At 36.2% G+C, this 70936-nt stretch overlaps 4 protein-coding genes across 5 annotated transcripts in view; 1 reads left to right on the plus strand and 3 right to left on the minus strand.

Annotated features, from left to right (window-relative positions):
- Positions 1–6515: 6515 nt before the first annotated feature.
- Positions 6516–16572, minus strand: LOC132560463 (creatine transporter-like; the record flags this gene model as incomplete). The annotated part of the gene is made up of 3 exons (XM_060225127.1): positions 16437–16572; positions 8163–8294; positions 6516–6660 (listed from the first exon to the last, which is right to left on the minus strand). Coding segments are annotated over exons 1-3 (392 nt in total), but the record flags the coding sequence as incomplete, so codon positions are not given.
- Positions 16573–24546: 7974 nt separating this feature from the next.
- Positions 24547–45638, minus strand: LOC132560460 (S-adenosylmethionine-dependent nucleotide dehydratase RSAD2-like). 2 transcript variants are annotated; one of them, XM_060225123.1, is made up of 7 exons: positions 45234–45638; positions 37604–37765; positions 36982–37118; positions 34699–34791; positions 33838–33987; positions 33635–33667; positions 24547–24726 (listed from the first exon to the last, which is right to left on the minus strand). In XM_060225123.1, the coding sequence occupies exons 1-7, from the start codon at positions 45631–45633 to the stop codon at positions 24562–24564; spliced, it is 1140 nt and encodes a 379-aa protein (XP_060081106.1). In that variant the 5' UTR covers positions 45634–45638; the 3' UTR covers positions 24547–24561. The 2 variants fall into 2 exon arrangements, with proteins under 2 accessions (XP_060081106.1, XP_060081104.1); XM_060225121.1 differs by lacking the exon at positions 34699–34791.
- A 12430-nt stretch (positions 45639–58068) lies between these two features.
- LOC132560466 (uncharacterized) lies at positions 58069–61389 on the minus strand. Its single transcript, XM_060225130.1, has 2 exons — positions 60780–61389; positions 58069–58789 (listed from the first exon to the last, which is right to left on the minus strand). Exons 1-2 carry the CDS (start codon positions 61387–61389, stop codon positions 58392–58394), a joined length of 1008 nt encoding a protein of 335 aa, XP_060081113.1. The 3' UTR covers positions 58069–58391.
- Positions 61390–70689: 9300 nt separating this feature from the next.
- Positions 70690–70936, plus strand: part of LOC132560443 (uncharacterized) — a 984-nt gene continuing 737 nt past the window's right edge. Inside the window, exon 1 of the mRNA XM_060225106.1 lies at positions 70690–70936. This exon is cut by the window's right edge and continues 737 nt beyond it. Within this exon, the coding sequence (XP_060081089.1) occupies positions 70690–70936 (247 nt within the window).

The following is a 70936-nucleotide window of genomic DNA, read 5'->3' on the forward strand; positions in this document are numbered from 1 at the left end:
GTTATTGCCTTTTGTTAAAATTTTGTGTCCGGAGCACAACTTTGGTTTCATTTAAGCAAGGACAATAAACTTTATGTACACTTGTTCATACTAAAGGGATGTACAGTGTATCAAAGGATGAGAGCTGAAATTGACAGTAGATACCGACGTTTTACAAAGTGTATAAAATTATAACAAGAATAATATCAAGACATATATATATCTCTTTATGCTCTCGGATCGAATGATCAGGGGCATATTGTTTTGCGCTATCTGTTTGTCTGTTGTCAACTTTAGCCTTGCCCATAACTGTTGCATAACTAAGAGCTTTTCTTATTTGGCTTATGACAAGACCTTTCTGGTGGTACCAATATTTGTTACCATGTGACAACGACCGTGACCTTTGACCTACATTTGAAAAACTTAAACATTGGCCTTAACTGTTGCAAAATGAAGAGATGCGTTTCACAAAATGTAGGATATTGTTTCATCAATACGTCTTGTATGGCAATATTTTGAGTATTTTTTTGTAAAGTCTATATGTTAGGACAGCAGCAGGGTGTCATAGGCACAGCGACGTGCAAACGAACACAACTTTCGTTATTTTTACACTACATGGCCTCACCAATGTCATAATTTGATCAAATCCCCTAAAATCGATACTCAAAGTTACACGAGGAACATACAGCGTGTTTGCTTTCTTTTATAGAGCTAGAACATTATTTTTCAAAACAAGCAACTTGCGAAGAAACAGATATATGTCAAGTAATGCTGAAACAAATTTCCCTCGTGCGATATTTTGAAATTATTTTTAGACTTCATGTACATGTCTAGGCGACTGATCTCGTCTTATTTCAATGTCTTATCAATACTCATATACACCAATCACGTTTTCATTTGGGTTATCTTCAGAACAGTACGGACACCTTCAGTCTCCAGCACGATACCGTTCAGTACGATATGAGTGTATTAGCCCTTTCTCAAAATATTCTCTTTCAAACTTCCAACGCGTAGATTCTACTTTTCAACGGGCAACACGACGATGTAACAATTTTTGAAGATCGGTCGGGAAAGTTGTTACGCCGCCAACAGGTAACCATGCCTACCGTATGGGTCATACAAAACACATATGCTGGGCTGAACAAAATTTTTAATCTTGCCTATTATGTTTGATGTATACTGATGAATTTTAATGTTTCTGTGTTTTTCTCATCTTACAAATAAATCAGGATTCTGTCGTGTTGGATGGGTTTAGGGTCTTTTTGGGATGTACTTCGTCCCTGTCCTGGACGTAGCCTCTGGGGCCCTCGACTGATGACAGACTTCACTAAGCCATGTACGGCTCTGTGGGGTTACTTCATTACTGAAAAGTTCTGCTAAATTTGTTACAAGTGTTACCTTTTAATATTCAAATTAAATTTTGAACATTGGACGTGAGGAGTTTTATAATTTTTGGGGTTTTTTTTGTCGTTTTACAGGGGCTAATCTCTACCTTACTTGTCTACTTAAATCTTGAACATTTGACGTGATCAGTTTCATAATGAGGTTTGAGGTCACCTGAGGCAAAGTCTCAGGGTGTCCTGTTGCGATCACTTTTTGACTTTTTGTCCGGCGTCATGCGTTGTGCGTCGTAATCTTTTAACATTTTCGGCTTCATCTGGAACACACCTGAACCGATTTCAATAAATTTTACAAAAGCCTTCCATGCCTTATGGCTTCCCAAAATTGAAAATTACATGACGGGGCCAAAAACAGTTAAATTGTCTGAAACTTCAAATATCGTCTACTCAAATCAAATGGTGTAACCAAGTACTCGTCAAGGCCTTCAGATGCTTCACCAAAATTGTAAATTTCATTACCCCAGGGTTTCACCTTTGCCCCTGGGGAAGGGGTACAGTTTACAAAGCTGTAGTTTATATAGGAAAATCACAATTTTAAGTATTGTTTGTTTGTTTCACGTTGGAGTTAGTTTAAACCCGATTAGAATTATTAGTTTAAGATGACAGTTTGATGAGATGCACATATTGACCTCAGCTGACCCCATGGGGTTGTTGGTCGGGGCCAAAAAAAGGTCAAATTGAATGAAATTTCAAAAGTGTTCTACTCTTCCTGGATGGAATTTTTCATATAGGAAAATTCAAATCTTGAGTTAAAAAAGTAAATTTTTTTAAATATAAATTTGGTTTGAAATCTAAGCATGGGACAGCAGTTAATGTATACACACTATACATTTGCATTATATACACAATACAGTTAAAGTTATATTATAATTTTTTTAACAAAATAATTTCTATGACATGTTACAAGAAGCATTGGGACTCAATTGACCGTTAAGGCCCCTGGGTCTCTTGTTTCCTTTTACAGTGGCTAATCTCTACCTTACTCCAAAATAAAAAAAAACAGACTGCACGATAAGCACGTGTTGTTTTTTAAACTGATCAGGACTTGTCAAACGGATGTGACGTAATACAGTACAGTAGGCCTATATGTGCTGTCTAACAGTTAGACGAGTCTAGAACAAATACGCACAAGTTCCATGTAATCCAATAAAATGAATTCAAATGTGATATTTAAGAAAACGACAAAGTTCCAGATTTCTCTTTTTTAAGATCATATCATGTTACAAAAATCATTTAGTTTTCAAAAGCACATACAGGAATCTTGGAGACTGACGGACGAACTTGAATGAGATTGATCATGACTTGACCAAGCATTCGACGTTTACCAACGCAAATGGTGTAAGTTTTTGAACAAACAACATCATAGTAGCCAGAGGAACGGGGTGGAGGAAGGGGTTGTGGCTTGGTGATTGAAACAAAATTGGCCGTGGATGGGTTTTGGTAATTTCAGAGATCAAAACCAAGAGATACATATATCAGTCAGCGTGACGAGAACACTGTGATAGTAAGTACTTTCTTGTGTTGCTGATCTTTTTACTTAAACCTTTTTCATTTGAAGTCGATGATGATGGTGTTATATTTCCTGGTCAAAGGTGTTTAATATCTGTAATACAAGGGCCGTCAGAGACGAGTTATGCCCCCTACCCCTACCACTCCCCCCTCCCCCCTCCCCGAAATGGGACAAAGTTTCAGTGAGAAAACTAAAGGGCAATAAGAGAGTTATGATTCTTCTGCACTGCAATCCTTCTTATTGAGATATATTCACGTATGAAGTTTCATGTTTATAACTCTTACAGTTTATATAGTGTAAAATTCCAGAAAAAAAATGAAGTATTTTTGAAAAATAACAAAGGGAAATAACTCCTAAATTATGCTAAAGAGGGCGATGTTTCTGGTGCACTGTGTTTCTCCTTGTTGAAGTCTATATACCTAGACAGTTTATGTTGATATATCATGTAACTTTTGTGTTCTGCTGCAGACAAAATTATATCGAACAGACGGACGGACGGACAAAACAGAGACTACATGCTCTCCCTTCGTGGGGCATAAAAAACTACCGGGAAAACATACAAGTACAAGGCACACACATGTATGTACTTTATCTGTGCACACCATATATGCACGTTAAGTATACACCGAATGTTAAGGTAACGTCTTAAAGTCCCCCACCTTGAACATATTCAATCGTAAACGAAAATATATCAAAGATCAAATAAAATAAAAATAATGGTTTCAATTCAGTTTATATCTGGTTGGGTTTTATGCACCGTCTATTGATATGTGTCCTGTGTTTCAATCGCTATCATTTCCACCGTTTAAGATTAGTGCTATGAATTTATACTCTCAATGGAATATAAATGCGGTTCGACAATCGGAGAAACATGAAAAGAAAATCTTCAACACTACTTCTTTTATGTTTGTCTTATTGCCATTACACGGAAAGAAACTGGTTATGTACCCTACTTTGTTGAGATTTGCACAGCGCTCTGTTTATTGTCGTTGAACGTTGAACCTGGCACGGCTCTCTCTCTCTCTCTCTCTCGCTCTCTCTCTCCCTCCCTCCCTCCCTCCCTCCCATTCACATTCTCCCTTGTCGCTGTGTGTGCCTTTGTTAAACATCTCTTTCTCCCATGTCGCTGTGTGTGTCTGTGTTAAACATCACATTCTCCAATGTCGCTGTGCGTGCCTTTGTTAAACATCACGTTCTCCCATGTCACTGTGTGTGTCTGTGTTAAACATCTCTTTCTCCCTTGTCACTGTGCGTGTCTGTGTTAAACATCACATTCTCCCATGTCACTGTGCGTGCCTTTGTTAAACATCTCTTTCTCCCATGTCACTGTGCGTGCCTTTGTTAAACATCTTTTTCTCTCACGTCACTGTGTGTATCTGTGTTAAACATCTCTTTCTTCCATGTCACTGTGTGTGTCTGTGTTAAACATCTCTTTCTCCCATGTCACTGTGTGTGCCTTTGTTAAACATCACATTCTCCAATGTCACTGTGCGTGCCTTTGTTAAACATCTCTTTCTCCCATGTCACTGTGATTGTCTGTGTTAAACATCTCTTTCTCCCACGTCGCTGTGTGTGTCTGTGTTAAACATCTCTTTTTCCCATGTCACTGTGTGTGTCTGTGTTAAACATCACATTCTCCAATGTCACTGTGCGTGCCTTTGTTAAACATCCCTTTCTCCCATGTCACTGTGTGTGTCTGTGTTAAACATCTCTTTCTCCCATGTCGCTGTGTGTGCCTGTGTTAAACATCTCTTTCTCCAATGTCACTGTGCGTGCCTTTGTCAAACATCTCTTTCTTCCATGTCACTGTGTGTGTCGGTGTTAAACATCACATTCTCCAATGTCACTGTGCGTGCCTTTGTTAAACATTACATTCTCCCATGTCACTGTGCGTGCCTGTGTTAAACATCTCTTTCTCTCATGTCACTGTGTGTGTCTGTGTTAAACATCTCTTTCTCCCATGTCACTGTGTGTGTCTGTGTTAAACATCTCTTTCTCCCATGTCGCTGAGCGTGCCTTTGTTAAACATCCCTTTCTCCCATGTCACTGTGTGTGTCTGTGTTAAACCTGTGTTAACATCTCTTTTCCATGTCACTGTGTGTGTCTGTGTGCTGTGTGTGTCTGTGTTAAACATCTCTTTTTCCCATGTCACTGTGCGTGCCTATGTTAAACATCTCTTTCTCCCATGTCACTGTGCGTGTCTGTGTTAAACATCTCTTTCTCCCATGTCACTGTGTGTGTCTGTGTTAAACATCTCTTTCTCCCATGTCACTGTGTGTGTCTGTGTTAAACATCTCTTTCTCCCATGTCGCTGAGCGTGCCTTTGTTAAACATCTCTTTCTCCCATGTCACTGTGTGTGTCAGTGTTAAACATAACATTTTCCCACGTCGATGTGCTTGTCGTTGTTAAACATCTCTTTCTCCCATGTCACTGTGTGTGTCAGTGTTAAACATAACATTTTCCCACGTCGACTGTGTGTGTCTGTGTGCTTGTTAAACACATGTCACTGTGTGTGTCAGTGTTAAACATAACATTTTCCCACGTCGATGTGCTTGTCGTTGTTAAACATCACATTCTCCCATTGACAGATTGAACTGTGATTGCAACCAACCAGTATATCTTACTAGGCACGGAATGACACGCGGTTGGCAGTATACCAAAGCATGTCAAGATCGTTATCGTTGTAACTCATTTTATGACATGTCAAATTGAATATTCGTACATTGTTAACAGTCTACCCCAATGTGTCCTTGAGTTCATTAAGCATATTGTGAAATAGACTTTTACAATCATAAGATGTCTTTTTTTACTGTCGTACACAATGCATGAATCGCCAGCATACAGGATTAAAATAGCGATAACTCCAAATTATCTAAATATCTAACCCAAATATGGTTCATACGTTGTACTTCCTTTGAATGCTGAATCTGTTTAATTGTAGTTTCAACCAATTAATACCAAAATGTACATGTATATGAATTGTTAAGTAGATTAAACTTCCAAGAAAAATATTTTATGGAGATGTTCAAATATTTGAGCTGTAATCCCAATTTTACGTAACGTGGCGTCATCCCTTTGTAATTATATACATTATATAATCTGAACGTCGTTGTATAAAAACTCTGAACAATCGTATTTCAAAAAGTGATTTACACAGATACTTGATATTTTGTGATATACAAGCTTTTAGATATCAAAGAGTACACGGACGGAGGTTGGGCAAACAGTGGCCTTATCCTACCAAGTCCTTTAGGGACCATTTGTTAAAATTTTATGTCCCTAGCATAACTTTGCATTCAATTATACTAGGTGGATACCTTGGTCATACTAAAAGGATATTCGTTGAACTAAATTCAGTGCCTGAAAACCCCTAATCACAGAATCATTGGCCTTTTTTTATTTTGTGTCCAATAAAGTCATTTTTGGGGATCATTCGTCAGTTATACTGATTCTGTTTTTTTATTCTTGGCGTTTTATAGTCAAGCAACGATTTTCATTTTCGCTTTGATTTAGTTGGTTTGTAGACAAATCATCGTTTTACAGATCCTTTTCATTCCATGCTGATCTAGACATTCTATTTGTACGTCATTATATGTTCTGGAACATGAACCAGATAGAACCATACCTCACAGTATTCCATTGGTTGTTGCAGTGAGTCCAAGGTAGTACAGCCTGCATACTCATGACGAGGTAGTATCCACCCCAGGCCAAAATTAGCATATAGTAGGTGTTGTAGTACGTCATGATCACCATGGTAGCTACCCCGACACCTTAAAATACACCGTTAATATCATTATTTTGAAGTAACAAATGTCTGATACTATTGATCAAATGTTAACGTCAAATCGTATTATCAGTGAACCGAAACATTACGTCATCTTCCAAATTGTTTTAAAATTCAACATCTCGCTCATAGAAAGTCCAAGTAAACAAACAATAATTTTAAGCTGAATGATACAATTATATCTGAAAGTAGCCAAAAGCTAGAGGACAAAAGGACATGCCATTATAAAGGCGTGTTAACAGATGGTTTCAGTACACATGGATGTCCTCAACACTGTTTAAATGAATCAAAGGAAGCTGATCAATACTTTTTTTATGTTTGAAGATGTTTTCATTTTATTAAACACAGAAAAAGTAATTGTGACCAATAAATGACGAATAAATAAGCATAAAAAGGACACAAAATGTGCAAAAATATTAACAGGAATTCTCCTGAACAAGGAGAATAAGACCTGGTGTTCCGGAAAGGTTCGTTTTGCTCCATCGACGAAACCTGCCATGTAAATCTTGGTAAATCCATACGTTACCCCATATACTCCCTGAACAAGATCAACATCAAAGGTACTACCAGGCAAAATCACTTCACATCAAACATATCTCATTTGAATCACACATTTAAGCGAAAAGTCGGAAGGAAGATCATACTTGTACCATGATTTAAAGTTAAAATAATTCTTTTATGTATATTTTAACATATGAATTACAGTTATATTTGAATTAAATTTCAGTCGGATTTGTTATACAACTATACTGTAGGTTACTTTTGAAAACCTGAACACGTTTTCTATAAAACGTACGACTCAACATGAAGGGGATTTGTGTGAGTGCCGCCAGCAAAATAACAAGAAATATTCATGAGTTTTGAATTAAAAAAAAAAAAAAAAAAACTCAACATTTTAATGGATTTATTCGGTTCACTGGTTTAGATGAGCAGTATGGATCGGAAAACTAAGCAAATTGAAGGAATTATGATAACTCGTCATGCATGAATGGACAAGTCCACATATTGAAAACTTTCATCGAATCATTCAGGTTATATATGTTAGATTTACCAACCTTTTTATTTCATATTCAAAAATTTAAAATATATATATGACATGTATGTGATGGGTAAACTTGTTGGAGTTTATATGTTATTGGTATGTTCAAGGTGACGTGATCCCTGACGCCTTTCGCGATATAGCGTGTTGGCTGTGACGTATTTATGGTATATCGTTATAACTGTAGGCTGTAATAAATAATTTGCTATATTTTAGATTTGTGTCCATTCATGTATTTTGTTCGGATATGATGTAGTTTATTATGTCCCAGTAAATATCCAAAATTTGATTTCGGTGTGAATTTTAACAATCGTGTCATCAACATATTTTTCTACATCTAGGGAAGATTTTCTTTTCTTTTCTTTTCATTCAAAGGTTAAATATTTGAATATGAAATCCAATGCAACAGAGATTAATGACATATATATACGTGTAATCATCAATACTACCTTCAAACAGCGGGCATATCTTCCAGACACCGACAGCACCTTGGCTCATATACTGTCCAAGTCCCAACTCCATAATCACAACAGGTGCTGCACCGAAGACCAAAGAGAAGAGGTACGGGACCAGAAACGCACCTGTAGAAACAGTGATACAAGAAGACAGAAATGAAATATCAAGTAATGGAGTCGCAAATATGAATAGGTGTTATATTTCATTGTTTTATTTTCTATGTTCAGGATAGAACAATAACACCTGTAAAGATCAACATGATACGTTTCTCAGCCATCTCTTAGGTTTCAATAATGTAAGCCATTAGTAAGCAGTTGATGAAGCAGATAATGTCATAACTTATATGAAAATCAAGTCGAACACTAGCAAGTTTTAGATTAGAACGTGAAAACATATTTTTGATCTATCATCATTCTTCTACATCTTCGGTTCAAACTCTATGGTAATTTTGATATTGTCCGATCTGAGAAAGAAGCTGTCATTTGCTCTTAAATTTCATTCCGTAGACATTATTCCTAGACTTATAATTTCATGCCAAAGACATTTTGATACGTACAATAAAATTGCTGCAGTAGCATGTCTATTCAGCTAATTCTTGTACTCTGTCACATCGGACACAAATGTTTATAAGCCATATTGATTGCATTAATTCATAAAATTAATTGATCCAAGTGTCAAACGAGTGAATCACAAAGGTCAAGGTTTTGTTCATTTTCCTATAAGAACGCCATTTAGAGTGATAATTCATCATTTTCCTTCTAAACTAAAACCCCGATATCATTCACACCCATGGAGTAGTTATTGCTAAGTTCTTTTTTCCGGCAGAATTACTTAAAGACCGAATCTTGGTGTTTGCCAAAAGCAAAAAAAAAAAAAAAAAAAAAAAAAAAACAATAACAAAAAAAAAAAAAAACACTTTTGAACTTTGACCCCTACCGGAATTCGGAAGTAGACCTTTGACACATTTTTTTCCTTTGGGAAGAGTCTTCTTGGAAGTTTACAAAATATGTCCAAAACTGAAATTAGTGTAAACGGTAACTTGGCGAAAAAAACTAGATATGACGTCATGACGGTCATTTTGGTTTTTCGATGAATATCGAAATATCATCAAATGCTAGCAGGCATATGGGAAAATATTTTCCATTACAATTAAACTAAATAGTCATTTATATTAGTGTAATGTCATTATGAATGAATTGCCGACATTTTTAAAGATCAAAAGGGCTTACGACAACGCTGGCGGTAAACGTACAGAAAAAATTAGACGTCAAAGTTACTAGAACGACATCCTGCTGTCATCTGTATAAGAATATTGTAAAAGAATTTAAAAATTAAAAAACAATATTGTGAACTTTGACCACCAGCGAGCTTTTTCATCTTTCATCATTTTTGTATGACTATGTAATGAAAAAGGTTGGATATGACAGTTATCTATAAAATAATTGCTTGAATTCTCTACAATCAAAGGTTTTCGAATTAAAGCTGTGTAAAAGGTTTTAACAAATGACATCATGACAGCCATTTTGAATTTGTGATCTACGTGAAAATGTTGCAATGGGTCCTTCTTTCAATGTGCTATGTAATATATATATAGACTGTGATAATCTCTTTCACAATGAACCAATCAAAATGAGGCTACAAAAACGGAAGTAACATAGTAAGAATAAAGAATCTTTTCACCATATCCTAATAACACTTTAGGCCTGCATTGATCGAATGGTCGGCAGCTTACAAAGTCTTTGTCGGTTTAATGATTGAATTTCTGCAGGATAGAAACTCAATTCCCCTTGCATTTTAGTACACTTTAGATACAACGACCCAAGAAATATTGGGTGATGAAAAAGACATCAAGTTCGGAACACTTAACACTCGTCACAATTCACTAATTCGGAAAACTTTACCTGTAAAATTTTAGAGTGCTGTATACCATGTTTGATGTTTTAACTCAGGCAAATTCAGTTGTGAATTCATTGTCCATGTCCTATGAACGGTTTGCTTAAAATGCTACCAACAGTAAGTGCGCTTAATGTATGTTCCTAACAGTAGTAAAAAGTAAAAGATATAAAGAATGTCCTATGTTAAAAGATAAAACATTGCTAAGTAAGACAAATTGTGAGATGAACCTGTAAAACACCAGAGGCCCGATGGTCCTCAATCGCTCATATATTTTGAACCGTATAGTTGAGCTAAACAATGCATTAAACTCCTCTGTACAGCTGTATTATTCTTGCCGCATATAAAATTGAAATTCTTTTGAAATTATCAGATATATGAAAATAGCGACATTTATCTAATTAGGGGGCTCGTGCACCTCACCATCTAGAATTTGACTATATTTCCGGTCTCTTTGGATTTTCTCCAGGCTCCAAAATTTTGGCCCTACCATCACTGACGAGCCCTAGAAGGACGAAACAGCTGTGTGATGCAGTTTACAACATTGTTATGTTCTACTGTATCTAATGCTAAAATTGTATCATAAACTGTTATTCACCTGTGTATTTTTTGTACAACATTCGAACGAATTGGAACTTGAATGCAGGTTATGGCAATTCTCGGGAACTAAAAGTCCATCAAAGCAGTGCAGTGTCTATGATAGTTAACGATATTCCTGCATAATGGAACATTTGTCAGAATGTACATGCCCCAACATATGGACGGAATGGAAAGTTTGATTTATTACTTTTGTATCTTTCGAGACAGTGGTACCATTAAAGCATGTGTTGCTTATCTGGCTTGGTTTGACCGTTATTTCTTAATCAAAACTATGGGAAAAGGATGTTTAAGGTCTATGCCTATGATCACCAACCCTCTGCTCCGGGGGTTGGGGGTTGGGTTGGGGGGTGGGGGGGGGGGGGGGGTTGTTAACAAAACCATTGATACTTCAGAACAAATTGGAGCAGAATCATGCAATTCCTACTGAAGAAGTATGATTTTAAAGAATTTCCTTCATTATATTGTGTAATGCCTCTCCTATCCCAAGGGGCCGAGACCCAATGTTTATACAAAATTGATTCCTGTACACCCAAAGTTGTTCTATACCAGTTTTTGACTGAACCTCGCCATTCGTAAAGAAGAATAAACTGAATTCTAGGTAAAAAAAGAATTTCTTCCGCCCCTCCTGTTCCTGGGCGATGAGACACACTATTAATACAAAATTGATTCCTCTTTACCCAAGGACGCAATCCTACAGAAGAAATAGGGTTTCAAAGAACTTAAATCCCTTTGTGGGCCCGCCCCTAGGGCGTCAGGAAAATCGTTTATACAAATTGAGTCCTTTTCACCCATGGATATTTCAGACCAAATTCGGACAGAATGCTGATATTTCCAAAACAAAGAGTGATTTTCTCGGACTCCCCTTTCCCGCCAGCACCTGCTAGGGTCGAGAAAACCCGTTTATTTAAAGCGCCTTTATCTAAGTGGCTTCAGACCGAATTTGGAGGAAATTCTTATCGAAGAAGAAGAATTTCAAAGAATTTGCTAAATGTCCCCTTTCGTGCTCCAGAGGTATAAAATGCAAAATTGATTTACATTCTCGTAAGGATGCTTCTGACTAAATTTGGTCGAAATCCGTTCAGTTGTACTTGGCTAAGAGCGTTTCTAAGACGACAGACTCCGCCATATGCCATAATCTTACCTTATTCGTTGAATTATATTCTCATTATACAGAGTAATTCAAAGTAATAAGCGACAATCACTCATAACATAGGATTTCCAGCATTCCAGGATACCGAATACAGCAACAACAAAACGATAAAAGAAATATTCCCCTTCTATTGAAAATGGTTGAAGAATTCAACGTAAAAAATAACCGTTTGTAAATTGTGGTCGTTTCGGAAAAAAAAAGTATCAATTCGTTAATGCCGATGGTGGCAAATTTCAAAACTGCTTTTAAACAGATCAGTGCGGGCACGAGTGGTAGACACTGAACTTAAAATGCTTAATATCCCTTAACCTGTAATTGATTCGAAGAGAGAAAAAACGATAAAATGACCGCGTGTATGGGACTTCAACTGTTCAGTTTTCATTACAATCAGCCATTTCTTGAAAGACATGGCCAAACAAAAGACTGATCAAAATCCAGGTACACCAGAGCGGTACGCACTCAAGAGATATGCGGGACCAACAGTATCACACAAGGAAACTGAAAATAAACCAGCTCAAATAATATTAAGATTTATACCTCCTCCATTCTTATAACACAGAGAAGGAAATCTCCAGATATTTCCCAAGCCAACAGCGTATCCAACACATGATAGCAAAAATTCCGAATTTCTCCTCCAGGTTTCCCGTGCCATGGCGATACTACATCACTGTAAGTGGGCGAATGTGATAAGCTACCCCACTACATACACAGTATCTTAAGAAAATTTCACTTACAGATTTTATCACATGAGTAGCTACACGTTACACGATATCGATGTAGCAATCTATCTCGGTTTAATGATCACGAACATGTTTAAAGTATGTCAAAGTGTAATATAGGAATCAAAACAAGCTGCTATTGATGGAAGGCAGATCTGAGGTCACTATAAAGGAAAACCCATTTAATGTCGTGAATAACATTCCGGGTGACCTTAATTGGGTGACGAGCCGAGAGGACGTTTATTCTGGTGTGGTTTCCAGACCTTGAAGCGGTCATAGGTAAGGAAAAGGGGTTCAGGAAAAAAAGTATTGTTCATATAACTCTAGATATACATATTGTTAGAGAGTTTTAAGAAAGGAACATATCCAGAATGTGACATTTATCAGTGATAAATTCAGTATCTGCAGTTAAATGCTAAGTTAAACTGTAATAAGTTCTTCCATGAAAATTATTTCTGTAGCGTTATATATGCCCGACATGAATGAAAGATACGGACTAAAGATAATGCGTTGTAATTATCTTAATTTTTATGTTTGAATTAAATCCTTGAAATGTTTCTTTAATATGAAAAAGTTCGTGACTGATTCTTGTGTATAGTTAAAACGAGCAAATGCAAATTGGATAACAGATTAATGTGGTTGTTTAAAGCACTGATGTAGACAAGGAAGTATACTACTTTTGTTCAAGAAAGATATTTTAGTGGTTTTTATACTGAGAAAGATAGATAGAAAAAAAGTTGATATTTCGCAATTTAATGACCTTAAGGTTACTAGTTCTACGCTAAACCGATCGAGTTGAAGAAAAGAGTTTTTTTACATAACCAGTAGGAAATGTAAGTATTATGTTTCAATTACGTCGGGGCTACACTTCACACGCGTTCCTTGTCTCAGTATGGTGATACTGATCTCATTGTAACGTCACATTGAAATTTTCTTCTATATGTGTTATAACCTCCAGAAAGCAACTCGCCCTCGAATAAATAAGCATATTCCTAAGTACCTATATGGTCGCTAAGGCAACAGATCATTATCTACCATGGATAATTACAGCAAGTTTCATCATAGGTTTAGTTAATGTTGTAAACGGACTGCGCGGATGAGGCCCCCAACAGGGGAGGTGGTAAATCTTACCCGGCAGCTGACGTGTATATTAGGGTTGTATACATACAAGGATTTCGAAGACATTTGGAAATGTTTTATGAAACCATATCTCTAATTATCGGGAGTACAAAACTAAATCCATCACAGTAAAACGGTTGTATCAAATTTTGGGCAATTTGCTGATCATGCTGATTACAGTATTAGTACAATTCGTGAACAAATATCCATGAAGACAAAATCACTGGTGTAGAAACGAGATGATGCTATCGTAAATAATGTTATATTCACGTCTTCCTTGGGGTACGGCAATAGTCCTAACAGCCTTATAGACTGTAACGATATACTTGGTGCAGTTTTTAGTCTACAAAGGGGCGCAGAATACAGTGTTGTGCCACCCCCAACAGTGTTAGTAAAAGACGGGCTAGTCTACTTGAGAAGAGATGGGGTATGCTTCTACAGCAGAAAAAAATAGTTTAAATTTGTGTATCTGAAAAATATCCATTTGTTGATCTGGTTGAGAAAAAGTGAGGCTAAATTGAAATATTGGTTATGTCACACCACTTGACATTAAACATTAATTTGTGTATGTGTTTAACAAAAAACCTATACGCGTATATATGCTGCAATATTGTTTGTTGGCCTACTACTGGCAGATAGCAGTACCGGGCGCTATCATAGGTGCTAGGTTTAAGTAGTACCACGTACATGCACGTAATCTGCATATGTAATGACAATGATTAGTCTTAATGTATTTATATGTTATCTAATACCACATTAACCAAAATTATATAGTTTATTTTCTTTTCCATCTTTCTGATAGGGTATTACTGGACCAGGTACTGTTTTATAATGAAAAATTCCAATATGGAATGATATTCTTATGGTAATTGTACAGTAGTAACATCAATGTAAGCTTGACGTGCTGTTTATGTTCCTGTTTTTTGTCTTCTGTTTTATTAATTAATTTTCTCAAACATATTGACTAAAAGTAAGGTAGTATGCGAAACTAATGGGTATACTTATTTACCTGCCTTATTTAAATCCGATTACATGGGTTCTTTTGGTGACACATTTCTCTCCTCCTCAGATATTATGTCCATTAACTTATAGAGTTTGATTGTATAAATGCAATTATTATTTTGAAAACATACATTTACATACATGTACAAGCATATGCAGTCTTACTGTATGGTCAATTTTGTATCATATCAAATAATTTTCATAAACATTTTTTTCCTATGTGAATAATTTTTAAACTTATTAAAATATAATGTAAGGGAGGTGGGGAAGAGATGACTTCGCCTTAAGGGGTTTACACATCATTTACAAGAAAGTTTTGAATATTTACATTTATTGAAATGTATTTATGTTCATCTTTATGTATAAGTCGTTTAATAAAAAAAAAACCCGCCATTTTAAGTTCATAAGTAGAGTTTGTTGTTTTCTAAAGAATTAATAAATCTAACAAGGTCGCCATGGTGATGATGCATAATAATTTTACAATTTAAACTGAAGGCTTTTGTAATAGAAATACGAATACGATACTTGGATTCATATGAGTAGCATACACAAGTACAACTTTTTTTAAAACATTGGACAACAAATAAAATAAAAAATAAAAAAAAACTTCAAAAAATGCTTATAGAAACAGCCTTTACTTACTCTACAAGTAATATTACTATTGGTGACATTCAGGTCGGTCGGTATGCTAACAGCGTCAAATCATCAAATCAATGAGATGTAATTATTTTAATCTTGTGTAATTAGTGAACAAACACGTGTTGGGCATTGTTTGTTTACCTTGAAAGTAAAGGACATTATCGGAAGTTACCAAGGTATAATTGATGTCTGGATGAATTAATAATGACAAACAAATGTCGATACACAACCCTACCATGCTTTATTGAGAATACAATCACTGGCCATGACATAATGATATTTACTTTGTAATCTGCTTTATGTGACACAGCCAGGGAAATATTTAACCAGCATTTCTTCAATGGCTCTTTTGTCAGCATAAGGTCGAGATGACAAGGTACTTAGAGTGCAACTAGCTGTGAAGAAAACTGGTTTTATGTTGTATCTGAAATCTTTAATGCATGGACCCTTGCTTCCGTTCTAAGTTTGATTCACATCTCGAGTGGATATCTCTAATGAACATCTGGACTAGCACTCAAGTATACCGACACAATTACAATACATCCCGAGGCAAAGTGAACCTTATTATGTACAATATCAATATAACAGTGTCTTAAACACTACCTTAGTAGACCTTATCAACACATGTCTGGGATTTCTGGATATGTTAGTGCTGAATAAACTTTGATTTAGCTGATTTCAGCCAGTGGGAGTATTTTAATGGAAATAATAATGTAAATATCATGCCTTTGTTCATCATGAAAATCCGTCATATTTCCCACTATAGTTTTTATCACTAATGATTGATTTCCCGGTATGAAATATTCATTTCACCAAGACTATTATGATACTAAGTACTAAAATCAGTCTTCTTGTAGATATAGGTTAGACATGTTGCTACAGTATAGCCAAAACATCATCATACAGCTGTTTCGTCTTTATAGCAACCTCAGTGATACTGGAGTCAAAACAACGTGAAGGCAACCGGTTTTTAAAACCCTAACTGAATAAGAATTTTCATGACAGACACGATTACCATCAACATTTTGTTTGAGAAATCGAAAACAATGTAAATAAAGGAACTCCTGTGATAGACTAGGCAAATATGAGATATACAAAGATTAATACATACGCAATGAAGACAAGAAAAGTAATAAGATATTTACCTCCACCATTCTTGTAACACAGAGAAGGAAATCGCCAAATATTTCCCAAACCAACGGCAAATCCAACACAGGATAAAAGAAATTCTGAATTCCTCGTCCATGTTACCCGCGCCATAACGAAACTATTTAAATCTAGGTTTTACTCGCTAACTACACAAGTCAATTGTTGGATGTCTGCACAGCGTATGTCGTCTAACCAATGCGTTGTTTTCGTTGAAGGCTACATAAAGCAGGTTACATCTGTTACTTTTTGACGGAAAGTTTTATGTTGTCAGTTGGATATGAATGCTGCTTTCTATCAACGTTTTGAACTCTTCAAATTTGCAGTACAGCGGAAGAAGGTATTATATCACAAGTGATATGTATTTTGTTTTTGTGTTGATTCTTTGTTCATATCAAGTACCGATACGTCAACAGAAACTCAATAACACAAGGGCAGAGTTAAGTGTTTACATATGAAAGAGTATAAAGATAATAAAACAATGTGTTCCGGAGGAGTAAGCGTCCTCTGCTCAATCAGTGAAATCGCCATGTACATTTTGTCAATCCAAGAATTGATGTCACGTTTCAAACTGAGAACAAGTTTATAACAACGGAACAAGCAGGCACCCTAACGACCATTAAACACATAACTTCAAATCGAACAAGGAAATATCATTCCCCGTTGAGATCCTGGAAATGACCATAAAACTTTCCAGTTTTCTCCATTAAGCAGCGTCCCTCGAAGCCTTGTGTCATGAGTTTGTTTTGTAGGCTATACTTATAAGCTTTTGCTACGAAATCTATCCGAAAGATAGGGCAGCCCCAAAACGTCAGTTAAAGTTAAAGTCTATATTCTATTACCATATGTATAACTGTATGTACTACAAGTATCAAATACTAAACTACAATAAGTAAAATGTCTAGAATACCCTACATATATCTAGCACATTGTAGAATACACAACAAAAACATTCTTCAGCCAACACCTAGCTAGTAATGTACCAGGATGTATGCCATCAAATATTTACACCACTCTGGCTTAACCTTTGACTTTGACTTTCCTTACCTGAGTATATCAACTCGTAAACAAGAGGATTTGACACTGGTCCGGTTATTCACTGCATGTAAATATTCATTCAAATAATGTAGCCTCGATTCAGAAACCAAATCTTGTTCTAAAAGTATATGGGAATCGGGGTGACCTTTAGCCTTGTTCCACTCGACAACCGATTAAGGTGGAAATTCAGCAAATACCAGTTTGACTGTCTGAAAATTTTCTACATATTGAACATACTATTTAATGTATTGTCTCTTACTGCTTAGGAATTGGTAATTACTACAAACCTTACATCTACTGGTAAGTTTAACACCACGCCTCTTACAGAGGGGGAAGAGCATGTTAAGAAAACTAGTTTTAAATTTGAAGCTAGCATTCCTTAACCAGGCAACAAACTTAAAATTGACGACACTGTGTCGAGATCCCTTAGTCATAACTGTAGTAGTATCCCTGAAATACCCAAGTTTTCAAGGGATCAACAATCTCATACGAATGAAGTTACTTATAGGGAATGGAGTTATTAAGTCCGGTATTTAGCAGATGACCCATGCATATCTGAGAGTGACAAAGGTCAAGCTATTCGTAGGTCCCTTAGAGGGAATGCCAGATTAGCTCTGATGGGGGTTGACAATCAACATAGTGTGGACGAGATCTTGAGCAAGTTTGATATCTTGTATGATGATGTATGCACCAAGGATATGATCATGCGGGAATTCGTTAACTCCTATCCAAAGCAAAGTGAAACTGCTAGATTTTGGTTGTTGGTTAGACTGCAGGTTACAGGTGGCTGTAGAACATGGACATTTAGACAATTATTCCAAGAATGATTTGCTGCGTGGGAAGTTCTGGTCATCGCTATGTTGTGATAGAAACAGACCCTGCATAAGTTTGATACGATACTAGATCACGACCTATTGCTGAAAGAAATTCGTATTGTCGAGAGCTAGGTAGATATCAGTGGTGGTGGTAATATTTTATGGGAAGAAGATACAGCAGCATTCAGTTCAGAAAGATAGGTCAGAGCAGCTTAGTGCAATAGAGGAGCTGAAAAAGAGGTTTGACAAGAAGTTTGCGAAGCTAGATGAAAGGGTAAATGATCAGGTGCTAGACAAGATTGAATTTCAAGAGAACAGGTTATCACTACAGAGTTCGTAGTTATGATGGTTAAGGTCAGGCCAGCAAGCTCAGAAAGGTCAGGCGGGTCAAGGTCAGAAAGGAAGTGATCAAGGGTACAAAGTTTAATGTAGTAACAGAAGCCTTCAGACAGACGACGGTTACAGTGAAACAAACGCGTGAACGTCTGCTGGCCGTGTAGAGACCCATATTCAACCCAATAAAGGTCAACCAGTATTTGATAGGAGGATAGAAGAAAAGAATGAGAGTAAGAGTGTTCTGCACGTTGAGGAAATGATGACATTGATTAATAGAGGATCTATGGTTACGACTTTGTCACAGAAAGGGTATTTTCAATTTAAAGATAAACCGGAGTTGCAACATTTAGATACGTTAGGTTTGGAAGTGTCAATAGCAGGTGGTACGAGTTTGAAATACTCAGGATTTATCGAAACGAGGGTTCGGAATCCATTTTTAAATGGTCTTAATATCCCAGTTCAAGTCTTAATAGTGTCTAACACTTAATACAATGAGAAGTCATCGCGGGTACTAATATTATTAGACCATATAAGGAGGTTTTGTCTGGTAAGACAGGCACGACAGATGTACCACAAGAGTGGGAGGTAGATACGAACAGTATTCATTGTGAGAAGTTCTATTTGAGATCACTCTGTAGAGCCTTATGATATTGTATGGTAGATGAAACCGATACGGGCGTAGGACATAATATCAATGAGGTTCTCACTGAACACATGATGATGCCAAGTTTGCAGTTTATCCTAGGGTGATTAAGTGTAACCAACAGTTTAATATAGTGAGGCAACGCGTTCAAATTTGTAATTTGTCTGCAAAACCCATATCGATGCCATGTTCAGGAAATTAAGGTTGTATATGACTTAGCTTCGAATGTAGTGACAATGAGAAGAAAGTCTGCTCATGAAGAGCTAGATGTACAGGTTGATATCAGCAGTTTTTTGCCTGAGGAACATTTGGATACTATTTGAGAAGCACTTGGTAAATGGAGTCTTATTTCTCCACAAATGCTTGGTATTTGGGTAACACGGATCTTGTTAAGAATAAGACAGAATTGTTAGAACCAAAACCCTTTAAACAACAATTCAGACGAATTTCCCCAGGCATGTTTGAAGAGGTGAAACAGCATGTCTCTTAATCTTACCCTAATCATGCAAAATTTCATAATCACAGCAACAGGTACAATATCAGAATCACAGCATCAGGTACAATATCAGAATCACAACACCAGGTACAATATCAGAATCAGAACATCTGGTACAATATCAGAATCATAACATCTGGTACAATGTCAGAATCACAGCATCTGGTACAATATCGGAATCACAACATCAGGTACAATATCGGAATCACAACATCAGGTACAATGTCAGAATCACAACATCAGGTGCAATATCATAATCACAACATCAGGTACAGTATCAGAATCACAACATCAGGTACAATGTCAGAATTACAACATCAGGTACAATGTCAGAATCACAACATCAGATTTAATGTCAGAATCACAACATCAGGTACAATATCAGAATCGCAACATCAGGTACAGTATCAGAATCACAACATCAGATTTAATGTCAGAATCACAACATCAGGTACAATGTCAGAATCACAACATCAGGTACAGTATCAGAATCACAACATCAGGTACAATGTCAGAATCACAACATCAGGTACAATATCAGAATCATAACATCTGGTACAATGTCAGAATCACAGCATCTGGTACAATATCGGAATCACAACATCAGGTACAATGTCAGAATTACAACATCAGGTACAATGTCAGAATCACAACAACAGCTACAATATCATAATCACAACATCAGGTACAGTATCAGAATCACAACATCAGGTACAGTATCAGAATCACAACATCAGGTACAATGTCAGAATCACAACATCAGATTTAATGTCAGAATCACAACATCAGGTACAATGTCATAATCACAACATCAGGTACAATGTCAGAATCACAACATCAGGTACAATGTCAGAATCACAACATCAGGTACAATGTCAGAATCACAACATCAGGTACAGTATCAGAATCACAACATCAGGTACAATATCAGAATCATAACATCAGGTACAATATCAGAATTACAACATCAGGTACAATGTCAGAATCACAACAACAGCTACAATATCATAATCACAACATCACGTTCAATATCGGTGTCACAACATCAAATACTTTAAATTGATGTGTCACGAAAGACTTGAGTATCTCGGTTAAAAGGCGTTTCTTGCGCCTGGTAACCAAGGAAGACAAATTTCTCCCGTTTGATATGTGACAATAGATAATGATCGTGTTTGGTGATAGATACCACATTTGTAGAGGGTAAGTCTTGCGGAAATGTCGGGTGATGGACAGGGCGGGTGGAAGTGTACTTCTGCGGGCACTGGGGGTATGTTGGGGATGTTACTGGGACGATAAGGACGCCAGAGTGGCATATCGGATGCCTGGATACAAATAAGTTACTTCTGAGGGTATCTAGTATGAGAAACGAAATAATATCAATATTTAGGTATTAGGTAAATGAAAGTCTTCCTCATAGTCTTTACACTAGTGCTATAATTATCACAAAATATTACCTAGAAAACTACTGAAGAGCTCAAACATGACATTTTGAGCAGAATGTTTAATGGAACCATTGAAGATACAAGTTATTTAACAGCACAGTGTATTAAAAGGATTTTATTGTTGTGTGGAGAAACCAGTTTGTCTTGTGGAAATTGTTCCAATAATGCATAATAATGTGTATAGTAAGTTTTAAGATAAGACAAGGACTAAACTGTTGAGTGATACCATCTTATAAAGTTAATAATGATACCGAGTCAATGATTTTACGTCAGGGCGGGCATTGCAATCACGGTGAGTCATGAGATTGGCATGTACAACAGTCAGCAACCGACCTGTATGGACTAAATCCAATTGGTGGCTTTGGAGAATTTCGGAGCAGTAGGTAATCGACACCAGTACGCGGCAGCAGTTACCTGTGTGAATAGTAAGTAGTCGTCAGGATTTTTAATTGTAGGAATTTGTCAATGGTTACGACAACGAAATATAATTGTATATATATTCATTTAATTCAGCTTTAGTTTCTTTGTTTCAGTGCTGAAATCATCAGCAACCAAACTGATCTGAATTTAAACTCCAAAGGTAGAATACGTTACTTCATAATTTTTTAACTGTTATAAATTGTTCCTACCTATAATGTACCATGATGTCATGTAATGTGATGTTTTTACGTCATGCAATGTGGTGTCTTTCATGTGGTGTTATACAACATGATGTCTGTTGTGGAATGTCGTGTAATGTACTGTTGTCTGATGTACGTTGGTTATAATCTATTGACGTGTCTTCATATCGAGGGAGCGTGTGCAAGTGTGTACAGAGTATGATTCTACTAACTTCAGATGTTTTAAACTTAATTCAACCAGGTAAAGGTTCCAAATAGAAGGTAAGCAAAACATCTGCTTTATTTTTACAAAAAGAACGGCGCTAAACATCAATCAAATATAGATTCATGGACAGCTTTTTTAAACAAAAACCAAAATGCAATTATACTGAATTCAAAGATTGTGCGTGGAAAGACATACAAGTGAAAAGCAATGCAAATTTATATGTAGTTAGATTCAGTAGAGCCAAACAATGAATGGGATTGAATCATGTTTCTGTTGAGATCTTCTAGGACCCGTCATTGATGCTTCGGGCACAGATTGTGAAGCGTAGAAGGCGACTGAGCTGAATCTAAAGTGATCGAAAGAAAAGTCAAAATCTACACGTGGAGATTCAGCAATCCCACAATTAGATCAATGTCGTCACTGAAAGTTGACTTTTCCATCTAATAACTTCGTATCATATATAGTTCTAAATAGCGTATATGACAGAAATCCTATAGTATTTTTTTTAATTGTTATTATTTCTATAGAACTTCTCATAAATGAAACGCTTTTTTTTCTTTGAAGAAAAAATATGTTTGAGAGCTCAATCTGTATAATTTCTAAAATAATAAATAAGTCTACGTAAAACCATTTGGTTGGTTGGTTTCTATAGAAACAAATAATGCACAAACCGGAATAAAAACAATACATAGATTTACAGTATAACCTTTATAACTAGAAGTCCCTGCATAATTTGAAGTATTTTGACGGTTCCTGTCAAACTTCACACTGAAGATTCTAACTTTAACTCAAATACTCGGGTAACTCGAAGTTTTCCCGCGGTACCGCCGACTTCGAGTTAATGAGATTTGACTGTATCTTATTTATGATTTCCCACTTTAAACACGGACAGTCAATTAGAAAACAATAGCATTTAATTCTTTATTCAAACAGGAAAAAACATCGTTATAAATGTCAACAATCAAAACAGATATATCAGACACAAACAAACTATAAGCTGGAATAGCTGCCGGAACACTCAATATCAAGGAAGAGAAAATGTAGTATAGGCGGGTGGTTGTCTTTTCTCTGATTATTATATAAATACTATACATTGTTTTGTCTATTAGTATAGGTAAATTGTGAACTAATCGTTCCAAGTAGATAGAACCATGAGGAGCCATTTCAATTACCAGCCACAGTCGATTGAATGTATGAAGCATTTAGAAATATCACTGTAAAACGTCTGGAAAGATATGAATCTAATAGAATGAGTGACGTCAGGAGGGCAGATATCTTTCATCACATACTTAACAATACATAACAATGTCTTGTCTTTAAATAACAAGAAATTTATCGACTACGTCCATCGTATATATCCACCAGAATTCAAATATACGACAGACTCTTCTACATCAACTGCTTATCTCGACCTTTACCTACAACGAAACCAACATTAACAGCTTTCAATCAAGTTGTATGATAAATGTGATGATTTCAATTTCCATATTGTGAATGTTCCATTTTTGCATAGCAATATGCCTGTATCTCCAACCTTTGTTATTTATTCATCACACCTGATTCGATATTTGTTTCGAATTATCAAGATTTTTGTGCAAGAAGTAGTTAAATGACGAGTGCCGTCGATGCAGCAGAATACGCCCACTCTACCGGAACACCTGGTCTTATTCTCCTTGTATTTTGTAAGTCTCTGAGTGAATCTTTCTTTTGTTATATTTTGCTCTAGTTTTATGGAACTTGATTTTGAATTATTATTATGTTGCCCTGTTGGTTTTTTGAAAGAGTTTAGATTCTATAAAAATGTTGGAAAGAGGCTAGTTCATACGTAGCTGAACGAAATAAATGATATTGTGTAAATCAGACTCTCTTTTCGAATATAATTATAATTGGGCCTGCAAATCGAATCTTCGCCTGACGCATCAAGACTTCATGCTTTTCTAGGCCCGAAAAAAGCTCTTTTTGATCACAGGTGTAGATACTTTTACTTATTGAAGAACCGATCTTCACATTATAATTCTATGTCTTCAGTGTTATATTTATGACTATATAGTCTATAAATCCTATTTGAAATACTTTGAAAAAATAAGATTTTGAATTATTTTTCTATATTAAATTTGGTAATGAGTTACCGGGGTTTTTTTTAAATTAGTTTTTCTCGCAAATCATAAAAGTTTCTTTCAGGTTATTTTGTGACATCTATCATTGATATCTATGAAGCTAAGTGTGTTAGCTGTCTTAGTGACGATCAATACGTCGGCCATGTCATTATAACAAATTATTACTACCAGACAATAGTACTACAGCTGTTGGCTGTGATGTTGTAACGAATGACAACAGATGCTGGAACCACAGCTTTTGAAATACATCGAGTATGAGTTAAAAACAAAGCATGATGAATTTCGAACAATAATCAATATATAAATACAAATAAAATTCAACAAATAGATTAATGAATCATAACATATATACATAAAACAAGAAAAATCAAACAGAATGAAAGTTTTTTTCAGTTCGTGTGCTATGACTGCTTCACCATTCAAGTTTCATGTCGGCTTTGCTCCACTTATATTTCCCTCCTCGTTTGAAGAACATGGATTCATCGAAGCCGCTAAACATTAGTGCATCGGCTACGCCAACATCTAGAATCGATTTGGACGGATCTTTTCCACCACGCGTACAGTCAAGAAACCTCATCTGCAAAAAGGTAAATTTCAGCGTCAAACATCATATAGACATTTAGAGGAATTAGAATATACTATATATTTGCATGCCAATGCTGTTGTAAAGCTTATATCATATAACCAAAGCAATTTAGTGACTTAGGGTACAGTAACTGTCTATAACAATGTCATATTGTGGACATAGAAATTGTAACGGTTCACGCCAACATGATTTCAATAAAGCAACAAAAGGTTTTTATCACGATTTCCATGCAGGATATCGTCTCAACTGACGGACAAACTCACAACACAGGGTTTCAAAAGATCCAGTTTGAAGAAAATTAAGGAGAAACTTTACAGTCGTCATATATATTTTCATAGTGATCTAATTGAGAAATATCTATTTCTTTCTGTGATATGAAGCTGGGCGTGTGTGATGCTCGTTAGTTTGCCTGTTGGTTCCGTTGCTGTATACCTTGTTCTCATTTGAGAATTTGACATTACTTTGATTTACCAATATTTATATGGAGGGTGTCGTTGACGAAGCAAAAGACACAGACTCTTTTGGAATATCTAGTCTTATTCTTCGTGTACTTTGTCTCCTTGTAAATCTTTCTTTTGTTAATACTCTGCAGTGGCTGCATTGAATTTATGTTAATGGGTATGTCCAGGAGTTGATTTGTTTTTATCCTGAACTGTCTTGTAATAACAGGTAGGGGCATTAAATAAGTTTTGCAAGCAAACAATGTTGTGTTCCATAATGTCATTTAAGGTTCCAAGCTTAGATGTTAATGTGTCGGCGAAAAGCCCAGATTAAAGTGAGGGTTTCATTGTAATTATAGAAATCTAACAAAAACTGAGGTGTGCATCTACATGCATTCATTTTTGTAAGTACAGTGTCCTTTGTTATCCGAAATGGAAGGAATCGTATAAATTTGACCGTTTTAAGTGCAGTCATTGAAATGAAAAAAATGAATTTTGGTGTAAGTCCAAACCCCGATGGATTAGTTTAGAGTGTTTCTCTTAAGTATAATGATATAGAGGGCTATTGCACCTCCCCATCTAGATTTTGACATTTCCTGCGATCACTTTGGAGTTTTCTAAGTCGCCTCCTAGACTTCAAACTTAAGGTTCTTAGCATATTGACGACTTCCAGAAAAGGAATATATGTATGAAGCGGTTTAATTAATTGTTGGGCAGTACAATATCTAACTTTAAATTGTATTATATGTTGCCATTTGTAAAATTCTCTCATAAATCCGAACATAATGATGAGATTTTTAATTGACTACTATAAAATCATATATTTTCGAAAGTCTCAATTCCCAAAGAATTACTGTTTCGTGGTAATTCTGGTTAACCTACTTTAGTGTGAATATTGTAAGGAGTTATTCTGGCTGACTGATCTCGTTAGACTGGATACTGCATGGATATTTCTGAACGACCCTCCATAATCTGAATACTGTGTGGCTTTGTTCTGGCTGGCTGACTCACCTTCGTTAGCGTGAATGCTGTATGAATTTTTATGACTGACCCTCGTTAGCCTGGATACTGAATAGCGTTATTCTGGATGATCCTCTTTTGTCTGGATAATGTATATGGCATTTCTAGCTGACCTCTTTAGTCTGGATAATGTATATGGTATTTCTGACTTACCTCTTTAGTCTGGATAATGTATATGGTATTTCTGGCTGACCTCTTTAGTCCGGATAATGTATATGGTATTTCTCCCTGACCTCTTTAGTCTGGATAATGTATTTGGTATTTCTGACTGACCTCTTTAGTCTTGATAATGTATATTGAATTTCTGGCTGACCTCTTCAGTCTTTAGTCTTGATAATGTATATGGTATTTCTGACTTACCTCTTCAGTCTTGATAATGTATATGGTATTTCTAGCCTACCTCTTTAGTCTTGATAATGCATATGGTATTTCTGACTGACCTCTTTATTCTGGATAATGTATATTGAATTTCTGGCTGACCTCTTCAGTCTTTAGTCTTGATAATGCATATGGTATTTCTGACTGACCTCTTTATTCTGGATAATGTATATTGAATTTCTGGCTGACCTCTTTATTCCGGATAATGTATATTGAATTTCTGGCTGACCTCTTCAGTCTTTAGTCTTGATAATGTATATGGTATTTCTCGCTGACCTCTTTAGTCTGGATAATGTATATGGTATTTCTAGCTGACCTCTTTAGTCCGGATAATGTATAAGCTGACCTCTTTAGTCTGGATAATGTATATGGGTATTTTCTGACCTCTTTAGTCTGGATAATGTATATGGTACCTCTTTAGTCTGGATAATGTATATGGTATTTCTAGCTGACCTCTTTAGTCCGGATAATGTATATGGTATTTCTAGCTGACCTCTTCAGTCTTTAGTCTTGATAATGTATATGGTATTTCTAGCTGACCTCTTTAGTCTGGATAATGTATATGGAATTTCTGACTGACCTCTTTAGTCTTGATAATGTATATTGTATTTCTGGCTGACCTCTTCAGTCTTTAGTCTTGATAATGTATATGGTATTTCTGGGTGACCTCTTTAGTCTGGATAATGTATATGGTATTTCTGGCTGACCTCTTTAGTATGGATAATGTATATGGAATTTCTGACTTACCTCTTCAGTCTTGATAATGTATATGGTATTTCTGGGTGACCTCTTTTGTCTGGATAATGTATATGGTATTTCTAGCTGACCTCTTTAGTCTGGATAATGTATATGGTATTTCTGACTTACCTCTTTAGTCTGGATAATGTATATGGTATTTCTGGCTGACCTCTTTAGTCCGGATAATGTATATTGAATTTCTGGCTGACCTCTTCAGTCTTTAGTCTTGATAATGTATATGGTATTTCTGGGTGACCTCTTAAGTCTGGATAATGTATATGGTATTTTAGTCTTGATAATGTATATGGTATTTCTGGGTGACCTCTTTAGTCTAGATAATGTATATGGTATTTCTGGGTGACTGGTCTGGATAATGTATATGACTGACTCTTTAGTCTTGATAATGTATATGGTATTTCTGGGTGACCTCTTTAGTCTGGATAATGTATATGGTATTTCTAGCTGACCTCTTTAGTCTGGATAATGTATATGGTATTTCTAGCTGACCTCTTTAGTCCGGATAATGTATATGGTATTTCTCGCTGACCTCTTTAGTCTGGATAATGTATATGGTATTTCTAGCTGACCTCTTTAGTCTGGATAATGTATATGGTTTTTCTAGCTGACCTCTTTAGTCTGGATAATGTATATGGTATTTCTAGCTGACCTCTTCAGTCTTTAGTCTTGATAATGTATATGGTATTTCTAGCTGACCTCTTTAGTCTGGATAATGTATATGGTATTTCTAGCTGACCTCTTTAGTCTGGATAATGTATATGGTATGGTTTTTCTTGATAATGTATATGGTATTTCTCGCTGACCTCTTTAGTCTGGATAATGTATATGGTATTTCTAGCTGACCTCTTTAGTCCGGATAATGTATATGGTATTTCTGGCTGACCTCTTTAGTCTGGATAATGTATATGGTATTTCTAGCTGACCTCTTCAGTCTTTAGTCTTGATAATGTATATGGTATTTCTAGCTGACCTCTTTAGTCTGGATAATGTATATGGTATTTCTAGCTGACCTCTTCAGTCTGGATAATGTATATGGTATTTCTGGGTGACCTCTTCAGTTTTGATAATGTATATGGTATTTCTCGCTGACCTCTTAAGTCTGGATAGAAAATGGGTATTCTTGCGTACCCTCTATAGTCTTAATATTGCGTATGGTTAGTTCCTCGGTAGTCTTGATACTGCAAAGGTATTTTTGTCTGATCCGTTACAGTTTGGATACTGTATGTGTTATCTCTGGCTTATTTCTACAATCTGGATATTGCGTAGAGGTATTCTAGCGCACCCTCATTAACCTTGATACCATATGGGAATACTGTGGGTGTAATTGTGGGTGGTGTGGGCTTTGTATGGCGTAATTATGAGTGACCTTTCTGGGTTTGTATATTATATAGGGTAGTTATGCTATAGGCAATTTGTTCTGGATAAATTAAAAGGGGAAATTAAACTGAAAGAGAAGTTCTCTGACAATACATTTTGGAAACTTGATAGTTGAATTAACGCTCCCCCTTTTTATCTCGATACTGTATGGAGGAATCTCGCTAAATCGCGTTTTACTTGATACTGAAAGAAATCTCGCTAACCGTTTTTGTTTTTATCTTGATATTGTCTGGAGGAGTTTAATTTCAATTTCATGAAATTGTATTGCCATAAGAAAACTACTTGATAGTAGGTAAAGTCTGTATAAGTCTCCTGATGGGAGCAAACTTTATATAAACAATATGAGTTTAGAATACATATAATCACATGCATATACACACAAACCCTAAATACATACAATGAATACAAATAAAATAGTTAAACTTGTATTATCATAATATATAATGTAGGGGAGGCAACTCCTTTAAAGCTGGTGCAATACTGTATTTATGAGTGCGTATTCTTTTGAAACCAAATATTTAGTGTTATTAACTTCCTCTCATCACCAGATAAAGTCTAATGAGTCCATTGTCACCACCACATGAGGTCATCCACTGATGATGTTTGGAATTTCAATATCACCAAGTAATTTGTTTCAGATAAAAGTTAAATATAACGTTATAACAGAAATTTGTTTATATCATTAATTTCAATCAAGGCGTTGTTTCATACTGTTATAGGTCAAATTAATAAGCATTGGTCTCCTGGGCCATCTACCTCAATGTATGTTGTATACCATTATCAATCTATTAGGTTGAGACAGAAAAAAAAAGTCACAGAGTCTGAATCTGCTTGACGTTAAAATGCAATTGGAGACTGCAGACACAATGTTTTTGTTGTTGTTTTCGTCCAATCTCTCACAACCATTTAGAAGTAGCTCTAGTACATTGTGATTATCGCTATTATTAAGGACATTTTCAAAGAATGTGTAACGGAGTTCACTATACCTTGCACATTATTTCGGAATTCATTGAATTACCGGGCTTGGTGCATCCTCCGATAAAGATCTGGACACTTCATTTGATCAATTTGGGTTTTCCTCAATCGCCTCAGAGGCTTCAAAATTTAGGTTCATAGTATCACTGACAAGTCCCAGAAGATTGTACAAAAGGCAACTTCCTAACGAAGGCCAAAATATGAACAAAGGAAACTCCAGAAAAAGTACAGGGAGAAAAAACAGGTGTTCTGAAAGAGTAAGCGTCTTCTGCTTCATCGACGCCACCCGTCATATAAACCTTGGTCAATCTAAGTAGTAATTTCACGTTCTAAAATGAGAACAAGGCATAAAACCTGCAGCTTTTGTAACCCTGTGTTACGAGTATGTCTGTCAGTTGACGACTTCATGCACGAAGATCATGATAAAGGGAGCAGGGCCATGAATATCGAATGAACTGCGACGTGAAAACACCATGGTTTGGGGATGTTGGGAAATTGCTCTTGGCCATATCATCCAGCACATCAATACTATCTGGGATAGTTCAATGAGACTCTATGAGTTTCAACAATAATCCAAAGGCCATCGATATCTGGTATACTGTTAATGAAAACTCACAACTACCATCGTATGATATTGACGTGGTATGGAAAACAGATAAACTGTTAGTGAAAACTCACAACTACCATCGTATGATATTGACGTGGTATGGGAAACAGATAAACTGTTAGTGAAAACTCACAACTACCATCGTATGATATTGACGTGGTATGGGAAACAGATAAACTGTTAGTGAAAACTCACAACTACCATCGTATGATATTGACGTGGTATGGAAAACAGACAAACTGTTAGTGAAAACTCACAACTACCATCGTATGATATTGACGTGGTATGGGAAGCAGATAAACTGTTAGTGAAAACTCACAACTACCATCGTATGATATTGACGTGGTATGGGAAACAGATAAACTGTTAGTGAAAACTCACAACTACCATCGTATGATATTGACGTGGTATGGAAAACAGACAAACTGTTAGTGAAAACTCACAACTACCATCGTATGATATTGACGTGGTATGGGAAACAGATAAACTGTTAGTGAAAACTCACAACTACCATCTTATAATATTGACGTGGTATGGGAAACAGACAAACTGTTAATGAAAACTCACAACTACCATCGTATGATATTGACGTGGTATGGGAAACAGACAAACTGTTAGTGAAAACTCACAACTACCATCGTATGATATTGACGTGGTATGGGAAACAGACAAACTGTTAATGAAAACTCACAACTATCATCGTATGATATTGACGTGGTATGGGAAACAGACAAACTGTTAGTGAAAACTCACAACTACCATCGTATGATATTGACGTGGTATGGGAAACAGACGTTATTGTATAGGCCTTCGATATCTAGATATATGACCAGCTTAGGTCCATAGCTTTTTCGAGACATTTCATTCCAGTTGTTTATGTCAATTGAATAAATATTCTTATTACACAACCAGTAGTTTTTAATGCTGTGATTACCACACGATGACCTTCCTCAAACAAATGTCCAGTGTTAAGCGTGAAGTTGTACTAGCGTACTTAGTGTTCGAAATGTTTAGGAATCGACCAACTTTTCCGGCTGTACTATAACCTTATATACGGTTGTGATAACGCACAACGCAACAAAATCTTCGTGCGCACATCATGCATGCATCGTACGTGCAAACGCACTGTACAATTTCTAGCGGTATAGGATCGCACATTTTTTTTTTTTTTTGTTAGATAAAAAATGTTAGATGTTACGGATTGAAAATTAAACTGACAACTCTAGTACATGAAGTTATGACTAACAGCGACCGTAGGCGCATCTAGATTGATAGGTGATTAAAAGAGTAATATTTAATTGGACAGTTTTCAAAATGGTACTAGCCCTTGCCTTAATTGGTCTTTCTAATGAACACAACACTTAAAGTGTATATGAGTATTTATATATTTTTGTTTATACAATAGGAATAAAAATAAATTTCCTATCTGACGGAATGAGGTTTGAGATTACTTGCCGAGACAAAAAGAGGCACCCTTTTAATGTATATATATATAATGTATCTATAAAGAGTGTCCGTGCACTAAGGTACGGTCACGTGGCGTACACAAAATACTTTAAATTAGAGTGTATATAACTATTCAGTCTGTGTCTGATAGTTGTGCATGAGCCCAACCTATAGATCTAAAACTTAATTAGGAAATACACTTAGTTGTACTCCGATCAACTTTCAGACATCGTAACACGTTGTGTGATCTCACAACTGTGCTATAAGGTAGAAAATAGTTTGATGAGATGACAAACAACCTTTAACCTACCACATTCTCTCGCCTATTTCAATCTCTCACATATTTCAATCTTTCGACAATCTCATCCTCTCAACAACCGTAACTTCTCACCTGTTTTAACCTCTCATCTATCTTATCATTTTATTTATCTCAACCTCTCACCTATTCCAACTTTTCACCAATTTTAACCTCGCCTCAATTTCAAACCACACCTATGTAAACGTTTCACCTCTCCCAGTCTCTTGCCAATTTCAACTTCACACCTATTTCAAACATTCTCAAATTCCCAGCTGTTTTAACCTCTCACAGATCTCAATCTCTGGTTTATCTAAACTTCTCACTTATTCATCCTCTTATCTATGTCAACATCCTGCCTATTTCAATCTCTTGACAATTTCATTCTCTCAACAATACCAACCTCTCACTTGTCTCAACCTATCACCTATCTACATCACCCGCTTATTTCAACCTTTCACTTATTTCAACCCCTCGACAATCTCAACCTGTCATCAATTCCTCCCATGCAGCCCCTTACCAATCGCAATTCCTTATTTATCGCTCCTTTATTTCAACCTCTCACACATCGCCACCTCTAATATAATCAATAGAGAAAGATTTTTGTCCGAAGGAACTAAATGAAAAACGGGAAATGAGACTTAATGTCTATTGGAATCTTTTCTTTGATCTAAATACGGTGTTTTCTTAATGATGAAAATAACATTGTTATAAGCATGCAATTATTATCAGCAATGATATTACTGTTTGAAATTCCCTACTCAACAGGTTTCGGGCAGAGTCGACATCAAATTTTGACACACCATACATTGTGCCAAACACAACCATACATACAACATACAAACACATACAAGCCAATTAAACACCATACAAGATCCCCGTCACCTCTCCCATCCCCTCCCCCATCTCACACCCTATATAAATAGTACTTCTACACTAGCCGCGGGGTGTATATGACAGAATATAGGTTAGACTAGACAACTTAATTCATCTCTGTCTATACTCAAAATGTAACCAGTTACAATGAACACATAACTCCCACTAAACACATAGCTTAAAACATAATCCAACCATCTTACCGGGCATGCGCAGGGAATCTCTCTCTTTTCAACAATTTTAATCATAAATGTCGGTTTAGTGAACAGATGTATTCAGATGGAATGTTGTTGAATCACAGAAAGCAGTAGTTTAGACATATGATTGGAAAGGTTTTCAAGACGTGACAACAAAAACAAGTGTTAATTATAATTTGACCAGCACCGATCTAACCACTAACCAGTCCGACGGATGAGACTTAAAACGGTGGCCCATGTGAGGATTGTCCACTCTCGCACACAAAAAAAAACCTCTGTGACTTTTCGTAAAAGAGTAGGTGTTATAACGCTGACCCAGGGGTCTAGGGACAGTGTCAGACTACACAATTAGCTTTTAAGGCATTAGACGGACTTCAAAATTACCCAACACAAACCAAATCTAGACAGGCCCCCAAACTTTTCATTTCAGCTTCCAGGCATGTTTTGACTGATAGAGTTAAGACAGATTGGCGTTCGTCAGTGAGACGTTACCCGGACACAGGAGGAGTAATAGCTCTCATTCTATACTCACATATTCATCCAGTATCAAGTACGAATTTCTCATCTGAAATAGAAACGGAAAAGTTCACACAATGTAAACGGGTATGCTTCTGATACATATCACACGTTCGTTGTTATATCAAAACAGTATACAATGATGAAGATTTAGAAATCATGTTTGGTATTTATAAAATGGAAGCTCTTATAACACAACCAGTAGAAAATGTAACCTACCTTTTCATTTGATTCTGGAACAAGACAGGCCACACTGCTGTGTCTATCCAGGAATGCTTGAAATTCAGCTTCTGTGACGACAAATGTCTCAGCCTGTCTCAGTGCGTTTTCGCCGGCGTTCTCTCCTCCAATCAATAAACATTGGAATACCTAAAAACATGTAGAACAAACTACTTAGTCACTAAAATTACATAGTTTTACTTAATTCCATGTGAAGCTATAACCTGATGCAAAGAATCCCCGACCAACAACACAGAAGCTAACTATATAGATAGTCAGTTTGATTATCGTCATTTTAATTCCACCAACATGCAGTAACGTAATTTGGTTAAGAAATACAGTTACCCTGGTGTCATGTGATTTGTTCCTGTGAGTAGTCACGTCAGTTTGACAGTGTTTGCTCCACTGTGAGAAATCCCGTGATTTTGTAAGTAGTCTCGTGATTTAACAGGCTGTTTACCCTATTGTGAGAAGTCATGTGATTTGACAGGGTATCTGCCCCACTGTGAGTAGTTACATAATTTGACAGGGTGTTTTGCCCTACTGTGAGTAGTAACATGATTTGACAAGGTATTTGCCCTACTTTGAGTAGCCACGTGATTTTTCATTGTATTTGCCGCACTGTAAGCAGTCACGTGATTTCTCATGGTGTTCACCCGTATGTAAATAACGTAATTCATCTTTACTGCTCTACTGACCGTTCTTAATTTCAATACTAATAATAACGAAAATGAACAAGTCATGTGATACTTCAGTGTCTGACCTTACTCTCTGTAATGACCAGGTCACGTGACAATACAAGACGTACTTACACTCTAGCCATTAAGTTTCGTCATATGTCTATGATGTAACCTAGCTTACCTTCCAACGACATGGAGAAAGACTTAAGATATTTTCCGTCATATCTTCATCTTTGTTGCAGGAATTCACCACCGTGTTGATCTTAAACGCCACCTTAAGTGTGGAGGTAAATCTTATCACTTCAAGCACAAGTTTGTAATATTTCAATGGTCGTAAATACTTAATTATTTAACACTGACAGCACGTGACATTGCCTTTTTTGATTACAGACAGATGTACAAAAAGTAACTTTATCTGTAGAACATGACATCAACATTAAACAGCGACAAAAGAGAAAACAATCGTTAAAAGAGCTATAGTGATTTAATGACAATAAAAAGACCCAATATGATACCGTCACATGGTGTGTATGTCAGCCTACTGCATATACTTTGACCATTATACAATGACAGTTTGGAGCCTTTGTAAGTCGACTATGCATATGTTTTTTTTTTTTTTTTCTTTTATCACGAATTTCAAACGATAAGTCATCAACTGACGGGCAAATGCTGAGTTTCAAAAGATGCGGTTGATGAAAATGACGGGAAAGTTTTACGTCATCATAGTGATCTCGTTGAGAACTATTTTGTGTGTGTGTGTGTGTGTGTGATTTGAAGCTGGATGTAATTGATGCTCGTATGATTGCCTATTGGTTTCGTTGTCGTATACATAGTTCTCAATTGAGAACGTGACATTAGTTTCTTGGATTGACAAAGATTTACATGGCGGGCGTTGTTGAAGCAGAAGACGCTTTCTCATCCGGAACATCTGGTATTATTATCATTATTTCAAATGTCTAAGTGTAAATCTCTTTTTTTTTTTTTTTTTTTTGTTTTTGTTCTTTTGCCCTAGTTTTATTGGATTTTAGTTTGTCGTTCTTTTTGTATATGACCCATAGATAAAATAAAATTTGGAGGCTGTGTAAGGTCATCATATGTATTTCGTATATGACCCATAGACAAAAGACAATCGGGATCTGGCGTAAATTTACCGTGCATACTTCATATATAACCCATAGACAAAAGACACCAGAATCCGGTGTGAGTCCACTGTACAAACTTCGTATATAACCCATAGACAAAAGACATTCAGGATCCGGTGTGAGTCCACTGTACATACTTCGTATATAACCCATAGACAAAAGACATTCAGGATCCGGTGTGAGTCCACTGTACATACTTCGCATATAACCCATAGACATATAATTATTGTATGTATCTTGTACACAGATCAAGGACAGTCTAGGGGTTCTGTAAATCTTCAGGCTTTGTGTGACTATGGCATGCAGATAACTGAGTCCGCATGCCTATGCGTTACTTCAATATGGTACACAAATCATAGACAGTCTAGAAGATGTTTAAGTCTACATATTAAAGACAGTATGGAGACTCCCTGTGTGTACGTATGTACTTCGTATATGATCAATAAAATCTTCCCCTACCTATGCCTCAAGTTAGACAACCAAGAATATCACCCCTCGGGTTGGAGATTTCTCCGTCACACCCTCAAGGTAGGGGAAGATTACTTTTCTCCTATCATACTTTTTCTCAGAGAGCCTTAGCTTCGGTGACAATCAGCTTGTAAACAAACAGGTAAAAATACTGTTCATATGTAGCAGATGACGTGTGTAGAAGTAGTTCCGGTTCACTTCCGGTGCACGCGCTATCTGCCATACCCTAGGGGTTGACAGAGAAATCTTGAACAAGTAAAACGGGTGACAAGCCTGTGAATGATGGGAGAAATACAGATCATGGACAGTCTGGAGGCTCTGCAAGTTCAGTGCAAAGAATATTGAATATGGTACCAAATTACTGATAGTCTGGAGGACTTGTAGTCAGCTCTATACCTTGACATTGTTGGTTTAAAAGCCCTTCAAATCTGATATAGGATATCACAAACAATATGGAAGGCTTGCAAAGGCTACTGTAAAAACCTTTGATATGGTTCAAAATTATAGGACAGTCTGGCAACTCTCCACATCTTATGTATGTATCATGTACTTATCTTGTACAGGGTACACAGATCACGGACAGTCTGGAGGCTCTGTACGTCTACAGTACTTACCTTGTACAGGGTACACAGATCCCGGACAGTCTGGAGGCTCTGTAAGTCTACAGTACTTACCTTATACAGGGTACACAGATCACGGACAGTCTGGGGGCTCTGTATGTCTACAGTACCTACCTTGTACAGGATACACAGATCACGGTCAGTCCGGAGGCTCTGTAAGTCTACAGTACTTACCTTGTACAGGGTACACAGATCACGGACAGTCCGGGGGCTCTGTACGTCTACAGTACTTACCTTGTACAGGGTACACAGATCACGGACAGTCTGGAGGCTCTGGAGGTGGTTTTTACTACCTTGGTAACGACCGATTTCTTTGTTTACTTGAGGATGGAAACTGTCACAGGATATCGCCAGAATGTCGAGGTACTCGCCTACAATGTTTTAAGGGAGTATCTCCTTATTACCATATTATTCTGATTTTTGTTAAAATCTAATAAAAAAACATGTGGTTGCGTAAGGCATCCCATATTTCTGTTATTTGTTGTTGAAGGATTCTTCATATTGAAATGTTAATGACAGTACACAATATAGTTTACATCACGTGAACAAATAACATGATTAATCTCATTAATATGTTTCCAATAAGTATCTGAAAAGCACCTGGTGGTCGAGTAGCACAATAGTAACGCGCTGTATCACCCGTCTTTATAACCCCATACACTAACCAGGTGACACTAATGTGTACCTCTGCTTATTGTCGTCGCCCGGTCATATTACATCAACATCCAATATCATAACCCAGTACAATAATAGTGGCTGTTAGAATGCACTTTCACGCGAAGCCATCGGTTCTTAAGTCGTGTGTAAATGAGAGATCAGTTTCAATGAAACATGCGTTCATTCTACTAAGCCTTACCGTATTTCTTGAACCATTTTTCTGTTATCAGGCTTCCGTTGCTGACAATGGTCACACTTGGTAACCCGAGATCCCGTTTGCAGAAAGTTACCAATTCTCCAACATAGGTTCCCCGTTGTACAATGAACGGCTCACCGCCGGAAAAATTCACCTTCTCCATCCCTAGTTTTAGAACAATTGTCAGAGGTGAGATCATCACTCAAATTTAAGGATATAAAAGTTTCATAATGTCACCAATATACATATGCTGGAAGGCAAAACGCAAAAACGCACCAACAGCTACGTGATAACATCGTCCGCACACATGCACTATACTGTATATAATGCAGGACTGTGCGATAGGCACAATTAGAGTGAATTGTCATTTTGATTCGACAGTTTCCAGAAATAACGCTGAACCATACATTAACTGGTCTTACTATTGTATATGGTGTACCTCTAGCAACAAGAATTACAGGTCCGGACCGGTAGGCCTCGCGTGCAACAAACACAACGCTTCAAATTTACCTGAGTATATATTGTTTGTTTTCATTATAATAAAAAGAAAAATGAAAGTGATATAGAGGTAATGGCAATAAAATGTCCATTCTGACGGTACGAGATTTCAGGAAATTCATCACAGAAACAAAAAGAGACGTTCATTTAATATTTACATATATAATATGTATATGATAAGTGCCTATACACCAAGGGTTGTCACGCGTGACACTTAGTAATCGAAAAACTTTAAATTACAATTCAAGAATAGAATTAGGAAATATACTTTGTTGTACTTTATGTTTGAAAAATAAACAAACCACATCCCATACCTGTTTGTAAGTCATTTCTAAATTTATGTCAACCACGATAGAGTCGCACATCAGTGCAAAAGAACCGCGCAACATCGTCTAGTTTTCCTATCGTCCGAACATCGTGCTAACATCATGTGCACAATCACCGAGTAGACATCGAGCGCTAATCGAACATCGTGTAACATTGTGCTCTCCTACAACTGTAACTACTTAAAGGACTTTAAGGCAATTCCAATTTACAGATGTTTGAACACAGAAAGCCACCATGGTGACCAGATGTCATACGTTTTACAGGGGTAAGATACGCCATGGTGACCAGATGTCATACGTTTTACAAGGGTAAGAAACGCCATGGTGACCAGATGTCATACGTTTTACAGGGGTAAGAAACGCCATGGTGACCAGATGTCATACGTTTTACAGGGGTAAGATACGCCATGGTGACCAGATGTCATATGTTTTACAGGGGTAAGATACGCCATGGTGACCAGATGTCATACGTTTTACAGGGGTAAGATACGCCATGGGGACCAGATGTCATACGTTTTAAAGGGGTAAGAAACTCCATGGTGACCAGAGGCAATACGTTTTACAGGGGTAAGAAACACCATGGTGACCAGATGTCATACGTTTTACAGGGTTAACAAGTGTAAGATACGCCATGGTGACCAGATGTCATACGCTTTAAAGGGGTAAGAAACGCCATGGTGACCAGATGTCATACGTTTTACAGGGGTAAGAAACGCCATGGTGACCAGAGGTCATACGTTTTACTGGGGTAAGATACACCATGGTGACCAGATGTCATACGTTTTACAGAGGTACGAAACGCCATGGTGACCAGAGGTAGTACGTTTTACAGAGGTACGAAACGCCATGGTGATCAGATGTCATACGTTTTACAAGGGTGAGAAACGCCATGGTGACCAGATGTCATACGTTTTACTGGGGTAACAAGGGTACGAAACGCCAAGATGCAGAGTTAGCATTAACGTTATAGAAGTGTTGCCCTGTAAAACTGGATATTTAGAAGAAGTGTTACCCTGTAAACTGGATATTTAGAAGTGTTACCCTGTAAAACCGGATATTTAGAAGTGTTACCCTGGAAAGCTGGATGTTACCCTGTAAAACTGGATATTTAGAAGTGTTAACCTGTAAAACTGGATATTTAGAAGTGTTGGGCTGTAAAGCTGGATGTTACCCTGTAAAACTAGATATTTAGAAGTGTTACCCTGTAAAACTGGATATTTAGAAGTGTTGCGCTGTAAAGCTGGATGTTACCCTGTAAAACTAGACATTTAGAAGTGTTACCCTGTAAAACTGGACATTTAGAAGTGTTACCCTGTAAAACTGGATATTTAGAAGTGTTACCCTGTAAAACTGGATATTTAGAAGTGTTACCATGTAAAACTGGATATTTAGAAGTGTTACCATGTAAAACTGGACATTTAGAACTGTTACCCTGTAAAACTGGACATTTAGAACTGTTACCCTGTAAAACTGGATATTTAGAAGTGTTGCGCTGTAAAGCTGGATGTTACCCTGTAAAACAAGATATTTAGAAGTGTTACCCTGTAAAACTGGATATTTAGAAGTGTTACCCTGTAAAACTGGATATTTAGAAGTGTTACCCTGTAAAACTGGATATTTAGAAGTGTTACCCTGTAAAACTGGATATTTAGAAGTGTTACCATGTAAAACTGGATATTTAGAAGTGTTGCGCTGTAAAGCTGGATGTTACCCTGTAAAACTGGATATTTAGAAGTGTTACCCTGTAAAACTGGATATTTAGAAGTGTTACCCTGTAAAACTGGATATTTAGAAGTGTTGCGCTGTAAAGCTGGATGTTACCCTGTAAAACTAGACATTTAGAAGTGTTACCATGTAAAACTGGATATTTAGAAGTGTTACCCTGTAAAACTGGATATTTAGAAGTGTTACCCTGTAAAACTGGATATTTAGAAGTGTTGCGCTGTAAAGCTGGATGTTACCCTGTAAAACTAGATATTTAGAAGTGTTACCCTGTAAAACTGGATATTTAGAAGTGTTACCCTGTAAAACTGGATATTTAGAAGTGTTACCATGTAAAACTGGATATTTAGACGTGTTACCCTGTAAAACTGGATATTTAGAAGTGTTACCCTGTAAAACCAGATGTTTAGAAGTGTTACCCTGTAAAGCTAGATGTTACCCTGTAAAACTGGATATTTAGAAGTGTTACCCTGTAAAACTGGATATTTAGAAGTGTTACCCTGTAAAACTGGATATTTAGAAGTGTTACCCTGTAAAACTGGATATTTAGAAGTTTTACCCTGTAAAACTGGACATTTAGAAGTGTTACCCTGTAAAACTGGATATTTAGAAGTGTTACCCTGTAAAACTGGACATTTAGAAGTGTTACCCTGTAAAACTGGATATTTAGAAGTGTTACCCTGTAAAACTGGACATTTAGAAGTGTTACCCTGTAAAACCGGTTACCCTGTAAAACTGGATATTTAGAATTGTTACCCTGTAAAACTGGATATTTAGAAGTGATACCCCGTAAAACTGGACATTTAGAACTGTTACCCTGTAAAACTGGACATTTAGAAGTGTTACCCTGTAAAACTGGATATTTAGAAGTGTTACCCTGTAAAACTGGATATTAAAAAGTGTTACCCTGTAAAACTGTATATTTAGAAGTGTTGCGCTGTAAAGCTGGATGTTACCCTGTAAAACTAGATATTTAGAAGTGTTACCCTGTAAAACTGGATATTTAGAAGTGTTAGCCTGTAAAACTGGATATTTAGAAGTGTTACCCTGTAAAACTGGATATTTAGAAGTGTTACCCTGTAAAACCAGATGTTTAGAAGTGTTACCCTGTAAAGCTAGATGTTACGCTGTAAAACTGGACATTTAGAAGTGTTACCCTGTAAAACTGGATATTTAGAAGTGTTACCCTGTAAAACTGGATATTTAGAAGTTTTACCCTGTAAAACCGGATATTTAGAAGTGTAACCCTGTAAAACTGGATATTTAGAAGCGTTACCCTGTAAAACCAGATGTTTAGAAGTGTTACCCTGTAAAGCTGGATGTTACCCTATAAAACTGGATATTTAGAAGTGTTACCCTGTAAAAATGGATATTTAGAAGTGTTACCCTGTAAAACTGGACATTTAGAAGTGTTACCCTGTAAAACCGGATACCCTGTAAAATTGGATATTTAGAATTGTTACCCTGTAAAACTGGATATTTAGAAGTGATACCCCGTAAAACTGGACATTAAGAAGTGTTACCCTGTAAAACTGGACATTTAGAATTGTTACCCTGTAAAACTGGACATTTAGAAGTGTTACCCTGTAAAACTGGATATTTAGAAGTGTTGCGCTGTAAAGCTGGATGTTACCCTGTAAAACTAGACATTTAGAAGTGTTACCCTGTAAAACTGGATATTAAGAAGTGTTACCCTGTAAAACTGTATATTTAGAAGTGTTACCCTGTAAAACTGGATATCTATACCAGGGTATGTTGTAGGTAAGTCATCAACAATTACAGCTCTTGTCGCTTAAAGTCAATACTTTACTTGAACAAATTAGGATCAAGTTGAGATTTCTGTGCAACTTCTCGTTACAAGCACTAGTCAGTATAGTTAAAGACATGCGTTATGAATACAAGTTTCGAAGATAAAGATAAATTTTGAGACCTTGCGGCAAAACAATTTTTATCAGAAACTATCATAAATTTTAATTGAAAATGAATTCGAAAGATACTTAATTACACAGACTGACTACAAGGCCATGATAGCCTAACGCATTACACATTTATATAAACCCACATTACCGGCTGTAAGTTTTACATTATTCAGATAAACCCTTATCCTAGTCATATCACTAGAAAAAAGATATTAAATAACAAGATGGGCCTGCAGCTCTCACCTGGTATATACATACTTTTTTCAAAAATTCATTTTACAAACTTAAAAAGAGGGTATCAAATTCATTATGTAAATGAACGAACACAAGGTAAATGGGCTTTAATGGTAATCTGAGAATAAAGGGTAGAGTTATGTCGTATATAACCTCAGTAGTAGTATGTTGCTGAACATCACTTCACTAAATGAAGATTGTCAAAATTGTTGCATGAATCACTGTATACAAGGAAGCTAAATTTTAGTACTGTGTTGTGACATTAAACTCATTAACACTAAAACAGAAAACTAAAAAAGGGCCAAAAACCCGATATCGAAAAGTTGTGATCCTTAAATTGATACAATGAACTATTTCTGAATAGGTATTGCATATCAAGTTTCATGAAATTTGTAAAATTAAGGGGTGTATCACAGAAAAAGGACAATAACTGAATTGGAGTTTGAAATTCATTCCGGTTCGCAGACCTTGCTTGGCTTTATCCTAGGAACATACCAGCCAAATATATTTCTATAGATCTTTTAGTTCATGAGGAAAATTCGTTTAAATGTCTTAACAAATGTGACCACTGTTGAATGTAAGTCAAGGTCTCTACTTTTCGCAAACTTCATACTAAGAACATGTGAATTAAAAAATATATATAAATTGTGAACTTCAATGGAGATGAACTCCATCCTAGCCTTCATGTACAATACACGATGATATATTCAACTCAATGCCGATTGAATTTTAACATTTTTCAAATTTTGATAAATGACAAGTTGAAAAAATATCAGCGTCTTGTGTTTTCTTATAATCAGCTAATCTCGTGTTTCCATTGTTGTTGTTGTTGTTGTTGGCAGTTTTTCGTCTCCGTGATTCCTCCCGTCGCCGGGCGGAATCCAATCGACGTACGTCGATTCTCTGGCGACGTGAGGGGGGTGCTCCCCTCATTGTTGGGAGTCATATTGAAAGTCTCTAGGTCTTGTTGTTTTGATATGACTCCCGGATCTAAAAAGTTTATTGGGCCTGTGTTATTCGTTTTCGCTTTCTTGGTCCGAGGAGTGTAGGCTTGTGTTTCGCTGTCGTTTTCACCAGTTATCAGTGCAGGTACCAAATCCAAAAACGGCCCTTAACTTATTTATTTATTAAATATATAAAGAAATTTTTGAAGTCCTTGTCTAATAGTTTCTTGAATTATTTGTCAATTTATAAAAAAAAGAGAGAGGATAAAAATATATATGTATATGCCGAAATAGAGGAAGGGGGGCTCCTGGGCGGCGTGAGGTGCCTACTCTTATTATCGAAAACCACAGGAGGATCTTTAATGTGCGAGCTTGGACGGGTCTCACACAGGCCACCGTTTTAAGTCCCGTCCGCCGGACTGTGTTGTTAGTTTTTAGTAATGTGCTGGTGCTCACTATGAGTCCTTGCTTTTTGCTCTGATCTGTACTTTCTCCTTTTAACTGTGCTACTTTACGTAATGTCTTTTCTTTCTGTGCCTATCATATCCTTTCTCTATGGTCGGTAGCAGTCCTTCACGACTCGTGTCTACAGTGCCTATTGTGCTGATGTTAGTTAGGGTTGGGGTGTTGTGTTCATAGGAGAGGTGTAGGGGAGGAGTGAGTAGAGAGGAAAAAACAAACAAAAAAAAAAAAGCCGTGCCGGCTCAGTTCCAATTACATCATGTTTTCTGAGAAAAAAAAACCGTCATTGAGTGGGATCGAACCCCGATTATTGCTCGGACGTTGGTGGGGACACCCCCATTTGATATGTGTACTTAACTTTCCATATATAGTTATATAGACCATATATGGCTAACGCTCGCACCTGGTCGAGGACACCCAAACTCTCTGTACGGTTTTCCTATTCTCCGTTCCCTTTCCCGTTCTTTCCCTTTCCTTCTATTAAACCTTCCATTTCTTTTCCTTCCTTTTCCTTTTATCCTTACTTTCCCTTTTCTCTCTCTCCCTCTTCTTTATTTTCTTCATCTCTTCCCCTTCTTCCCTTTCTTTAACCCAACCGCTGATTTCAACATATGAACGGATATTTGGCCAGCAACACTTTTTTTTTTTTTTTAATGATTATAGGAGGGTAGAGGCATGATTGTGGTATGTGCAGAGAGGTTGAAGGTTAATGAGGGGGAGAGGAGTGGTGGTAGTGGGGAGAGTGGTAGAGGGCTAGTGGGGGAAGTTTTTAATATAATTTTTTTTTTTTATAGAGTGCTATTGGAGCGAAAAAGTTGAGAGTTACTGCGGGGGAGATAAGAACAGGGGGGACTTCTGGATACAGGGGGGACTTGATGTTGTGTATGAGTTTAGGATGAGATTATCTTAATTGGGGTGTAGTGATGTGTGTTTTAATAAAAAAAAAATATAATAATAATAATTTCTCCTCAGCGCATTCCTTCTTACGAGACTTTGTAGTTTAAACCCTTCTGATACTGTGATGTATGTGTTTTTAGGTGATATTGAAGCGTTTGATGTTATGTATTGTGTTTGTGTATGTTTGTGTGTGTTTGTGTGTTCTTGTAGGCTATGTTGTTGTGTGTTGTTCCTAGTGTCTTTTAATTGCTCGGTCACATTGCGTGATGTTTGTGTTTGTGTGTTAATTGTTGATGTACTTGTTTGATGTCTGGATTGGTATGTGGGGTGTTTTCTTGTGTGGTTGTTGCGTTTTGTTTCCTTACTATGTTATGGTGTTTGTTGTTTATTTGGTTGACGTGTTGTTTGTGTTTATGTTGTTTTACTTGTAGGTATGGGTTTAAATTATTGTGGATGTTGGGTATAAATATATGTGACTATACCTAATACGATATAATTCAAGATGAAGACCGTCATGTTCGTGGGGAGTTCATATGTAAAGAGATTTGGTTTTTATGCATAGAGGAATGGTTTTTTCCCGGATTGGAAGATTATCTATCGGGTGTTTCCATTGAATCACTACGGTATTTACCTGATTCCTTGAGCATACGCAGTCCACGCTTTGCCTCAGACACAGGTAGCACAGCTGATGTTTTGGCGGTATGGAAGCAGAACCCACATTGATAGTTACACTGTCGTGTGAAGTGATAATTCACACTAAGTGGGACAGGAGTGACCACTTCTACTTTCGGCGTGTCCGATCTTTTCTGATTGCAAATTTTCTGCTCATTCGCTGATGTCTCAATCAAAGGTCCACCATTCTGATCTTCTGGTACGTGTTGGTTATTATTCTGTTTTGATAATTTGTGTTTATCTTCCTTACGCTTGGAAAACACTATACAACTGACGACAACCAAAATTGCTAAGGTGATCGAAAAGTACTTCTGGTAACAGCCACTGTCCTCGTTACGGAAAAACTCCGTGAAAGTCATTGTCATTATTATAGTGAGAAATCCCCTGTTAGATTACTTAACGCCACCAGTTATTTACTGCTTAGAGAATCGAGTGATTGTGAACAGTTTCCAGGTAAAAAAGTAGTTTCACTTTCGGTTTGTATGTCCTTCCCGGTAAGCCATGTTGTATTTTCTGAAAAAAACTGATGTTCATGGAACTCCAGCTGGTTGTGGTTTTCTGTAAATCAAGATGTGTGTCTGTGTATGTGTATATATACCTACAATGTATTATCAGTTCAGTCATGTGTAGACCCAAACACACCCTCGACATATATAACTATCAGAATTAGACATATTGCCTACATGTAACTGTGACATATATCTGATACCAAGGATGTTATATATAATACCGAGGTGGCTTACGACCTAAACCATGATAATGTCACATTGATAAACACTTAACCTGACACGACCTAAACCATGATAATGTCACATTGATAAACACTTAACCTGACACGACCTAAACCATGATAATGTCACATTGATAAACACTTAACCTGACACGACCTAAACCATAATAATGTCACATTGATAAACACTTAACCTGACACCACCTAAACCATAATAATGTCACATTGATTAACACTTAACCTGACACCACCTAAACCATAATAATGTCACATTGATAAACACTTAACCTGACACCACCTAAACCATAATAATGTCACATTATCACTTAACCTGACACCACCTAAACCATAATAATGTCACATTGGTAAACACTTAACCTGACACCACCTAAACCATAATAATGTCACATTATCACTTAACCTGACACCACCTAAACCATAATAATGTCACATTGATAAACACTTAACCTGACACCACCTAAACCATAATAATGTCACATTGATAAACACTTAACCTGACACCACCTAAACCATAATAATGTCACATTATCACTTAACCTGACACCACCTAAACCATAATAATGTCACATTGATAAACACTTAACCTGACACCACCTAAACCATAATAATGTCACATTGATAAACACTTAACCTGACACCACCTAAACCATAATAATGTCACATTGATAAACACTTAACCTGACACCACCTAAACCATAATAATGTCACATTGATAAACACTTAACCTGACACCACCTAAATCATAATAATGTCACATTATCACTTAACCTGACACCACATAAACCATAATAATGTCACATTGATAAACACTTAACCTAGCACCACCTAAACCGTAAAAATGTCACATTGATAAACACTTAACCTGACACCACCTAAACCATAATAATGTCACATTGATAAACACTTAACCTGACACCACCTAAACCATAATAATGTCACATTGATAAACACTTAACCTGACACGACCTAAATCGTAATAACATCATAGTAACTAACACTTAACCTGACCTGATTATTTGAAAATATTGATCATGCTTAACAAATGGGGACCGATTACTGTGTAAAGACACAAGGACGATAATCTAACATGGCTTTGTTTTCTTGTTTCGTAAAGGGGGCAGAACAATAAGTAAGTACGCATATTCTCAAAATTAAACGTGTTCTCTGATAAAGATTTTCAGCCGTGAATTGATGTCGGTGATAAAATTCAAATTCAAAACATTAAGTAAACTGAGTGGACGAGTACTTAAAACACCTGTTAATTCACTTGACGGAACAGCAATCATATCTAGGAAATTTGTTGGTTTGAATCAGAAATATATAGGCGAAATTCTGACCTAAGTTTATGTATGGAATGCCTTTTTTCCAGCAGTTATGAAACATACTTTATAAAGTCGTTCGTAAATTAGCTGACGGATTAAGAAAAATGGCATGAAGATATGTTCTGATAGATAATATTAAAACCAAACATATTAATTTTTGGAAACTAGAGATATATGGATCGTCACTGACAAATTCTTTTTAACTTAGACAGATATAAATATACAGATGTCAGATGACATCTATCATGGTCGCAGCTTTAATGGTTTTATGGTATTAATCTGTTTCCTTCTTTTCTCTCACTGTGTAATTTGATGTTTAAATAGTGTTTTAACTGTGTTTTGATATGCATGTGCTGGTATTTGACTCTTCCAAAATTTACCCAATACTTATTTGTATTACCATAGATGTATATGGGATGTGTTTTGCATATTTATACAGTAGAGAAATGTTTTCTAAACATGGCCTGTAAAGGGATTTAGAGCTGATCGTTTTAACAGGATAGAGCGGTATAAAGATATTGCATATTATTATTATTATCAATTATTTCATACGTACATTTGTAGGTGAATAAATTACGTAGTGAAACATTGTTAAAGAAAAAAAAATACCTGCGAGATTTGATGACGGTGTTTTAAAAATATAACAACAACCAAGACGGCTGTCCTGTTTTTATATGTCTAACCAGGCTTGACGAGGAACAAAAAACCCACACAAACAAAACAGTTGATACAATACGATAGCAAATGCTGGTCGACAAGATAGCACCTGACGTTAACTGAACTGATAAAAAAAAGGGATTTATCAAGACGAACTTTATGGACTGCCTGTAGAACATGCTTGTTAAAGAATGAATACAGGTACATACAATTCCATACTTGGCATTTATATATTCTTAACGACGAAAAGCGCTTGAGAAAAGGATTTTTTTTGTCAACACCCTCGTCTAATCAAACTTAAGGCTGTATTAAGAACACCATTGCCTTACGTGATACAAGAGCCACACATTTATTCAGTGTTAACACATTCGTGTTTTATAGTGAGTGTTATAACTCTATATTATCGTAAGCACAGTCAGCCGAGAGATAAACAACACCTTACAAAGTTCAAGGCATTTGTAATAATCAGTGTTTTCAGATACTTCCTCAATATGACCGTGCGGTCATTATAGAACAGACAATAGTTCCTATATCTATGTTCTCACAGCGGTCATTATAGAACAGACAATAGTTCCTATATATATGTTCTCACAGCGGTCATTATAGAACAGACAATAGTTCCTATATCTATGTTCTCACAGCGGTCATTATAAAACAGACAATAGTTCCTATATCTATGTTCTCACAGCGGTCATTATAAAACAGACAATAGTTCCTATATCTATGTTCTCACAGCGGTCATTATAGAACAGACAATAGTTCCTATATCTATGTTCTCACAGCGGTCATTATAGAACAGACAATAGTTCCTATATCTATGTTCTCACAGCGGTCATTATAAAACAGACAATAGTTCCTATATCTATGTTCTCACAGCGGTCATTATAGAACAGACAATAGTTCCTATATCTATGTTCTCACAGCGGTCATTACAGTACAGACTGTGTTTACTATATCTATGTTCTCACAGCGGTCATTACAGTACAGACTATAGTTACTATATCTATGTTCTTACAGCAGTCATTACAGTACAGACTATAGTTACTATATCTATGTTCTCACAGCGGTCATTACATACAGACAATAGTTACTATATCTATGTTCTCACAGCAGTCATTACAGTACAGACTGTAGTTACTATATCTATGTTATCACAGCGGTCATTACATACAGACAATAGTTACTATATCTATGTTTTCACAGCGGTCATTACAGTACAGACTATAGTTACTATATCTATGTTCTCACAGCGGTCTTTACATACAGACAATACTTACTATATCTATGTTCTTACAGCAGTCATTACAGTACAGACTGTAGTTACTATATCTATGTTCTTACAGCAGTCATTACAGTACAGACTGTAGTTACTATATCTATGTTCTCACAGCGGTCATTACAGTACAGACTATAGTTACTATATCAATGTTCTCACAGCGGTCATTACATACAGACAATAGTTACTATATCTATGTTCTCACAGCGGTCATTACAGTACAGACTATAGTTACTATATCTATGTTCTCACAGCAGTCATTACATACAGACAATAGTTACTATCCCTATGTTCTCACAGCAGTCATTACATACAGACAATAGTTACTATATCAATGTTTTCACAGCAGTCATTACAGTACAGACTGTGTTTACTATATCTATGTTCTCACAGCAGTCATTACAGTACAGACTATAGTTACTATATCTATGTTCTCACAGCAGTCATTACATACAGACAATAGTTACTATATCTATGTTTTCACAGCAGTCATTACATACAGACAATAGTTACTATATCTATGTTCTCACAGCAGTCATTACATACAGACTGTAGTTACTATATCTATGTTCTCACAGCGGTCATTACAGTACAGACTATAGTTACTATATCTATGTTCTCACAGCGGTCATTACATACAGACAATAGTTACTATATCTATGTTTTCACAGCAGTCATTACATACAGACTATAGTTACTATATCTATGTTCTCACAGCAGTCATTACAGTACAGACAATAGTTACTATATCTATGTTCTTACAGCTGTCATTACAGTACAGACTGTAGTTACTATATCTATGTTCTCACAGCAGTCATTACATACAGACAATAGTTACTATATCTATGTTCTCACAGCAGTCATTACAGTACAGACTGTAGTTACTATATGTATGTTCTCACAGCAGTCATTACATACAGACAATAGTTACTATATCTATGTTCTCACAGCAGTCATTACAGTACAGACTGTAGTTACTATATGTATGTTCTCACAGCAGTCATTACATACAGACAATAGTTACTATATCTATGTTCTCACAGCAGTCATTACAGTACAGACAATAGTTACTATATCTATGTTCTTACAGCTGTCATTACAGTACAGACTATAGTTACTATATCAATGTTCTCAGGCCGGTCATTACAGTACAGACTGTAGTTACTATATCAATGTTCTCACAGCTGTCATTATAGAACAGACAATAGTTACTATATCTATGTTCTTACAGCAGTCATTACAGTACAGACTGTAGTTACTATATCTATGTTCTCTCAGCAGTCATTACAGTACAGACTGTAGTTACTATATCTAAATTCTCACAGCTGTCATTACAGTACAGACTGTAGTTACTATATCTATGTTCTTACAGCAGTCATTACATACAGACTGCAGTCACTATATCTATGTTCTCACAGCTGTCATTACAGTACAGACTATAGTTACTATATCTATGTTCTTACAGCAGTCATTACAGTACAGACTATAGTTACTATATCTATGTTCTCTCAGCAGTCATTACAGTACAGACTGTAGTTACTATATCTATGTTCTTACAGCAGTCATTACATACAGACTGTAGTTACTATATCTATGTTCTCACAGCTGTCATTACAGTACAGAAAGTAGTTACTATATCTATGTTCTCTCAACAGTCATTACATACAGACTGTAGTTACTATATCAATGTTCTCACAACTGTCATTACAGTACAGACTATAGTTACTATATCTATGTTCTTACAGCAGTCATTACATACAGACAATAGTTACTATATCTATGTTCTCACAGCAGTCATTACAGTACAGACTGTAGTTACTATATCTATGTTCTTACAGCAGTCATTACATACAGACTGTAGTTACTATATCTATGTTCTTACAGCAGTCATTACATACAGACTGTAGTTACTATATCTATGTTCTTACAGCGGTCATTACAGTACAGACTGTAGTTACTATATCTATGTTCTCTCAACAGTCATTACAGTACAGACTGTAGTTACTATATCAATGTTCTCACAACTGTCATTACAGTACAGACTATAGTTACTATATCTATGTTCTCACAGCTGTCATTACATACAGACTATAGTTACTATATCTATGTTCTTATAGCAGTCATTACATACAGACTATAGTTACTATATCTATGTTCTTACAGCAGTCATTACAGTACAGACTGTAGTTACTATATCTATGTTCTCACAGCAGTCATTAAAGTACAGACTGTAGTTACTATATCTATCTTCTCACAGCAGTCATTACAGTACAGACTGTAGTTACTATATTTATGTTCTTACAGCTGTCATTACATATAGACTGTAGTTACTATATCTATGTTCTCACAGCAGTCATTACAGTACAGACTGTAGTTACTATATCTATGTTCTCACGGCGGTCATTACATACAGACTGTAGTTACTATATCTATGTTCTCACAGCTGTCATTACAGTACAGACTATAGTTACTATATCTATGTTCTTACAGCAGTCATTACAGTACAGACTGTAGTTACTATATCTATGTTCTCACAGCAGTCATTACATACAGACAATAGTTACTATCTCTATGTTCTCACAGCAGTCATTACATACAGACAATACTTACTATATCAATGTTTTCACAGCAGTCATTACAGTACAGACTGTAGTTACTATATCTATGTTCTCACAGCGGTCATTACATACAGACTGTAGTTACTATATCTATGTTCTCACAGCGGTCATTACATACAGACAATAGTTACTATATCTATGTTCTTACAGCAGTCATTACATACAGACAATAGTTACTATATCTATGTTCTTACAGCAGTCATTACAGTACAGACTGTAGTTACTATATCTATGTTCTCACAGCAGTCATTACATACAGACAATAGTTACTATATCTATGTTCTCACAGCAGTCATTACATACAGACTGTAGTTACTATATCAATGTTCTCACAGCAGTCATTACATACAGACTGTAGTTACTATATCTATGTTCTCACAGCAGTCATTACAGTACAGACTATAGTTACTATATCTATGTTCTTACAGCAGTCATTACAGTACAGACTGTAGTTACTATATCTATGTTCTCACAGCGGTCATTACAGTACAGACTGTAGTTACTATATCTATGTTCTCACAGCAGTCATTACAGTACAGACTGTAGTTACTATATCTATGTTCTCACAGCGGTCATTACAGTACAGACTGTAGTTACTATATCTATGTTCTCACAGCAGTCATTACATACAGACAATAGTTACTATCTCTATGTTCTCACAGCAGTCATTACATACAGACAATAGTTACTATATCAATGTTTTCACAGCAGTCATTACAGTACAGACTGTAGTTACTATATCTATGTTCTCACAGCGGTCATTACATACAGACTGTAGTTACTATATCTATGTTCTCACAGCGGTCATTACATACAGACAATAGTTACTATATCTATGTTCTCACAGCGGTCATTACAGTACAGACTGTAGTTACTATATCTATGTTCTCACAGCAGTCATTACAGTACAGACTATAGTTACTATATCTATGTTCTTACAGCAGTCATTACAGTACAGACTGTAGTTACTATATCTATGTTCTCTCAACAGTCATTACAGTACAGACTGTAGTTACTATATCAATGTTCTCACAACTGTCATTACATACAGACTATAGTTACTATATCTATGTTCTTATAGCAGTCATTACATACAGACTATAGTTACTATATCTATGTTCTTACAGCAGTCATTACAGTACAGACTGTAGTTACTATATCTATGTTCTCACAGCAGTCATTAAAGTACAGACTGTAGTTACTATATCTATGTTCTCTCAACAGTCATTACAGTACAGACTGTAGTTACTATATCAATGTTCTCACAACTGTCATTACAGTACAGACTATAGTTACTATATCAATGTTCTCACAGCTGTCATTACATACAGACTATAGTTACTATATCTATGTTCTTATAGCAGTCATTACATACAGACTATAGTTACTATATCTATGTTCTTACAGCAGTCATTACAGTACAGACTGTAGTTACTATATCTATGTTCTCACAGCGGTCATTACAGTACAGACTGTAGTTACTATATCTATGTTCTCACAGCAGTCATTACAGTACAGACTGTAGTTACTATATTTATGTTCTTACAGCTGTCATTACATATAGACTGTAGTTACTATATCTATGTTCTCACAGCAGTCATTACAGTACAGACTGTAGTTACTATATCTATGTTCTCACGGCGGTCATTACATACAGACTGTAGTTACTATATCTATGTTCTCACAGCTGTCATTACAGTACAGACTATAGTTACTATATCTATGTTCTTACAGCAGTCATTACAGTACAGACTGTAGTTACTATATCTATGTTCTCACAGCAGTCATTACATACAGACAATAGTTACTATATCTATGTTCTCACAGCAGTCATTACATACAGACAATAGTTACTATATCAATGTTTTCACAGCAGTCATTACAGTACAGACTGTAGTTACTATATCTATGTTCTCACAGCAGTCATTTCAGTACAGACTGTAGTTACTATATCTATGTTCTCACAGCGGTCATTACATACAGACTGTAGTTACTATATCTATGTTCTCACAGCGGTCATTACATACAGACAATAGTTACTATATCTATGTTCTTACAGCAGTCATTACATACAGACAATAGTTACTATATCTATGTTCTTACAGCAGTCATTACAGTACAGACTGTAGTTACTATATCTATGTTCTCACAGCAGTCATTACATACAGACAATAGTTACTATATCTATGTTCTCACAGCAGTCATTACATACAGACTGTAGTTACTATATCTATGTTCTCACAGCGGTCATTACAGTACAGACTGTAGTTACTATATCTATGTTCTCACAGCAGTCATTACAGTACAGACTATAGTTACTATATCTATGTTCTTACAGCAGTCATTACAGTACAGACTGTAGTTACTATATCTATGTTCTCACAGCGGTCATTACAGTACAGACTGTAGTTACTATATCTATGTTCTCACAGCAGTCATTACAGTACAGACTGTAGTTACTATATCTATGTTCTCACAGCAGTCATTACATACAGACAATTGTTACTATCTCTATGTTCTCACAGCAGTCATTACATACAGACAATAGTTACTATATCAATGTTTTCACAGCAGTCATTACAGTACAGACTGTAGTTACTATATCTATGTTCTCACAGCGGTCATTACAGTACAGACTGTAGTTACTATATCTATGTTCTCACAGCGGTCATTACATACAGACAATAGTTACTATATCTATGTTCTTACAGCAGTCATTACATACAGACAATAGTTACTATATCTATGTTCTTACAGCAGTCATTACAGTACAGACTGTAGTTACTATATCTATGTTCTCACAGCAGTCATTACATACAGACAATAGTTACTATATCTATGTTCTCACAGCAGTCATTACATACAGACTGTAGTTACTATATCTATGTTCTCACAGCGGTCATTACAGTACAGACTGTAGTTACTATATCTATGTTCTCACAGCAGTCATTACAGTACAGACTATAGTTACTATATCTATGTTCTTACAGCAGTCATTACAGTACAGACTGTAGTTACTATATCTATGTTCTCACAGCAGTCATTACACTATATCTATGTTACAGAGTCATTACAGTACAGACTGTAGTTACTATATCTATGTTCTCACAGCAGTCATTACAGTACAGACTGTAGTTACTATATCTATGTTCTCACAGCGGTCATTACATTACAGTACAGATAGTTACTATATCTATGTTCTTACAGCAGTCATTACATACAGACAATAGTTACTATATCTATGTTTCTACAGCAGTCATTACAGTACAGACTGTAGTTACTATATCTATGTTCTCACAGCAGTCATTACATACAGACTATATCTAGTTACTATATCAGACTGTATGTTCTCACAGCAGTCATTACAGTACAGACTGTAGTTACTATATCTATGTTCTCACAGCAGTCATTACAGTACAGACTGTAGTTACTATATCTATGTTCTCACAGCAGTCATTACAGTACAGACTGTAGTTACTATATCTATGTTCTCACAGCAGTCATTACAGTCCAGACAATAGTTCCTATATCTATGTTCTAACAGCTGTCATTACAGTACAGACTTTAGTTACTATATCTATGTTCTCACAGCGGTCATTACATACAGACAATAGTTACTATATCTATGTTCTCACAGCTGTCATTACAGTACAGACTGTAGTTACTATATCTATGTTCTCACAGCAGTCATTACAGTACAGACTGTAGTTACTATATCTATGTTCTCACAGCAGTCATTACAGTACAGACTATAGTTACTATATCTATGTTCTTACAGCAGTCATTACAGTACAGACTGTAGTTACTATATCTATGTTCTCACAGCGGTCATTACAGTACAGACTTTAGTTACTATATCTATGTTCTAACTGCAGTCATTACATACAGACTGTAGTTACTATATCTATGTTCTCACAGCGGTCATTACAGTACAGACTGTAGTACTATATCTATGTTCTCACAGCGGTCATTACAATAGTTACTATATCTACTTACAGCAGTCATTACATAGTTACTATACCTATGTTCTCACAGCAGTCATTACAGTACAGACTGTAGTTACTATATCTATGTTCTCACAGCAGTCATTACGGTACAGACTGTAGTTACTATATCTATGTTCTCACAGCAGTCATTACAGTACAGACTATGTAGTTACTATATCTATGTTCTCACAGCAGTCATTACAGTACAGACTATAGTTACTATATCTATGTTCTTACAGCAGTCATTACAGTACAGACTGTAGTTACTATATCTATGTTCTCACAGCGGTCATTACAGTACAGACTGTAGTTACTATATCTATGTTCTCACAGCAGTCATTACAGTACAGACTGTAGTTACTATATCTATGTTCTCACAGCAGTCATTACAGTTCTCACAGCGGTACAGACTGTAGTTACTATATCTATGTTCTCACAGCAGTCATTACATATCATGTTTTCACAGCAGTCATTTACAGACTATAGTTACTATATCTATGTTCTCACAGCAGTCATTACAGTACAGACGATAGTTACTATATCTATGTTCTCACAGCAGTCATTACAGTACAGACTGTAGTTACTATATCTATGTTTTCACAGCAGTCATTACAGTACAGACTGTAGTTACTATATCTATGTTCTCACAGCAGTCATTACATACAGACTGTAGTTACTATATCTATGTTCTCACAGCGGTCATTACAGTACAGACTGTAGTTACTATATCTATGTTCTCACAGCAGTCATTACAGTACAGACTGTAGTTACTATATCTATGTTCTCACAGCAGTCATTACAGTACAGACTATAGTTACTATATCTATGTTCTCACAGCAGTCATTACATACAGACAATAGTTACTATGTTTTCACAGCACTAGTACAGACTGTAGTTACTATATCTATGTTCTCACAGCGGTCATTACAGTACAGACTGTAGTTACTATATCTATGTTCTCACAGCAGTCATTACAGTACAGACTGTAGTTACTATATCTATGTTCTCACAGCAGTCATTACAGTACAGACTGTAGTTACTATATCTATGTTCTCACAGCAGTCATTACAGTACAGACTGTAGTTACTATATCTATGTTCTAGTCATTACAGTACAGACTGTAGTTACTATATCTATGTTCTCACAGCGGTCATTACAGTACAGACTGTAGTTACTATATCTATGTTCTCACAGCAGTCATTACATACAGACTGTAGTTACTATATCTATGTTCTCACAGCAGTCATTACATACAGACTGTAGTTACTATATCTATGTTCTCACAGCAGTCATTACAGTACAGACTATAGTTACTATATCTATGTTCTCACAGCAGTCATTACAGTACAGAAGATAGTTACTATATCTATGTTCTCACAGCAGTCATTACAGTACAGACTGTAGTTACTATACATGTTCTCACAGCAGTCATTACAGTACAGACTGTAGTTACTATATCTATGTTCTCACAGCAGTCATATATCATGTTCTCACACAGTCATTACTGTAGTTACTATATCTATGTTCTCACAGCGGTCATTACAGTACAGACTGTAGTTACTATATCTATGTTCTCACAGCAGTCATTACAGTACAGACTGTAGTTACTATATCTATGTTCTCACAGCGGTCATTACAGTACAGACTGTAGTTACTATATCTATGTTCATTACAGTATACAGACTGTAGTTACTATATCTATGTTCTCACAGCGGTCATTACAGTACAGACTGTAGTTACTATATCTATGTTCTCACAGCAGTCATTACATACAGACTGTAGTTACTATATCAATGTTCTCACAGCAGTCATTACATACAGACAATAGTTACTATATCTATGTTCTCACAGTAGTCATTACAGTACAGACTATAGTTACTATATCTATGTTCTCACAGCGGTCATTACAGTACAGACGATAGTTACTATATCAATGTTCTCACAGCTGTCATTTCAGTTCATACTATCGCCGCTATAACGGTGTTAATATAATAGAAACTAGCTGTGTTATGCCTTAGTACACCGTTGAAGTGGAGAAGGGAGATAACTGCTATAATGCATATGTTCTCGCTGAAAACCCTCGTATGTTTTTCTCTCTTCCTATTACAAATCAATATCAACTTCACATTTTCTGCCAGTACATCTTTTTATTTTCTTTTTGGTACAGAAAAAAACGGTTTTCAGGTTACCAGATTGCACAGAATGTTATGTAAGTTTATAAGTGTTATCTGTTAATAAAGTATTTCTTATAACAATATCAAGCATTCTGTAATCAGCCGGTGAAGGTGTGAAGCAGAGCGATTTCTGAATTTTGTAATAAAAACAATTCTTTTTTGTCGTTGATACACTTCATTTAATTATGTACATCTTGTCCATTTAACACGTAACCTAAGGATAGCAATGAAGGTTACAACATCACGCTTAGAAAACATGACAGTGTGAAATTATATCAGATCGGAAGATCGGACGGAATAATCCTTGTCAAATTGTGTTTTTTTTTCTCTCTCTCAATCTTGCATTCCGTAATACTTTGCAGCAGCACTTCCAGCTACCAAATCTCGCGAGACATAGTTGTAGAGATAACATGGTACACCGTCTATTGTTTCTTTGTCGACAGCGAACGACTGACAACCCTGTACACGTAAACACACGCGCGAACAAACGTTCACACCAGTTGTGTTAACAAATCCGAGAGCGCTGACGTAGACTGAGGGTCTGGTTCCCTTGGATACAAGAGAGAAGTATCCAAAGTTTCGAGTGCTGTCCAGCCACTGAAATCGTTGAAGTACCTGTTGCCATTTGTCCTCGTTGAAAACGGACCCAAGGGAAATCAAATTAGACAGGTCTTCAACAGCTTCGGCCAGACAGTGTTGTCCTGGGTTGTCATCATCAGGCAGCAGGATAACTGTATTAAAGTAAACTCTCTTAATATCGTTGTATAATGTTCATTTAATCTTTTAATGTTTGATGTCTAATTAATAGTAGTAGATAAATAAGATAGAACTGTGTATTTGATAAGAAGGAGAAACTCGAAAAATTTTCGACTTCTTTCAATCATCATCACAAAGCAAAGAATGATTAACAGTCAGTTAAATGGATACTCGCGTCATGTGTCATACCTTTTTTCCTACGTCACAGAACCTATTACTTGCTGAACTAAACAATCCTAGTGTGTGAGATGAAATTTCGACGTCACTCTTCCTATATACATATTTACTGTATATATATACTGTGGCGTGATACAGGGCGCGAAACCCAATTATGTATATGATGGGAGAATGGATTCTATGCGGTATATAGATTTATAATACAGACCGCGACAGTCGTGTTGCATATGCTTGTAATGGAATAATTGATTTCATGCGGTATATAAATTTATTATACAGAACTCGACATTTATTGACACTCAGTTCAGTAGGCAGCTTAACCGACATTAATTGACACTGAGTTCAGTAGACAGCTTAACCGACATTAATTGACATTCAGTTCAGTAGACAGCTTAACCGACATCAATTGCCACTCAGTACAGTAGACAGCTTAACCGACATTAATTGCCACTCAGTACAGTATACAGCTTAACCGACATTAATTGCCACTCAGTACAGTGTACAGCTTAACCGACATTAATTGACACTCAGAACAGTGTACAGCTTAACCGTCATTAATTGACACTCAGTTCAGTAGACAGCTTAACCGACATTTATAGACACTCAGTACAGTAGACAGCTTAACCGACATTAATTGACACTCAGTACAGTGTACAGCTTAACGGACATTAATTGACACTCAGTACAGTATACAACTTAACCGACATTAATAGACACTCAGTACAGTAGACAGCTTAACCGACATTAATTGACACTCAGTACAGTAGCAACTTAACCGACATCAATTGCCACTCAGTACAGTATACAGCTTAACCGACATTAATTGACACTTAGTACAGTATACAGCTTAACCGACATTAATTGACACTCAGTACAGTAGACAGCTTAACCGACATTAAGTGACACTCAGTACAGTAGAGACCTTAACCGACATTAATTGACACTCAGTACAGTATACAGCTTAACCGACATTAATTGACACTCAGTACAGTATACAGCTTAACCGACATTAAGTGACACTCAGTACTGTAGACAGCTTAACCGACATTAATAGACACTCAGTACAGTGTACAGCTTAACCGACATTAATTGACACTCAGTACAGTAGACAGCTTAACCGACATTAAGTGGCACTCAGTACAGTAGAGACCTTAACCGACATTAATTGACACTCAGTACAGTATACAGCTTAACCGACATTAATAGACACTCAGTACAGTAGACAGCTTGACCGACATTAATAGACACTCAGTACAGTAGACAGCTTGACCGACATTAATTGACACTCAGTACAGTAGACAGCTTAACCGACATTAATTGACACTCAGTACAGTATACAGCTTAACCGACAATAATTGCCACTCAGTACAGTATACAGCTTGACCGACATTAAGTGACACTCACCGATCTTTATTGACATTCATCTTAGTGGACAGTTTGTCGGACCTTCCACTTTATCGATGCTTTACTGGGTTTTATTAGCTCTCAGTACAGTAAACATATAAACTGACCTATACACTCCCTACAGTCTACATTTAAACTTCTGTATACATTTAGAGCTCGTGAGAACCAACATTTATTTCTATTCAGTACAGTAGAAATCTTAACTGCGGTAATTTCACTAAAAAGATGGAAAGAGACTCGAAGTATGAAAGAAGAGCGCATAGATTTTAATTGGTAACAATCTACACGATCTGATGTAATTTCGTTCTGAAGAAACATTACATTAATTTCTAGGCAATACCTTTAAGATGATACACACATCAGTAACTATACCAAGAAACTTACGTGAAGGTTTGACCAGCCAGTAATCGGACAGACATTTATGCCACGTGTTGTCTGGCTGACCGGGCTTATCCACCAGAATTTTGTCAAAAACCTGCAGACAAGCGATCCGTCCGGAGAACTGTTGATCCGGTTCAGTGGGAGCAGATCCCACCGCCAGCATGCCTGAGTTAGGTATTGGAATATTGTCCTGGAAGCCGTCATCCACCTGTATCTTCTTTGTTCCATCAACGTATATAGTTATTTCTCCGTCTGTGTATTTCCGTTGGACCACCAGGTGGTTCCACTGATCTGGAACAAGGAGATCCTCCACGGGGACGAGTCCAGCAGGGTTGTCGTATTCGTCGCGGAAAGACACTACAACTGTTGTATAGATGAAATTTAATCGAAATTTTTCGATCTCATTCTTAGCATAATAGAATAGAGTTCCACTTGGAGTACCTTCCGGATACACTAATATAGAAATGGTGAAATCTTTAAAAGGTTCTCTCCGAGATAAGTTGACTTCGACATATTCTGTAGAAGAATCTTTTGACAGAGTGATCGCCCCTCCCGGAAGTCCAGGGTATCCTTCGCCAAGTACAAAGCACTGTCCATCACCTGCAGCTGTCATATCATTTCCGCTGATAACATCGGTAAGTGCTGAGGTGTCGCCGAGTGGCCATTCGTATAACGGGTCACCGTTAGATATACCTATAATATATAGAAAATATATACAGGTCAACTGAGTCACTCTCTTAAGTAATTACTATCAAACACTCGTCATAATGGAAACGCTATCATATCACAGTCGTAAACAAATTTGCAATCTGTGGAAATTTTACTGCAATCTATGAAATCTATTAAATAACCATGGTCTCACATATGGTAGCTTGGAGGTTTTTTATCCCGACATGTAATTTTTGAAAGACACAGCAATGAATATCTCAAAGTGTTTAGGAATAAGATTTCTTTCTCGTTTTTTAAAAAAAAAATGTTGAACTTTTCACCGCTGTATCACGCCTATCAAATAAAAAGATCGGAACCGAATTTGTTTTATATGTATTTAGATAAAACTTAAACGAATGGACGATTTCGATGATCACCTGTCAAATATATATCTGCAAGCTTTCGAAGCAATTTTAAACTGATGAAAATCTAAATAGAGATTATAATTTTACTCAATTTCTCTTTCTTTCATGACGTCATAATGCAACTGATGCCCCGAGGCTATGATATTGGGAATTACAACAAAGGAAACCTTCAGACAACCGAATTCCGCTTGATCTTGCAACATTTGTAGTCATAAAAACGTAGAAAGGTGTATGCTTTCCTTCTATTTGGATTATCAGTACTCGATCAGTATTATTATTATTGTGACTTTCCTAACGGCCCGTCAACACATAAAATGTCATTAGGGCCATCAACCGGTAAAACACTCAGCGATCAAAAAAAAAAAAAAAACAAAAAAACAAAAAAAGGAAATAATATCAAACTAAAAGGTAAAAGACAAATGTTAAAAATCACAAAAGATTAAAATGGTAAGTCATACTCTATAATGTAGACCAACATCTTTCAGACAGCTAAAATTTTTGTAAATCTCAACAGTTTCTTTAGACTTGTAACGTTACGAGTGAGAGGCATGCAGATTACTTTGTACATATAAACGCCCATTCTCTTTTTTGACACGGATACACAAGCACCAATCCTCCATATAAATGCATTTACTTTGTGTTATGATTCATAATAAATAACTTACTGTTCTTTGTTATCGATTATATTTGGTATCAGAAATAGTAAACCGACAAAATAGAAAGTTGTTGAATTCTAGTTCTAGACACCAACACAGTAATCCAATGAGATTAAATAGCCAGTGGAGTGTATGTCTGTGAGAGAATGTTTGAGATTCTTGCAATTGCCCTCTCGGTTAGTGCGCAAGGGTGTTTAGCCACCTAAAAAGTCCGAGGTGTGCGGTCATAGGAGGTTTAGGATGGATGGTTTGTGCTGATGTGGTTGTGCTCTAATGACACGCGGTGGACCTCCCGATTGTTTTTCAGTGAGAAAACCAGTAAATACTACTGGAATATCCTGCCTCAAAGTGATCCTGACTAGTCATGGGTTGATAAATCAAGCAAAACAAAACAAAACACACAAATAAAAAAATCGATATTTAACTGCTTAAAGTTTCCTATCAGACATATATAGAATAAACAACAGCATCAGACGTAATATGTCTTATTTTGTGACACGAATTAATGGAAAGATCGGATGAGCAAAATGTATGATAGTCACATTTCAAAGTATTAAATGATTAATTCACTGTAATTGGTCACTAAAATACAACCTATTCACTAATATGTAGCTTACCTGCTGAAATGAAAATGACCAGAATAATTGGAAGATACATCCTGAGTTTGCCATGTGCGACTAACATCCCTCCAGGCAGTTTGAATCTTTTATAGAGGTTGATATACTAAAACCTAATTGCTGAGGATATCACTATCTTTAAGGACTTTGATATGTCTATTGGTGTGAGAGACCGACAAATATCAAAAGAGGAAATACCAGTAAGGCTTGTATACAGTTCTTTCATCTAGTTTTGCCATTGGTCAATAACAGCAAATATGATAAGAAGAATGGAGATGTCGGATTGTCTGCTATGTGAAACTGTTGTGCGATCAATAAGACTGGAAAGGTATAAATCATATAATAGGCTTTTCTAAGGAATGTGCCTCCCGTATAGAATATTAGTTATAATCTGCAACTGACAGAAGAATTTTTATCCTGTTTCTAGTCCATCAGTCTATGTTACAAGCATGCACTTCACCTGGTGCGCAAGATCTTAAGAACCAGACCAAAGTCTCCGAAAATAAGACCATCTTATAGTCAATATTTTGCAGCTGATGTAAAACGGAAATCAAGGAATCAAAATATTCATTTCTGGTAGTCCAAATAAACAACACCATTCTAATAATTTACCTCTCTCATTGAGAATACTGCACTGCATGCAAAATGAACTAGGGAACATGCGAAAATCGTCTAAATATTTGAAATCTGAATTCTAACAACAAAAACTAAAAATATAAAAAGAGAATTAAAAATCTGAAAGATATAGTGAATGTAATTCTGAACTGAAGCATAAAAATAGACTGATAAAATCATATACCAGACACCTTCATGTTAATTTTACCACTTTTAGAACTGGCCCTCTGTGTAACAGAAAAATAGACTGATAAAGTTATATACCAGACACCTTCATGTTAACTTTACCACTTTTATAACTTGCACTGTGTGCAACATAAAAATAGACTCTGCGCTCTGTGTTACTTTGTCATGTTATCAATACTTTGTCACTTAGTTGATCTGCTACTATATTGTTAGATCGAACATTCAAAACAAATCGATCTCTGTATTCTGTGATACACTTGATGCACATTGTGGATCGTTGGCATATGTACATGTCTATCCCCGTACAACAGTTTTAATTTAGATATTCAAATATCATATACATGTAATTTTCCCCTTTCTATGCAGTTATGCTACTTTCTATGGTGTGCAGTTAAAATGGAAACAATGATTATCAAATTTAATATTACATTGGATAAGTACAAATCGATACATACATGTACCCTGACTTTTCCACCACAGTATTTTGTTTATCAACATGTCCAGTCTACTATACGCATACTGCTATCAGACTATTTTTTCATGCATAAGTGTTATCAGTTTTCATGTCAGTGCAGAGATTAACCTTACGATAGTCACAAACTTCTACCATTATGTTTTAACTACATATGATCATTATAAGGTTCCTTTACGCTTTAAATATTGGCCACAATAGCCTGCCTTCCCTTATGGTGTCCGTACATTCACGTGTGCTCTGTACGTTTTCGCGTACCTGTTTATATATAACTAACCTGTGCATTACACACACTGTTGCCGTCACGAGGTCATGCGCGCTATCGTGACCAAAGCACATCGGGCTGGTCCAATATTTGTACCATGCGAAATGGAACTGTATTTGGAAATGATATGTCACATTTTTTGTCAAATTTGCAATATATTTCTGATGACCTGTCTGTAACGTAAACAGGATTGGTTTACTTTGTTTTTTTTTTTTTTTTTGATATTTTAGGGCGATGAGCTTAAATGATATGTCGCTTAAAAGCGATGAGGTCAAAGGTCATGTACTTCATTTTAATACGGGTGAGAGTGAGGAACGGTCAAAGAAAAGAGCGAGGGAAGACAGCTTTGCTTCGGCTGACTAAACATATGTGTTTATGCATTAAGAAACAATACGTACATCTAGATGTCATAAAAAAGTGTCCAATCATACATTTAGACGGCGACAACAAAATCTTGCAACGACGAAAGAAATGATTTTTTTTTTCGTTTATCATTTCTTTTTTTAGGTTTGTCTTTGTTGACCCTTTTCTTGTTTGAAGCTGAATGTTAAAATATAATCTAAATATAAACTTGTTGGTGTGACGCGTCAATTAATGCTGGCGCATGCACACTCCCTCCAAACAACAGCAGATATCAAATGACTTTGCAGCAGTAGAAGTGTCATTCTGTCCATATTATTGACTCGCAGAGCTACCGACTCACCAACTAATCACCGATCTACCGCCTCATCGATCCATCATTCCGTGCTACCACTGGTGAGTTAAAATCCAGGTTATGATAGGTGTTTTTGATCACGCTACTACAGCTGTTAAAAGAAATATGTATCTACAGAGATGAAAATCTAGGACACTCGGTATGTTATAAAACATGTCGGTGGGTCTGTCAACTCACCCGTCCGCCCATGTAAAGTTTGTTTTTCGAGAACCCTTGGGCAACATACATGGTACAAATCACAGAATACAGTATATGTAAGAGTATACCGTGTACGTGGTGAGTTATACCTTGAACATGGTACAGTATATGGGATTGCAGCTGAGAAAATGACCCTTAGAACATAGGATTATTATCATTGCTACAGTCTTAACGGCCCGTCAACACATCAAAGGTCATTAAGGCCATCAACCGGTAAAATGCACTGTGATCCAAAACGGAAATAACATCAAACAAATTAAAAGGTAAAAGACAAATGCTTAAAATCTCAAATGGTTATATTATCACAAAAGATTGAAATGGTTAGTCATATTCTATAATATAGACCAACATCTTTCAGACAACTAGAATTTTATGAATCTCAACAGTTTCAAAAAGATCTTTAGACTTGTAACGTTGCGATAAAAAAAATTCTCGAGTAGACAGAAGGTCAATGTAGTTCAACAAAAAATGTTTAACGGTGAATGACTCATCACATCCTATGCACCGAGGGTTATCTTCGTCCTTCAACATATATGAATGTGTAAGGTATGTATGGCCAATCCGAAGACGGGCAAGGACAACTTCGTCTCGGTGATTGTCTCTATAACAATGGAGACCATTCACCGATGACAGATTTTACAGAGTGCAATTTATCAATTATTTATCAATCATTTAATAGTTTGTTTGATGTTATTTCCTTTTGGAATTCTGTGTTTTTCACCGGTTAATGGCCCTAATTACCTTTTTTTGTGTTGACGGGCCGATAAGATTGTAATAATAATAATAATACTGAATATTATAAAGGAATTTAAAAATTCAAAAACGGAATTGTCAGAACCAGTTATATATTTAAATTCAATTACCAAAACAAAACTCTTTCCGTTGTTTTTTTTTATATTTACAATTGTTCCTTATGGAAGTTTTTAATCTTTTTCATTTTGATATTGAGCTTGTCACGCTCATGGAACAAATATGATGACTGACCCGAAATAAAGGGCACATTCTTGTCTACAATATGGTGGCAGACAAACACTTTGAACAAAGTCAAAGGTATAATCAACATGCTAGAGATCTTGTGATTGAGTATGTGGATTCTCCTGCTTTTCAGTAGCTGCTTCCACACATTTTTGATAGAAGAATGTCCTCTCCTTTTGAGAAGAATGAATATGTTCAGTTAAGTCAGGTATTGCTTCCTGTATTTGCGTGAGGGGAAATATACTAACTAGCGTTTAATACAAACTGATCAAAGCAATATACAAAATTTTCTGTAATTAGTTAAGTGTATGCTAATCGTGAAATAGAGGAACTGTCCCACCTTCCATACAGGAGCTAGGTGCTAATATATAATTGTATTTCAACTGCTATATTGCATTCAAACTCAACTGGTATTACATCTGTTACTTCTAATAAACATATGCAATTTTTCAGGGTTTAGAATTATAGACATTTACTCTGCGTTTATGGTCCAGATATATATCTGGCAGCTGTGACAAACATCAGTTCGGTTTGTCATGAATGTGATGTGAGGTAAAACTGTACAGATTTCAAAATCTACTAAAGGAAAAACTTCACACGATGATGAAATCCAAGGCAAATAAGTCTCATGAATTATTCACATCAAGCAAAATGATTTTTACTAAATAGTATTTATTATGATGAATATCTTTTAACCGATACCACATACAAGTACTAGTACACTGATTATAAAGAAATGATAACTAAACTTTTCTCAGTTTACCTCAGCTCACCTTCGAAATGATGTTCCAGACATTGGTCTGGACTCACAAGCAGACACATAATGTTGATGGACAGTCTTGTAGAACAGTACCTGGGATGTATATTGGTGGTATATCATCCCAGCCCCTGGATACAGCAGACTGTGGAAGTGCTCTTTCCTCAGCAAACCTTCATTCAAAATAGTATAATTGATTAAAGTGAAAACCTTGCCTATGATAAAATAGTAATATATGATAAAATATATGATAAAATTGCCTGTGATAAAATACACTAATTAAGTTTCATACCAGGGACCATCATATTAACGTTACCACTATTAGAACTGGCACTCTGTGCAACATAGAAATAGACTAACAAAGTCCCAGACAGGGACCATCATATCAACGTAACCGTTATCAGTGTCCTGTGAAATAGGTAACAGTCATTCATTAATCTGAACTTTGAACTGGGACATCAATTATGGATTTCCCAAATTTTCCCCGCTTTCATTTCCTATGTGGTAAGGTCGCTTTCCTCAGTTGCTGGCCCATATATGACATTGCAAGTATACATATTTTAAAGGATACAGAAATATTATACAAGATACAGAGTACACTACATAGTACAATGTATAGGTACAGTATATATTGCTCGGAATAAGCTATATAGTGTGCAGGCTAGCATACAATGTACAGGGTACAGTATATAGGCAAATTGTACAGTATACGATATCAAGGTTTCAATATTTTTCCATGAAATACCTGTATTCTTTATATATTATGTACAGGATAAAGTATACTGGTTCAGTATGTAGTATATAGGATACAGGATAGAGGTAGAATATGTCTGTACAAAGGACCGTTTAGGGTACAGTTCTAGCTCACCTGGTCTGAAGGACGCTGCAGCCGTCGTCCTTCAAGTTTTTTCCTCAATTGCTACCTGTCATCAGCTAATAAGCAGACCTTGACCAACTTTGGGGGAAGGTAAACTAATTTTATACTCTTGTCTCGATCCCCTAGGATAGGAGGAGAGGGACGTGGACTGGTCCAATATGGTAATAGAACAAATTCTTTAATATCCTTTTTTTATGGGAGTGCCTTGATTCTATTCCAATTAGACCTGAATGCATACCTGGAGGACAGGAACCCCATTTTGTATAATCCAGGAATGTGACCCCTCCCACTGTCGAGGCTAAGGTGTGGAGTTAAATGAGGTAATATAGTGAAGTCCTTTAAAATCCTTCCGTAGAAGGATATTGTCCATGTTTTGTATAAAATGGGACGAAATTTTTCAAATCGTGGACCGGGGCCAAATAGGGGAATTATTTCAGAAATTAAGTAATTTTTAAATTATTTGTCAAATGACTGTATAGCTGCTTTAGCCGGGTGAACGATGCAGACACCTTGGACCTGATGTACAATAGGCAGTAGCGGATTACCGGGTAGAATACTGCAAAGAGTATACCGTATACGTGGTATAGCATATAGGATGAAGGTTACAGTGTACATGGCACAGATTACAGTAAACAGGGAAGTTTACCAGGTACTTGGTATACTATATAGGGTGCAGGATACAGTATTCATGGAATAGTATACATATGCAAGACCATGAACCAGAAAACACGAGTTTGAGGACGAACATATTCATGAGTGCACATATATACGTCCGTGAACATAAACGAGTGTTTTCTGGTTCTCACTTACCCTCCTTATTTTATAAACGAACACAAACTTTTTTTGCATATAACGAGAACTTTTCATTTCGCCTCGTCTATCAGAAACCGGTTTGACTAGTTTCCGCGACACCTTCCCGCACGTCAGAGAGAGAATGAAAAAAAAAATTGTCACAGACTTTCTCTATGGTACATGTAGTTACCTTGTAAAACAGATACTCCATAAGTACAACACAGATTTCAACTTTTGATATGGTAAAGATTTCTTTTTCAAATAATTGGAAATAATTCATTTTTATATAAGAAATATCCACAATATGAAAGTAAATTCTCACATCTCACGATCTCGCTGCATGACGTCGCTGTCACGTGGTGGAATTTCTATTGTTCCAAATAACTGAATTAGGACAATATCAATGTTTGTGTTCTGTAAAACTGATACTGAATGTTAGAATGGTGTTCGGTTTGTTTTATATTTTGGATCAAAACAAGTGAAAAAACAGGATCTGAAGGATTTGACTTTAGCTTAATTGTGTATTGCAAAGCCAATTTATTACGACTGATACAAAGTGATAGTCCGTTAGACTGTACATAGAGGCTTGCTGTAGGGCATAATCTTAATACTTTCCTAGTGTCTGACCTAGGTGGAGGCTGAATCCATTGTTGGACTCTTAATGCACCCCTCTATTTCTTAGAGATACAAGAAGTATAAGTATGGAATCACGTCCGCGTCGATATTTCAGATGAGAGGGAAGGGGCCAAAGGGAGGCGGAACACACGATGCGGTGATTGTAAATGTGAATTAATTGTAATCCCCGTCAACATTGCCAACCATTGTTATTGTAAACAAAGCCCACTCAGGCGTCTGCAGCCTAATGTAAGAAGACAACTTAAGATTAAATGCCTACTTTCGGTGGTTTTTTTTCATCTGTCTTCAAAAAGCCATTTAGTAACAGTTTTAGCTTGGTATTTTAAGTTGAAAAATCCTTTCTTGTTTACTTCATAATTTATAAATTGGAAAAATGTGAAAACTTTCAAAAAAAATTAATCAATGCAATACATTGGCATTTTACGTTTCCCTTGAAAGGTAGGTCCCGCTAGTATGTAATTACAACTTTCTGTATAGTACTATAACAATGTAATATAAGGTATTGCTAATTACACAGTATATAGGTCAAAGCATTCAATGTATAGAATTCAGAATACACCATACAGGATATAATATACAATATATAGGGTATATTTATTGGAAACATATACTACTTGTACATACAAGTTTCAATTTGCATTTGCAGCATTTTTTGGTAATAGATTCCAAACGCTTAATGTTTACAATCACACTTCAACCAGAGTAAACGTAACTGGTCAAATGTGGATAACTCATTGTTTCGGTATCTACCATGTTGCCAAAGTTGAATTATGTAAAATGAGTGTTTACACTAGAAGCCACAAAAATGATATATCAATTTAAAAAAATCAGTATTTTGATAACACAGAACAAGAAGAGGAGCATCACAACAAACATTAAAGTTTATTCAGCGGGATAAGTATCATGTACTACACAAACTGTTATATGTATACTTTGAAAGTTTCGAAAATAACGTTTTATGTGTTGACGGGCCCTTAAGATAGGAATGATGGTAATGATAATGATAATGTTTCGAAAATACATATATGATTTTAATAAAATCAAAATTGATTTATATGTTTAAGCTGGCCGTAAGAAATATGTCCGAATTAAACCCAGTTCCGGTTGTTGATCTCAGCAGATCCAGGACTCACCGATTGGAGGAGGCCATGAACGTTGTGAATGGTCTGGAGAAGGTCGGTTTTTTGTTTGTGGATAATATCAGAAATTATTACCCTGATCAGCTGATGACCTGCTGTAAATGGTTCTTTCATCAAGAAGCAGCTGTGAAAAATGACATCACTAAGAAAATTTGGAACAGAAATAACAACAACATCTACCGAGGAT

Source organism: Ylistrum balloti, unplaced genomic scaffold, assembly GCF_031769215.1.
Source record: "Ylistrum balloti isolate Yb309-2 unplaced genomic scaffold, AGI_CSIRO_Ybal_v1 Utg371064, whole genome shotgun sequence".
NCBI lineage: Eukaryota > Metazoa > Mollusca > Bivalvia > Pectinida > Pectinidae > Ylistrum > Ylistrum balloti.

Coding starts and splice junctions, on each gene's coding strand:
- LOC132560460 (XM_060225123.1), bottom strand. CDS start 45,633: ATGACTTTCACGGAGTTTTTCCGTAACGAGGACAGTGGCTGTTACCAG. Junction 37,766..45,233: donor GCGTATGCTCAAGGAATCAG/GTAAATACCGTA, acceptor TTCTAAAACTAG/GGATGGAGAAGGTGAATTTT. Junction 24,727..33,634: donor ACTTGATACTGGATGAATAT/GTGAGTATAGAA, acceptor ACCTTTTTGCAG/ATGAGGTTTCTTGACTGTAC.
- LOC132560466 (XM_060225130.1), bottom strand. CDS start 61,389: ATGACAGCTGCAGGTGATGGACAGTGCTTTGTACTTGGCGAAGGATAC. Junction 58,790..60,779: donor CTGGCTGGTCAAACCTTCAC/GTAAGTTTCTTG, acceptor ACTTTAATACAG/TTATCCTGCTGCCTGATGAT.